Raw genomic sequence first — 62,877 nt, forward strand, 5'->3', positions numbered from 1 at the left:
GAAAACTCAGCTGGGTGAGGAGTGGGGGCTGTAGGCAGGGGACAGTGCTGCAGGGCTCGCTGGCAGGTGCCCCGGAAGGAGACCAGAACAGAGTCAGGACCCGCCTCCCTACAGCCTTGGGTGAGGGGGTGGGGGGACCTTGTTTTGAGGGTACCAAGCCACTGGAAACCCGCTCAGAGAAGTAGACATTTTAATTTTCTCTGTTTTATAGAAGCAAATATAACCTGCTTCACTCCTACCTGCCTTTTGAATTAAGAGAAAGGAACCAGACGAGCATTCATGGACTTCCTTTGCCCGCACCGTGACCCCATCTCCCCATCAGGCTCCCTTTAGCCTAACAGATGTGTCTGTCTCTGCTGACCCCACCGCCCTCGCGGTCTTGCGCACACCACCCCCTCTCCTGGGGGTGTCCCCTTCTCCGCGGCTCCTCCGCCCCAGATCCTCCCCCACTCCCCGCCCCTCACTGGTCCTGAGCATCCTGGACTTACACTGAGTTATCTTCTCGTGAACACAGTATGTTGCTCTTCAGTAGCGCTTTGGAGCCGACAAGGTGCTGTCACCCATCAGATCCAATGGGATTCTCACAGCGATCCCGGGAGGCAGGTGGGGAGGGCGTGGGCATCCCCGTCTCCCCCATGAAGAAGCCAAGACACTTATCTAAGGCAGCTGGGGAGCTGGGGCCAGAATCCCAGCCTCCGGATTCTAAGTCCTCTTTCCAGTTCCCCCCGGCGTCTCACAGCCGAGCTCCCAGGGACAGCAGGCGGCTCCTGAAAATGCCCCCTCCTCGGCGGGTCCACGAGGAAAGCGCGTTCACTGCCCAGCGGCAGAGGAACGGCTCCCCTGCGCCACTAGAGGGCGCCAGGCGCTAACCGCTGAGCGCGCAGGCAGCCTGACTCTGGTGCGACTCCTGTGCGGCGAGACCCCCGACCACAGACCCCGACCCGGCTCGGCGCCCGTGCCAGCTGTGGCGGGCGGTTCCATGTGTTCACAGAACAGAGCAGCTGAGTGTTGGTTAGAGGGAAGCACTTGGATCTTCCCCTCTGCGCAGCCTTTGCCTTCCGCCCTCAGCATCGTCATCCCTGGTGGGAAAGGCGGGGCAGCCGCCCCGTTCAGGTGACAGGCAGCTGCCCACACACCTGCGTCCTCCCCGGGCGTCCCGGCTGAGGGACACGAGGCTTATCGAGTGCCCCTGCGTCCAGGCTTCTTGTTGGCCGTCTGAATCAACACACACCCGTCTTGCTCAAGAAGCCCCGAGAGTCAGATCACTTACAAGCCCTGTGACCTTGGGCAACTTACTTGCCCTCCAGGAACTTATCTGCAGCATGAGGACGATAATGGTCCCCTCCTTGGAGGGCTGAGACGGGATGAAATGAGATAAGGGCTGGGCTTGGTGTCCGGCAGGAGGTGAGCTCTAATAACCAGAGGGTGCTGTTGTTTTCACAGTCATTGTTCAGGAATCTGAGGCTCAGGGAGGCTGACCAGGAGGATGGGTCCCAGAGCCAGACCCGGTGGAGCTGGAGTCCAGCTCTGGTCTGGGGGGCCTATGGCCCCTGTTCCCCGGGCACCAAGGCTCCAGACCTGGTGCCCACACCTGTTCTCAAACTGATGGATCGCCTGCCTTTTTAAATTAAGGGAAATGCACGGGGTCGACACCGTGGCTTAGCGGTTAAGTGCACGCGCTCCGCTGCTGGCGGCCCGAGTTCAGATCCCGGGCGCACACCAACGCACCGCTTCTCCGGCCATGCTGAGGCCGCGTCCCACATACAGCAACTAGAAAGATGTGCAGCTATGACATACAACTATCTACTGGGGCTTTGGGGGGGAAAATAAATAAATAAATAACATCTTTAATTAATTAATTAATTAATTAAGGGAAATGCAGAGGAAATCACATGTATTGAGTTCTGTTCCCAGTCTTATTACCCTCTACTCTCCAAAATGCTGCCTCTGGGCCCCAGACCCTCCCAATCTGCATGCCCCCCACTGTTTTTGGTCACCCCATTTCCTCCACTGGAAATGCCTTCTCCTTGTTTTTCTGCCTCTAAATGTGGCAGATCCTCACCTCCCACCCCAAACCTCGGCCAGCAGCCAACATCCCGGGTATCCAAGGAGATAGAGCAGAAAGGAGACAACCAGAGAACCTGCACGATTACAGTCAATATGTATTTATTTAGATCTTATCATGGGCACATGAAATGCAAATTACTCCTGTACCAGGATCCTCGATGTCATGGTGTCCATATCCTGAGGCGTTCGGGGCCAGCCCTGGGAAAGGGAGGCCCAGGTCATGAGAAGCCCCAGGGGACGGTGGGGGTCGGGGGCAGGAGGGCAGAGAGAGAAGCTGGCCTTCCTATAACCGTGTCCTTCCTCCACTGTGTGAGGAGTAAATGGGATGACGTGTCTGGCTCAATCCGACTCGCATACATTTAATCATTCAGTCATTTATTCAGTCTGCACATATGGTGCACCACTGTGTGCCAGACCCTGGAGCACCAATAAAACCAGCCCCGATCTCTTCCCCCCCTAGTGGGGCTCCTGATCTGGTGGGGAAAGCAGATACGGGGGAAACTGCTGCAACCTCCATACGGCAAGGTGCTAAGTGCTCTGATGGGGCAGTAAAGAGCGAGCAGAGAGGGGGTAATGGGAAGACTGCGAGGGAGGTGATGTCGGAAAGGTCTTGAAGATAAAGGGAGTTTTCCAGGTAGAAAGAGGTGGTGAGGGCGATGGGCGGGCTCAGGAGTGACACCCCAGGCGAGGGCACTGCCGGTGCCGGGTGTGGTGGTGGGACAGTTGCCCAGTGCTGGAACATCCTTCACATGGCAACAGTGGAGACAGTGTGTGCTGGGGGGCAGGTGACTGGACGGAGACGGGAAGGCTTGTGAGGCTGGACGTGAAGACGCCCATGGGAAAGCAGGTGCGGCCGTGGGAGGAGTCAGGCTTGTTTTTGCTTAAGAAGGGAAACTCGGGAAGCCTTGGAGAACAGTCATTGGAGTCTTGCGGCTATTTGGTTGAAGAGGGTAATCCACAAGGTTTAAGGACTCCTCCCCATGCCCCCAACCCCGCTTCCCCAGCACACCCACCTGTATCATAATTGATCGTTTAAGAATCAATTCTCCACGTCGATGAGCTGCAGCAGGTGAGCGAGCTCCCCCCGCCCCCAGGCCCCCCTTGTGTGCTGAGCAGAGCACAAGAGCTGTGGTTCAGTAGGAGCTGGGTGGGGACTGTTGACCTAATGAAGCCAACACAGATCCCTGAGACGGATGGGGCGGGAAGGGGAGGCCGGCGTGGAGGCCAGGCCACACCTCCAGCTTCCTGACTCCCTGGACTGACCTGGGAAGTGCCAGAAGGAGGTCAGGTTTGAGAGAAATAACATCTGCTGTTCGTTGAGTGCCGAGGACAGGTCCACGGCACTGGACCTGTGCGTGAGGCTGGTCCTCACAAACAACCCTGTGGAGTGGGTGTTTGATCCCCACTTTTACAGATGAGAAAACTGAGGCTTGCTCGAAGTAGAGGCCAGAGCCTATGCTCACCCCACTCTGCCATCGGGATGAGGCGAGGGTGAGGTGGAGACCCCTGAGGGGCAGCCTTAGAAGAGGCCAGAGAACCAGGCGTGAGTTTGCAACCCAGCAGCGTAAATTAGAGCTGAGGAGGGGAGAGCTCTGGGGGCGCCTGTGTGAGGAGAGCAGAATAGTAGTTTGCTGGATAACAAAGTAGCACAGACTGAGCGGCTTACGCCACAGACACTTATTTTCCCACAGTTCTGGAGGCTGGAAGCCCAAGATCCCGGTGTGGGCAGGGTTGGTTTCTTCTGAGGCCTCTCTTGCTGGCTTGCAGATGGCCGCCTTCTCGCTGTGTCCTCACAGGGTCTTCCTGGGTCTGTGTCCTAATTTCCCCTTCTAAGGACACCAGTCCTATTGGACTAGGGCCCACCCTCATGGCCTCGTTTTACCTTAGTGCCCTCTTTAAAGGCCCTCTCTCCAGACACAGTCACATTCTGAGGTCCTGGGGGTTAGGGCTTCACCGTATGAATTTGGGGGGCACAATTTGGCCCATAACAAGCAGAGCCTGGGGATCATGAAGACTCAAGAGCTGAGGGGAGAAGGACCAGCGAGAGCTTGGGAGGACAGGAGGGGCAGACCAGGGGGTGGAGGAGGGAGCTGGCAGGAGGAGGGCGGAGCTTGCAGCAGGAGGAGGGCGGGGCTGGCGGGAGGTGGGCGGAGCTCGCGGGAGGTGGGCGGAGCTGGCGGGAGGAGGGCGGAGCTCACGGGAGGAGGGCGGAGCTTGCAGGAGGGGGGCGGAGCTGCAGGAGGAGGAGGGCGGAGCTTGCAGGAGGAGGAGGGCGGAGCTCACGGGAGGAGGGCGGGGCTGGCGGGAGGCGGGTGCAGGAGAAGCCCCGAGGCCCGCAGATGACGAGGGCCCGGTGATCCGGGTGAGAGGGGGTCAGGTGAATGGGGCTGTGTTCTGAACTCAGCACTTCCAGAAACGGGAGGATGCTCAGGAGGCAATGGACGTGGCTGGAGTGGCCACCTCCACCTGCCGCAGACGCAGGTCAGCGGGTCGTGGAGGGCCCCTCTGGTCATCGCCAGCGGGGCCGCGGCGTCTTCATCAGGGAGAGGGAAGGCCTCTGCCCAGGCTGCGGCCGGGGCTCCTGCTGCCCTGACCGCCTCCCTGCTGGCGTGGCCAGCTGGACATCCAGGCCACAGGGGAGCAGGCTCTCTCCAGGCGTGTCCTCGCCCCTCAGCGCATGGGGTCTGCCTCAGGCCCGGTCCATACCTGGGACAAAGGTGTCCTGAGCGCCGCTGAGCCGTTGACCGCAGGGCCCGGAGCCCGACCCACGTTTGTGAGGCGCTGTGACCTCTCCGCATCGCCCCGTCCCCGGAGGGGCCAGCTTTGTTCCTTCCCTTTCCCGGCGCTGCCCGCGTCTGGAACCCACCTAGAGCGGCTCCCATCTGGGGACCAAGGGACCTTGGCCTGTAAGATGGGAAAGGCCGGGCCCTGTTATTGGACACGTCCTGGGGGTCTCAGGGGTGCCTGGCAGGAGGACCGGCCTTCCCATTAAAATCCAGACAGAACGTTTGCTGGGACCACCGTGAGCCTGCGCTGCAGTCACCGTGCAGTTACAGAGCCCGAGGTCCTCAGTGCTGCCCTTGGTCAGCTCGTAGTGGGGGAAGGGATCGCACACACACAGGCTCGCACACCCCCGAGGATGCTTTTGTGGTGCTGCTGACACGGAATTAACACATCTCAGAATCTTCTTACGGAAAACACTAACAGCAAACATGGAGGCGAAATAAAACAGAGACACATCTTGGGTGATTCCTAGCTCGGGGCGACAGCCGTGGTCTAGAAGCAGAGTGGCTGGAGGAACCGGGAGATCACACAGGGCAAATCCCTCCTTGTCCAGAGAGGGTCCTGGGCTGCCGGAGACCACACAGCTCGCTGGCCTGGGCCGTGTCCACTCCCCCTTGTAGGTTGGTGCTCAAGCCCTGAAGGCCAGCCCGGGGCCCACCTTTGTCAACACCGACCCACACACAGGCCCTGGAGATGCTCCCCCTCTGGGCACAGCAGCCTGGTGCTTTGTTCCGGGGTGGGGCCTCCGAGCTGCCCCCACAGCCTCCTTCGCTGTCAGGGCCCCTGGGCAGGAAGCCGGAGCCCCATCAGGGAAACGAGAGGCTGGTCCCACAGCAGCCCTGGGACCAGCCCCCTCCCTCCCTTTACCTGTTATTCCATTTTTAATTCCAGAGCCAAGGCGGCGAGCCTCCCAGGCTGAGCCAGAAACAGTCAGCTTTTTAATTGGATTTTTGTTCCCCCAAAGGAAAGCCTTGGGGCCCGCTGCATGGAACATGCCGGGGGCAAAGGGCTCAGTGGGGCCTGGAGCTTGGAGATGTGGGGATCCCAGGACCGAGACATTTGACTCCAGCCTGGCTCCGCCATCAACAATTAGGGACCTTGGCAGGCCTCAGTTTCCCCATCTGTGAAATGATGGTTGGACCACAGCTTCCTCTCAGACCCTTTCTAGCACTGAAGATCTCTAAGTCCTGAACAGCTCTTCCCTCCGCGCACGCGCAGCTCTGCAGGGCCTCTGGCCTCTCTTCACTTCTGGGCTTTCCTCTCGTATGTAATGACAGAGGGATTCTCCTTGCCTCCCCGCCATGGCTCTAGCACCAGCCTGGGGCTCTCTGGGAGTTGGGGAGGCGTGGGGGGGGTCTCCTGCCTCTCCTACACTTCTTTTCTGCCCCATCTGGCTTCCTCTTTCTCCCCTCCCCCTCCTTATACCCCAGGCACTAGTTATTTCCCAGAGTTCGCCGTTGGCCCCTGCGCTCAGCCCCTGTCCCTCCCACCTGTGCCTGGACATCTCTGCTCCCCTGCTGTGTCCTCCTGCTGCCAGGGCCCCACACCCGACCTCCTGCCGGTTCCTGGGTGTGGCCCACCGGACTCCCCCCTAGCTCCTCAGACTGACTCTGTCCATTCTCTTCCCTCCCCCTACCCCCCACCCCTACAGGCCTGTCCTCATTCCTTCCCTGCCTCATTAATGCCACCACCGCCTGCCTGGTCTCTGCCGTGGGTCCAGGGAGGCGCAAGGATGGGGACTTGACTTAGGGTGGGGAAGCTCTCCCCACAATAGCTTGACCCTCCTCCTTTCTCTGCGCACAGTGCAGCCTTCTTGCTCCAAAAGGATGGGGACAGATACTGATTTTTGACATTGCAGGACCTCTGTCCCTCAGGCCCAGAGTACAAAGCGTCCTCCTTATGAGCTGGTGACAGAGCCAGTCAAATCCTGGTCTCCAGACTCCTACGCCAGGGGTCTCCCTGGGCCGGCTCTGCGTGCCATGCCCTGTCCCCACCCCCCAACATCGAGCTCCCCGGGAGCTCTCTGGGGCTGGAAGCACAGGCTGGTTTCAGCGGGGACCTGCTGTCGCAGGAGGGCTGTGGGAGGCCAGGCCCCTGGTGCTGTCCCGCTCACCAGGTGAGGCCCACACAAAATGCACAAGGTGCCCTCCTGTCAGGAGATGCCCAGGGGGTCGAGGACCTCTGGGAGTTTCTGGGTGGCCAGAGTCCCCCTGAGCCTGGGGAGACCAAACACTTAAATTAAAAGCTTATTTTCCTGAGAAGGAGATGAAGTTGAGTCCACCTGCTCACCAAGACACATCCTGCAGGCGCTGGGTCAGCCCTGCAGCGTAGAACCAACGGGGCCACTGTGTGGACCCAGAACCCCGTTCCCTGCTGGAACTGAGTCCTGGTCAGGTGCAGAAACTTCCGGATCAACACAGGGCTGGCTGCCTGGCAAACAATCCTGCCTGCAGCCATGCGCCTGGGGCTCAGAGGGCTCCTGGGCAGGCGGCCCATGGTTGGGAAACTGACAACCCTTGCTGGTCCTGGGAGACCATCCTTGGCAGGAGCCTGGCGGCATCTTACACTGATGCCAGGTGTTTGTCCAGGGGAGTCCAGTTCACCCCTCTTGTCTCTTCTAGTGGCTTAGAGCTAGAAGGAACATCTGGTTATCTCTCTCATTTTACAAAGAAATTGGGATCCAGAGAAGTTCACAAAGCTTGCACAGCTAAAACTCCCATCTTTTAATTAATTTGTTCATTTGCCAATTATTGAGGACGTTCCCACCACGAGTGCTGGTCATTGTTCTTGGCAGGGGACCCAGCAGTAAACAGGCTGGACAAAGTCACTGAGCCCACGGAATCCGCATTCTAATGGCAAGGCAGTCAACAAACAGTTAAACAAACAGATGATAAGATAATTTTAGATGGTGCTAAGTACCACGAAGAAAATAAACCTGGATGATAAGAGAGACAGTAACTGGTGGAGGCAGGAAGGGACCTACAGATATTCAGGAACGGACAAGAGAGGGCTTTCTGAGGGGTGACATCTGATCTAAGTCCTAATGATAAGAATTAGCGAACCCTGAAAATGTCTGGATGCAGAGCCTTGCGGGCAGAGGGAACAGCTGGTGCAAAGGCCCTGTGGTGGGACCAGCAGGGCATGTTTGGGGACAGTGAGAAGGCTGGTGTGGCTGGCTCTCAGGGAGCAAGTGAGGAGCGGCAGGCCATGAGGCAGGAAAGTGAACCTGGGCTTTACGGACATAGTAAGAAATTTGAATTTTATCCAAAGTGTACTAAGAAGCCATTAGAGGTTTGTTTATTTATTTATTTATTATATAGACTTTACTTTTTAGAGCAGTTTAGGTTCGTAGCAAACCTGAGTGGAAAATACAGAGTTCACTTATATCTTACCCCCACCCCCGCCTCCTCCTCTATCAACCTCCCCACCAGAGGGTACGTTTGTTACAACAGATGAACCTACTGACGCAGCATCATCGCCCAGAGTCCACAGCTGACATTAGGGTTCACTTGGGTGTGGTACGTTCTACGGGCTTGGACAAGCATGGAAGGACATGCATCCCCCATTATATTATCACAGGGTATGTTCACTGCCCTAAAAATCCTCTTTGCCCCCATTCATTCCTCCCCCTCAGCCCCTGGCAACCACTGATCTTCTGATTGTCTCCATAGCTTTGTCCTTTCCAGAATGTAAAAGAATCATAGAGTATGTAGCACAGATACACATATAGTTGGAATCATACAGTATACAGCCTTTTTATTGGCTCCTTTCACTTAGTAATATGCATTTAAGTTTCCTCCATGTCTCTTCATGGCTTCATAGCTCATTTCTTCTCAGCGCTGAATAATATTCCGTTGTCTGGATGTGCCACACTTTATTTATCCATTCACCTACTGAAAAGCATTTAGTTGCTTCCGAGTTTTGGCAATTTTGAGTAAAGCTGCTATAAAGATCCGTGTGCAGGTTTTTGTGCGGACATAAGTTTTCATCTCCTTTGGGTAAATACCAAGGAGCATGATTGCTGGATTGTATGGTAAGAGTATGTTTAGTTTTGTAAGAAATCGCCAAACTGTCTTCCAAAGTGGCTGCACCATTCTGCATTCCCACCATCAGTGAATGAGAGCTCCTCTCGCTCCACACGGGGTGTTGTCAGTGCTCGATTTTGGCTATTCAAACAGGTGAGTAGTGGTATCTCATTGTTGTTCTAATTTGCAATTCCCTAATGACATATGATGTGGAGCATCTTTTCCTGTGTCCATTTGCCACCTGTATATCTTCTTTGGTGAGGTGTCTGTTCAGGTCTTTGGCCCATTTTTTAATCGGGTTGTTCATTTTCTTATTGTCGAGTTTTAAGAGTTCTTTGTATATTTTGGGTAACAGTCCTTTATCAGTTATGCCTTTTGCAAATATTTTCTCCCAGTCTGTGGTTTGTCTTCTTTTTCTCCTGACAGTGTCTTTTGTAGAGCGGAAGTTTTTAATTTTAATAAAGTCCAGTCTATCAATTATTTCTTTTATGGGTCATGCCTTTGGAGTCATATCTAAAGAGTCCTTGCCAAACCCAAGGTCATCTAGATTTTTCTCCCACATTATCGTCTAGGATTTTTTATAGTTTTGCATTTTACGTTAAGTCCGTGATCCGTTTTAAGTTAATTTTTGGAGGATTTTAATTGATAGAATATGTTAATAGAGGACATCTGATTAAAGTTTGTTAAAGATGACTATTGACTACGGGGTGGAGAATGGGAGCTGGGGGATGCGTTGCCATTGCCCAGGTGAGTGATGGAGGGTCACGAATGGATACAAGTGTATTTTGCAGGTGAGACCAACAGTTCTTGCTGGGGATAGATTCTGAAGGATCTGGGATAGGAATCAAGAACGACCCCTAGCTCTGGAGGCCTAGCTGGGTGTAGGGAGGGGCCATTTACTGAGGGGAACAGGTAGGGCGGAGGCGCAGTCGGGTACACTGGTTCCCAGTGGAGAGGTTGTGCTGGAGACGTGAGTCTGGAGTCAGGAGTGAATGGATGCCACATGAAGCCGTGACACTGGGCGAGATCACTTAGGAAGAGAGAGAAGCGGGTTTTTCCATGACCTCAGGCTGTTTGCAACATGCGGGTCAGCCCCCGGGCCCTTCTGGCGAGACACTGTTAATACAGGGGATGATGGAGGGTGGACCAGCAGGGGCTCAGTAGAGGCAGACACACGACAAATTCCCTCAGACCTATTATCCCTCTGCAAACACAGGCCCCTCCCAAATGTGGATTTCACATGGGTTCAAGAGTTTTCCTGGGGAAGTAAGATAATTGGGCAATCAGCCAGAAGAAAGCGACTGTGGATTGGGAGACTTTTTACAACGACCTGATTAGCCGTCAGGAGGGAGGGCAGCCCCCACCCTTTGTCATGCAGAGGAAGGAAGGCTTCCTGAACTGTGGATCTGGGGGAGAGTCTGGCCTTCTGTGGGTCGGGGGATTGGGCCTGAAAGGCCCTGATGTGGTGAAGTCACTGGAAGCCAGATCTGCTGTCCTGGAGGACAGGAGGGGGCCAGGGGAGTGGGGAGAATGAGGGAAGGCTCAAGAACCCTGAAGTCCACAGTAGCTGAGGACATTGTGGGGAGATGGATGATGGGGGCTGTGACAGGCGGGTGGTAGGAGCCATGACCACCCTCCTGCCCCTATAGGCCAGGATTTTACCCCAACCAGAGGCCAGGCTGCCGGGTGAGGGCCACGAGAAAACATGAGGTCAGAGGTCATGCCGTGGGCTCCGTGGGTGGACAAGCTGGACCTGGGCCTGGGCTCAGAACCAAAGGGGACTCTGAGGTCCATGAAGGCTGGAGCCCAGGCAGGGGTTCATGTCTGGATTAGAGCCCAGCATGTGGGCTCTCCAGGGCAGCTCCTGTCCCCTTCCCAGCCAGGGGCAGACACTACTGTGGGTGCTTCAGGGACACCCTGAAGCCCAGACCCAGGCACCCTGGGCTGCCCCAACCCTGCACCCATCAGCATGCCTGACCCCAGGCCTGGGGGCTGTTGGGGAAGAGGGAGAATCCCCCTCCGCCCTTTCTGTTAAGGTTCTTCTGGCTGGCCAAATAATTAAAAAAACAGGTTAGCAGGAGAAAATAATACCAAGTTTAATAACATGTATATGTGGGAGAAACCAGGGAAACTGAGTTTCTCAACACAATGGTGGTTATTCTCATCTTAAAAATACCATCTTCAGCTAAAGACAAAGGAGGATGTTGGGAGTGGGGGGAGTCAGAAGGGAGACAGAAATTATAGTAATCAAGGGTATGCAGATTTAAGTCCTCTCCTTCCACACTGATAAGAGTTTCCACAGATAAGGCCATCCCCCCCTCTTCCCAATACAGAGAGGGTGATACCTTTATAAATGGAGATTTCCCTTATAAATGTAAATGTTTGTCTGGCAACTCTTTGCAGGACCACCTAGAGAATGTGGCCTGGGAGAGACAGAATTTTTGATAAGATGGGCTTGTTGGTGCCTTTCCTATTGTAACATCTATTTTACATTATATTACAGGCGTTATATGATAGTAACTCCTTCCTGAAACAGGCCTTCTATGTTAAATTATTTAGGCAGTTAGTGGGGGAGGTCAAATATCCATCAGAGAAAATAATCAAGGTAAAGAGACATATTTCAGGGTTGTCAATTTTGATCTCCCACAGGGCTCATGTGGCTCCTTGGGGTCTGCAGACACACCCCTGGGTGGGGAGTGGGCCTCCCTGTTCTCCCAGAGCAGCTGAGGGGGTCCCTGGGCAGGAATGAGACCCACATTTCAGCACATCCAGCCCCTTGCTGGCAAGAGCGAGTCCTGGGCGCAGTCCATGCTGGGCCTTTCACCAGCTGTGTGGCCTTAGGCGAGCCGTGACCCTCCCTCTGACCGCTGTCTGCTAGTCTGTTGGGTGAGGCAAGGCAAGGCCCCAATTTTGGAAAGAGGGCCAGGAAGGAGCCAGGTGACACGGCGGGTGTCGATGGGTGTTTACTCGGCCTGTACGGTGCTCGCTGACCCTTGCCGGGAGCTCATGGGATGGATGGTGTTAATGCCCCTCCCATAGACACGGAAACCGGCACGGGCAGGTGAGGAACTTGTCCAAGGTCACCAGGCCACAACTGGCCCCCTCAGGGCTCTCATCAACAATCTGTGACCTTGGACAAGGTCTTAACTGCTCTGAGCCTACTTGGTGCAATGTCCAGAGTGTCACCCTCCCGGGGACATCAAATGAGAAACGGGAGGTGGGGAGGGCGGAGGGAGAGGCCGGGCTGCCCTGAGGTCACAGCCTCCCTTGGTGGGGGTGGGGACACTGTGGGACCACCTAAAGCCGGGGCATTTAGGGCGCCCTGGGGCTCCCCAACACAGCTCTGCAGAGCTCCCCCCCCAGGGGTCCCCACGCTGCACTGGAGCTTCCTTTGGTGGCAGCTGCCCCTTTGTCCCCTCAGGTGTCCCTGAAGCCAGGTACCCGAGGGGTACTGTAGATATTAAATTTGCTGTTTTTCCTATTTAACTTGAGGATTGACTCCAGGTTCTTGAGGATTTGTGAACTTGTTTTGCAGGAGAAAGAGAATGCCTTCGGGGAGGCTGCCATCGCCCATGGCCGGCCCTCAGCAGCCCTTGAAGCCCAGAGACCAGATTGCCCAGGGGCTTATCGGGAGGGACCTCTTTGTTTCCCAGAAGCCCCTCCTTCCAAGCCCCTTAGCTCTATAAACCCCCTGCTTCCTGTTCTTGGGGAGGCGGATTTGAGCAAACCCAGGCTCCCACCTACTCGTTTTGGCCAATTCCAGTAAATCTTTCTCCATCTCCAAGCACCAATGTCTCAGTGATTGGCTCTCTGTGCATCAGGCACATGAATTTGAGATTAAGAGGTTCGGTGTCAGGGGGCCGGACCCGTGGCGTAGGGTTAAGCGCTTGCGCTCGGCTGCTGGTGGCCTGGGTTCAGATCCCTGCCGCTCACTGACACACCGCGTGTCAGGCCATGCTGTGGCGGTGCCCCACATAAAGTGGAGGAAGATGGGCACGGATGTTAGCTCAGGGCCACTCTTCCTCAGCAAAAAGAGGAGGATTGGCATGGATGTTAGCTCAGGGCTGATCTTCCTCACAAAAAAGAAAAAAAAAAAAAAGAGGTTTGGTATCAAATCTCCAGGGCAAAATTGTCAATAAATATTGGCTTAATTAGTTGAAGAGAAAGGGAGCCAGAAGAGGAGTTTATGGAGACAAATGGCTTCTAGAAGTTCCTTCCTCAGGGCAAGATTTGGGGAAAAAGACTGGTTTATGTCAGGTGTTTTTGAACACTTTTTATTTTGGGGGCAAATACGAGACTTGACAGCATCATGATTTGAATTAAATATATCGTGAAATTGATACCGGCTCAAGACAAGGTTGACATGAGGGAAGCCACATTGTAGAAAAGAAACTCTATTGTAACTTTGAATGACCGCTGACTACCTAACCCAGCTGGATATGCACCCCCCAGGAGATCTAACTGCTCTGTAGATTTTACGACCCCTGCTTGTGCATGTACCTCCCAGCTGCGATAAGATGATAACTTTGTTCTTTTGAGTTCCTTAGGAATGTGATGACCCCCAAAAAGAGAGTCTATGCTGACAGCCATCATCAATGAAAACTGAAAGATCTGGTGCGGCAACTCCCAGTCTGTAACACCCGAGAGTCAGTATTCCTAACCCCTCCCCTGTAACCCAGCAGCCTACATAACTGCTGTAAGACTTTGTGCTCCCTTAAGATGGTTCTTTGAGACATTAGTCGGCCATCTTCCCCCTTGCTAGCAAGCTGTAATAAACTGCCCTTTCTCTGCCACCATCTTGCCTCTTGAGGACTGGCCTTCGTCTTGCGGTGAGCAGATCGTGCCCTTTGTGTAGTAACAAAATGATTATCACAATAAGTTTAGTTAACATCCATTTAGTTAACATCACATAAATACAAGGGGAAAAAAGTGTTTTTTTCCCCCTGTGATGAGAACTTTTAGAATTTACTCTCTGGACAAAATTCACTTGCTTCTCTGTGAACAAGAGCCACTTGCATACTCTCTGTTTTCTACAGTTTACAGAGCCGTAAAATACTGGAAGACAAGAGAAGAGGGGACTCCTACAGAATCAGATAACCCCGGAAGGGTCCACAAGATAACTCCCGAGTCCCACCCAGAGGACGCCCAGGAATCATTTTGCCCATTTCAAAGTCTTCTATGAGTTTTCATGACCGTCTCTCACACACACGTTAGGAGCTCACGATAATAATGATAGCGCTTTAGAAAACCAGTTTTGTTCTCTGTGGATAAAAGTAATCTAAGTTCATTGTTAAAAAATTGAAACATGCGAAAAACACAAAACAGAAAAGCCGATCACCTGTAACCTCTTGTCTCTCCCCACCGCCCCTCTCCCCAGCCTTCAAAGGAACTTGCTAACATTTGGGTTGAGGAATTTTTCCCAGTGGAATCCGTCCCTGTAACCAGCACTCACGTCAACAAACAGAGCGTGACCCACCAGCCCAGAAGCCCCTGTGGCCTCTTCCAGGCACTAACCCCCCACCCCCCCAGGGTAACCACCCTCCCCACGTCTGACAGATGGAGGGGCTCCGCCTGTACTTAGCTTCATATGAGACAGCCTCCTACAGGGGGGCCTCCTCTGAGTCTGGCTGCTTTCGCTCCATCTTACGTTTGTGAGATTCCTCCAGGCTGTTGTCCCCGCCATTTTTAATGCCTGCCCAGTATTCTAGCTTAGGGGTGGATCAATATTTATTTATAACTGATCTCCTAGTTTAGACTTCTAGGTTGTTTCTCATTTTTCACTGATAATAGTGAACCCAAAAAACCCACCTTTTTAAAAACAGCATTCAGATGTAGTTCTCATCTGGATCTCAAAACCCAGAGTCACAGACCCTTCAGGGTGAAGGAAGCTGCCATATAGTGTGTGAATCCCCACGAGGCAGTGGGGGGGACTGTCCCTGTTTATCGGGCCGAGGGGTAAGTGGGGTGCAGGAGCCCCCGAGAGCTGGGCAGAGCTGTGCCCCAACAAGGGCTTCCTGCCCCCACCTCAGTCCTGATGCCCAGCTCCCTGGCCCGGGCCTGAGCCGCTCCCTCGCTTCTCCCCGCTCCAGGCTGTGCCCTCAATGACTCTCCCGTGGGCCTGGTTTCCTATATTCTAGAGAGGTTTTCCACCTGGACCAACTTGGAGTTCCGAGACCTGGAGGACGGAGGCCTGGAGAGGTGAGACCCCACGCACCCCTGCTGTCGGCCCGTCCCGGCTGCCCCTTCCTCCCCATCACCCTCCTCTCCATCCTCATCTCTGGTGGCTTCCTCTGGGGGGATGGTCGGCAAGTTCCAGGGGCTGTGGGAGGACCCACAGATCCTCACCCTGTGACCAGTGGAGCCCCGATCTCTGGATGAGGAGGCGGCGGCACAGAGAGGTCCAGTGATTTCCACAAGCCTCACAGTGGGGTGGCCAAGAAGAGGATGCGGAGCTCGAGGCTGTCTGTCCCTCTGCCACAGAGCCCCTCCCGGGACCAGGGAGTCCCGAGGGCAGTGAGCGCCCATCATTGCCGAGAGGCGGGCGCAGTCGGGGCCTCTCCCTCCTGACCCCCTGGAGAGCCTGGCATCACGGCCACAGGACTGCGCGTGTGTGGAGGCCCATCCCGGAGGGTGGTGCAGAGAGACGGAGGGCTGTCCCTCCTCCCAGAACCTCAGAGGCTGCAGCCTCCGCAGTGCGTCTGCCCGGTCCCTGCCTGACCCGGCTTCATCTCGGTCAGCCTGACCGCCCTTCTCCAGGGCCCAGGCCTGTCTATTCCTGCAGAGCACCCGACACAGTGTGGGGGTGGGGAACAGAGAGTGAATGAGACCGGGTCCCGCCTTGGGGGTAGGACTCTGTCTGGGCCGTGCCCCAGCCCAGCCCCTGGAACAGGGCCAGGCATACAGCAGGTGCTCAAGAAATGAGCTCTAAAGACACCCGCAAAGGACAGTGGGATTCCAAAGAAGAGGATTTGCTTTGTCTAAGGGGCAGGGAGGGGAAATGACTGGGAGAATCTATCTGGTCTGGGACTTGAGGGATGAGTAGGAGTTTGCTGGGTGGAAAGGGTGGAATAAGGGAATTTAGGCAAAGGGAAAAGCAGAAGCAAAGGTTGGAGTGATTGAAATGCAAGGTGTGCCTGGAAAGGCTGTCTTGTCCAGAGGCGGGAGCAGGCACGCTGGGGCCAGACCGCGAGCTCGTTCCCGTAGGGCGGTCCTCCAGGAGCCTCACAAGCCCCTACCCTGGGATGTGTTTCCCCCACCACTCTGGGCAGGACCCGGGGTTGATGGAGCTCCACAGGAGCACCCTGGTGAGGGCCTGGCCCTGCTCGGTGCACACAGACGCCAGGGTCAGAGGGGAGGCCCCACCAGACTGTCCCCTGGGCCCCTCCAGAGCTCCTGCCCTGCTGCAGGGAGCAGCAAAGCTCTGAGCAGGGGAGAGATGTGACCAGATCTGTGTTCTAGAAAGATCACCAACTGCAGGAGGTGGAGATGGTGGTTGTGGCGGTCAGAGCCTTAGGGGGGATGGAAGCATTTGGCCAACTCGCTTCAAGCCAGTTCACAAGGTTTAAATGTTTGTTGTAACTATTCAGGTTTCATTTTGTCACTAAAGTTGCATTTAAAAAGATGTCCATTTTATCTGTTCCTGCTCCGTGCTGCTGAAGCTAGAGATCCAGGATTTCAGAGAGGAGGGACTAAGGACCAAGAAGAATATGTTCCTGAATATGAAGACGTCTTATCTGTATCTTCTTCATTTCTGAGAAGCCTCTTTCCTTACAAAATCTTCAGGTTTTCCTATTTAATATTAATACTTTCCTCTCTGCCCTCCTTTGCCCCTCAGGCTCCCCTCTCTCTGTTCCTGTCTTGAGCTGCACTAGTTGGGAGCAGGGCAGAGGTGGATCGAACATTCCTTAAAAATGTGGTTCTGAGGATGAAAATATAATTGACCAACTGCATCTAAATAGCTGAAGCAAACAAATTCAGCAAATTGGCTTCTGATGAATCAAGTAAACTAACTGCCCTGGAGCTGAGGAGCAGCAGTGGTCTTTACTCCAGGCAGCAAGGGCAGGAGCAGGGCCTCCTCTCCGGGACAGGGTGGGTGGGAATGGACGAGGGAGGACAGCCGGGGCCTGGTGGGGCCGGAGAGGGAGGCGTCACAGTGACCGAGGTTTCCAACAGCTGCCAGGGCCTGCAGATGCCTCTCACGGAGCAGGGAAGAGAGGATGAGGAGGGGAGTCTGTGTGTGTGTGTGTGCACGCGAGCACACGTGTTTGGATATGGAAGTGTGTGCACACGTGTGTGTGCATTTGGATATGGAAGTGTGTGAACACGTATGTGAGTGTGTGGGTTTGGATATGGAAGTGTGTGCACGCGTGTGTCCATTTGGATATGGAAGTGTGTGCACATGTGTGTGTGCGTTTGGATATGGAAGTGTGTGCACGTGCATATGTGTGAGTGCACTTGCATATAGGAGTGTGTGTGCTTGTGCACGTGGGTTCAGGGTAGGGGCTCGGCAGAGACACAGAGCTCATCTCTGTCGTGGACGTGCTGAGTGGGAGGTGCTAGCAGGATGTCCAGGAGGACATGTCCACGTGGTGACTGGACTCCCGGATCTGGAGCTCAGGCGAGGGGTCAGACTGGAGGAAATTTTCCCGCTGTGCTTGAGGTGAATTAGCAGTGTGTTATGAGAGGTTCGGGGATTCGATCGGAGATGTAAAAGAAACTTTCCACTCCAAACAAATGGACTGAAGGTATATTTTATTATATAGAGGATAGTAAAGGCGATAGTCCGCAAACAGATCTGAACAGCTCAAATAATAAGAGGGAAAAAAACACCAGCTTGACTGGAAAGGGAAACATCCACATCGGCTGAGATAGCAGCAGATTCGAATAGGTCATATAATAAGAGGGAAAAACATCAGATCGATCGGAAAGGGAAACACCAGATTGACTGAAGGGAAATGACACAAATCAACCAGAAAGAGAAATACCAGGTTGACCGAAAAGAGAACACATCAGATCAATTACTTCACAATAAATCAATTACTCACAACATCCACGCCTCACTGCCGGGAGAGTCCTGTCAATCGACACGGCTGGGCAAGGATCACACATCCTGGGCAAGGTGTCCCTTCCACAGGTGGAACTCTCACCGGGTCTCAGTCTCCAGCAGTTTATATAAGCAGTTACAGAGTTTACAGAGCAAGCATCTAGTGTTCCCATGCACAAACGGTTATCAGTGGCGTACGTGCACTGAGCCCCTTGGCTAACGTCCCAGCCCAGTAGTTGTGTACGTGCATTGTCTTCTTTGGTTATCGTCCTAGCCTGGCACAGATGGCCGGTCCATCCCGCGCTACCACGCTCCAAGAGCCTTGAAATGTTACAACTTGCAACTCTCTCCGTGGGAGAAAGGCCAGCTCCCGGGAAAAGGCCAGTTCCCACCACACAGAAAGCAACTTTGTATTTCTTTGTGTGCTGGTTGCTGTAGGTCAATGGAGCGGCCAAACATGGCTGTACTCATGTCAAGACACAGTGGAACCCTGAGGCGGATGTCCTCAGACAGAGTGTAGGCAGAGCAGCATCCAGGGATGCTGGGAGAAGCCTGGTTGGCCGCAGAAGGAGGACCAGAGGGAGAGAGGGAGTCTGGGGAACAGAGCTAGTGAGAGGCCCCCACACCGAGGAGGCCTGGGCAGCAGGGTGGTTGCCGGTGGACGATGTCAGTGTGCAGGGGTGAGGAGGCGGGGGAGGGAGAGGAGAGGGGACAGGGCGTGGAGGGGAGGCAAGGCCAGGGGGTGACATTTGACACAGGCACTGATGGTTGGGGACTTTTCCCCAGCACCCTTTCCAAATCTCAGGTGGAGACCCTCAGGTGGCAGCAAAGGGAAAGGAGCAGTAGAGGCTGTCCCGTCCCTCTCTGGGCCATTTCTCCATTTCTCCCCTGCCTGGGCCACCTTTCCAGAAAAGAGGGCCCTTAGTGGGGTGGAATTGACTGGGGTGGTTAAAACTCTGGGACTCTCTTTTCCTTTATGTCTTGGTGTGGGTGGGAGAGCTGACCCTCCTGTGGGGGACAGAGAGGGGGCCAGGCCGCAGCCTCACCCCTCCGGGGGACCTCTGTCCCTTCCAGGATGAAGGTCTACGTGCCCACCGGCTTTGCTGCCTTCCCTTGTGAGTTACTACACGCCCCAGAAAAGTGGGTGAAGTTCAAGTACCCGAAACTGATCTCCTATTCCTACATGCCCCGCGGGGGCCACTTCGCCGCCCTCGAGGAGCCGCAGCTGATGGCTCAAGACATCCGCAAGTTCGTGGGGCTGCTGGAGCGGCAGTGACCCTGCCCCTTCACCGGGAAGCCCCGTCTCCCAGCGCCAGCTCCCCGAGGGAGGGGGGCTGCCAGGGAGGCGGCCTCCCCGTCTCCTCCTGGGGAAGATACCCCTTTTCTGAGAATGAGTTTGCTTCTGTCCCCTGCCCAGGCTGGGACCCCGTGCTCACCGCCTCCACGCGCGCTCCCCCCCGCCACGTGTTAGCAACCTGGCTTTGACGATAAACGATTTTACTTCTAAGCGGCTGGAACCAAGTGACGCGCGTGCCCCGACCCCACGAGGGGTTCCCCTTCCAGCGGTGCTGGCGGGTCCGCATCTGGGATGGGGAGGGCGTCCCCCCCCCCCCCCGCTGGGAAGGGCAGGACAGGCCCCCCTGGGGGCACCAGGACGCCGCTCTGCCCCCTACCGGTGCCCGGGGCAGCTCGGAGCAGAGGCCGAGGCTGAGCGACCGCTGGGGGCGCGGTCTGCAGAGGGGGCTTGAGGGCTCGGCCGCACCGCCGCGCCCCACGCCGACTCGCGCCTCTGGCGCCCCCTGGGGGCAGTAGGAGGCGGCTTCCCCAGCAAGCGCCCGAAGTCTCTTCCCAGCTCCCGGGATGACACGGGGAGAGAAACGGCAAGGGGCTGCCTGTCCTTCCTTCGGGGTTTACAGCCCAAGGGTGGTGCACAGCCCTGCACCCAGCCCAGACACCGCCCCCCTTCTCTCCCCCGCCCCGCCACAGTCCTCCTTTGGCTCCGAGGAGGCCCTGAGCCCTGCCACTCCCCACCCTTTGGAAGGAGCAGACAGATGGGGCTGAGGGATGGAGATTGCGCCCCACGCCCTGAAGAGGTGAGAGAGGCTGAATCTCACAGTCCGGCTGAACGGGCACTCTATTAGTGGTCCTCATTGTCCCTGCCTGCTGCAGGGCGACCCTGACCCCGCCACAGCTTCCCTGGCAACGCGATACAAGAACACGGACCCATCGCCGGGATGCGGAGGCGTGCGCAGCTGCAGGAGCCTCTGCAGCCCAGCACTGGCCCGTTCCCTTCCTGCTCCCACAGCTCTCTCCCGGGACGGGCGGGTGAATGGCTCCATACACGGAGGGGGAGGCTGGAATGAGCCTGGACCACCGTCTGGACCCGTCTCAGGCCCGGGACAGCTGCAGGCCCTGTGGTTATCGGCACGTGCACTTGTGTGAGCGCCTGGGGAGGGCGGGCGGGGTCTGCGTGCTCAGAAGGGAGAAGGTCTTCCACTTGTTACCCTCTCCCTGTGACCTGGCGGTCATCCGAGCTAATGGGTCTGGAGGGACACGATTCCAACACATGATCTTGCCTAAAAATCACTGGGGACATCGTCCCAGCTTGAGCTGGCCGCTTGTGCAGAAGGGGCACTGGAAATGGGCAGAGCCTCAGGCAGCCGGAGCTGCACAGGCTCCCCTCTCGGCAGCTGGGACCAGAAAAGACCACCACCTGATGGCAGTCCCGCCCTCCAGTCAGCCCAGGGCCTGAGCCCCTTCTCGCTCCCATCTTTTCAGAGCAGTGGTGTTACCGAACCAAGTAGGCCCGCCTCCTGGTGAGTTAAATAAGACTCTACACCAGAGGAAGTTGTCTCACAAAGTAAAGTGTATTTGCAGCAAACAGGAGACCATGAGGAATCATTTCCAAAGTCATGGCGGCTCGAACAAATGCAAGAAAGGACCTTTATTTTGGATGTGGACTGAACATTCAAAAGGGAGAGGCGGGTATTCGCTTGCGCAGGCTCAGTTGGAGAACACGCTTCCGCATACACTGCAGGTTAGGGTGATAAGGCCTAAGATCCCCCTGGAGAGATCTTAGCATTAAAAATAAGGCAAAGGTCATGGGCACAGCTCTTGTGGTGAGGCTTGGTCTGGTTCAGGGTGATTGGTGTTTGCATCTCCTTAACATATAACAAAAGGGAAAAAAACAACTTGGAAAAACAGTTAAATGCTTCCAAACCCACCCTTAAGTTTCCCGGGGCACCCAGTTGATGATAGTGGGGCTGAAGACAGGTGGAAAGAAGTCCGGGTTGGGGTCGGAGTCAAGCTGCTTCTCCTCCTGTGTCCCCTCACCTCCCGGCTCCCGGAGCCTGGCCCAGCCTGGCAGCTCGCCCGTCCTCAGGCCTCCTGAGGGAGCCACCACGCTGTCCCCAGGACTCTGGGTCAGGCCCTGCCCCGGGATGGCCCCACTGATGTTGTGGATGGCACCAGAGTGCTGCTGCTGCTGCGGGGACAGGGCCATTCTCTCGGAGGCCAAGCTGCTCAGAATTGGGGGCACGTAGGGCTGCAAAAAATGGGGCGTTAGTGCTCGGGTGGGGCAGCCATGAGATTCCATCCTCCCCCACTGCCCTCCCCCTTCCAGCAGGATACATACAATGCTCAGATCGGACACATAAGGAAATATCAACTTAGGACGTCAGGACCCAAAAAATGCCAACTGCAGGATTTCCAAGCGGCCAGAGTTAATCAGAGAACACAATCACCCAGTTCTCGTGACCACAGAGAAGGAAGCACCCCGATTTCTCAGAAACAGAACTTTTCCTAGCACTGGATTCTAGAATTCCTCACTTCATATAGGAAACAGGTCTACCCACATAGGACAGGCTTAGAATGCCGTCAATGGGACTTCCGGGAAGCTGAAGGAACCCACGTAAGTGATATTTCCTCCCAGTCCCAGGCTCTGGCTGCCGACCCCGGGCAGACCCAGGCTGCGATGAGGGCTTTCTCCCATCCACCTGTCCTGCTCGTCCCTTGTCTGGGGGGCACAGTCAAACCCGGGGGCCTCTGGGTAATGAACCTGTCTGAGAACACTCTCCTCTGGGGCTGGGCCAAGGACAGGCACTGATAAGACTGCCTGACACCTGGCAGGCGACCACTGGAAAGAATGCTGCCGATGAGACGGGCCGCTGTCCGGGCCCTGGGTCTGTCAGGAAGGCAGCGGTCACAGTCCTGGGGTCCTGTGACTCCATTTTCCTTTCCCAGCACCCCCCCCCCCCCGAAGCAGGACCCTGGAGGCTGGAAGCAGGGACAACCAGGAAGGATAGGAGTCCTGGTGTCTTTCTAATACCTTGCCCTCCTCTGAGGCAGGTGTGATACTGGCTCAACACAAGCTTGACATGGGGGAAGCCATATTGTAGAAAACAAACCCTATTGTAACTTTGAATGACCTCTGGTTAATTAGCCCAGGCATGATCTGTGGATTTTATGGCCGCTCCCAGCTGCTATAAGTTGATAACTTTGTTCTCTTGAGTTCCTTAGGAATGTGATGACCCCTGGGCAGAGAGTCTATGCTGATAGCTATCATCAAGGATAACTGAAAGATCCGGGTGTAGGGCATTGCTCCGGTCTCTGAGGCATATCCAGTAAAACAAAGACTATCGGGAACTAAGATGCCTCCCCTACCTGGAGACCAGCACCCTATGTAACTGGCCTGTAGTCTTTGTTCTGTAAGATGGTTTTTCTTTTGGACATTAGTCGGCCATCTTCCCTCTTGCTAGCAAGCTGTAACAAAAAGTCCTTTCTCTCCTGTCTCTCCTTGCCTCTTGACTGTTGGCATGTCTTGCGGCGGGCAGACAAACCCCTTTTTTGGGTGGTAACAGGTGGAAGGTTCATTCGTTGAATTCAAAGGGGAGTTGGTTTTTTTTGTGTGTGTGCTGAGGAAGACTCACCCTGAGCTAACATCTGTTGCCAATCTTCCTCCTTTTTTTGCTTGAGGAAGATTAGTCTTGAGCTAACATCTGTGCCACTCTTCCTGCATTTTGTATGTGGAACACTGCCATAGCATGGCTGAAGAGTGGTGTAGGTTTGCGCCTGGGATCCGAACCCCCAAACCTGGGCCACCAAAGCAGAGTGCGCTGAACTTAACCACTACGGAGTTGGCTTGACACCCTCCTGGGGCCTGGCGGGGGACCTCCCACAGGCAGGGGCTGGTGAAATGCTCAAGATGGAGCTTCATCAGGCCAGAGGGCCTTGCGATGTTGCTCACCGACGGCCCACACTCACCAGGCATTAAGTATGCAGAGAGGGAAAGTGAGCAGGGAGCGAGTGGAAACCAAGGGGGATGGGCGTGCCTCGAGCGGAAACCAAGGGGGATGGGCGTGCCTCGTGGCAAAACTAATTATCTTCTCAGGGAAGGCTGTGGCTTCACATATGCAAGGTAAAACATCCAGAGGGACTAGGCATTCCTTCGCAAATAACAGGAATTCAGAAACTTGCCTGCCACGTGATCAAGGGACTTCTATCTTAACAAGAACCATCAAAGGATGTTTGAGGGCCTGTGTGGTTGTGACCACTGCAACGGCTCGGTGCCCGGGTAAGAACCAAAACTCACCATGAAGGGTGGAGGCCTGTGGGCCTCTGCCTTGCTTCCTGTGTCACTTGCCGATTCTTCTGTCTACAGATAACAGCAAAAACTTGCAATGATAAACAATACTGATCTTCCTGCACTAACACTCTCCAAACAAACAGAGTGTTAACACCCAGGATAACAGTACCAGCTGGCAGCAGGCTCTCAGCGGCAGCCCAAGAGAGGATGGGGGGCAGTGCAGGGAGCAGGGAAGGGGGTGGGGAGGGAACCTACACATCACACCCAACCACCCACACCTTCCCCCGTGGATAGATAAAACCTGGAGAAGGCTATTGATGTGCTGACACTTGGAGGGGTGGAGGAGGGGTGGAGGGTGAACCCACAGTCTTCTCCTCCCAGGCCCCGCTGGGCAGTGTGCAGGGATGGGCTTTACCTTGTAGTTCAGAGGGATGAGGTGCTTAACGCATCCGAAGTAGGTGTAGGCCAGGTAGGCCAGGCTGGTGAGCAGCACGACCAGGAAGGTGAACAGGGTGAGGGGAGCCATCGGACCTGGGGACAAAAGGATGCCAGCCTTAGGGGGGCACATGAGGGTGAGGGAAGGGGCTGCCACTCACCCTCACCCTGCTGAGGCAGAGGGGCCACCCTCCTGCAGGAACTGTGTGTGACTTCTCCCTCAGGCAGAAAATAAAGAGATGGCATCACCCCCCACCCCCTCCAGCAGCTGGGGTGGTGTCTTCACAGCCCGGAGCACAGAGAGTGACCCACTGAAGGGTGGCATTATCCCTGGTCAGATTTCAGAAAGTGGGACACCAAGTCAGTGGCAGTTTGCCAGCTTCCTTGCCAGGTCACCTTCCTCCAGGCTCCAGAGTCCTGGGCTAGGTAGGATGGAGGCTCCCCCACCTGGCCGGGGCAGAGTCACACACCTCCTCTGCCTTTTTCTTTTCCCAAGAGTGTTAGTTGTCCCTCCCGCGTGCCCCACCTCCTCCACACTGTGAGGTGTGAGGGCCTGAGCCCATCCACACCCCCAAAAGCAATCGGGACCAGCTTCCCACCCCCTCTGGTTCAGCCCCTTCACAGCTCATAAAGGGACTGTCTTCTCTCTAAGGCTGTCTGGGGCAATTGACCTGGCCTTCACCAGGGTTGCACTTGAGCTCAGGCCAGCTCAGGAACTGGGTAGTCAATGCTGCACCCAACCATCCCTCACCCTGGGTACCATGCTCTGATTGGACACCCAGCCAGCCCTCACCACGGGTACCACCTTCTGATTGGACACCCAACCAGCCCTCACCCTGGGTACCACGCTCTCATTGGACACCCAGCCAGCCCTCACCATGGGTACCACGTTCTCATTGGACACCCAGCCAGCCCTCACCATGGGTACCACGCTCTGATTGGACAACCAGCCAGCCCTCACCCTGGGTACCACCTTCTGGTTGGACACCCAGCCAGACCTCACCCTGCGTACCACGTTCTGATTGGACACCCAACCAGCCCCCACCCTGGGTACCACGCTCTGATTGGACACCCAGCCAGAGCTCACCCTGGGTACCCCGCTCTGATTGGACACCCAGCCAGCCCTCACCCTGGGTGCCACGCTCTGATTGGACACCCAGCCAGCCCTCACCCTGGGTACCACGTTCTGATTGGACACCCAACCAGCCCTCACGCTGGGTACCACCTTCTGACTGGGCACCCAACCAGCCCTCACCCTGGGTACCACGTTGTGATTGGACACTGAGTTGATGCTATTAAAGCAATGAGGGATTTTACTGGCTAGTGTGGATGCAGGAATGTGAGGCCAGGGTCTGCCTTCTCACCCCTGCCCAGTCAGGAGGGCCCCTTACCCAGGCGCAGGAAGGAGAAGAAGTAGAGACAGAAGAGGCACCGGGTGGGAGCAGCCAAAGCCTGGCTCACAGCCGCGAAGTGGATCCTCTTCTCCAGCTTGGCCGGGAGGTAAACGAAGTAGAGGTTGTGCTGGTCCACCATGTGCTTGAGCAGGATGTAGACGAGGCCTGCAGAGATGGGGCTGTGAGCTGCAGACCCGGCTGGGCCACAGGGGCCCCTCTGTCCCTTCCTCCTGGGGATGGCTTCTTGTGCATGGAACTGGGGCTGGGTCTGCTGTTCGACCATAGGAACCTGAAGTTGTGCTAAATGCATAAATGCCTCTCCTGGCTGTAGTGCTCTCTCTCTCCTTACCCCTCCCCTCTCCTCTCCCCCCTCCGCTTCCTGCCCTCTTTCTGACCCCAAGGAGTAGAGGTGTCTGTGATTCTGTCCCCATGGAACACTGAGATTCTAGGATCATTTTGGGGAAAGAGGCTATTTTATACCCAGATGTCTGGGCCCTTCCCATGCTGAGCCCCCCCATCCCTCAGTGCTCCCACTCTCCCTCTCCCCTCAAGCTGACCCCTGGACTTGTCAGTCAACAGATGCTCCAGGGTCTTACCCCAGAGGTGGCACAATAGGGGGGTACTGCCTTTTCTATTCTGTCATCTTCTTTTAAAATTCTTTTTGTTTTGAAAGTGTGATACTGTAGACTTTTAAAATAGTACAAGAGAATATACAGTGAAAACTAAAACTTCCTCCTACCCCTAAACCTCAGCTATCACTACCAACTGTCTCTTGGGTCTTCTGTTTGTTTCCAGAGTCTTCCATTTTTCTGCCAGTTCCTGATGTTTTCTTTTACAGTCAGCATCGCTTAATGACGGGGATACATTCTGAGAAATGTGTCATTAGACGATTTTGTCGTTGTGCGAACGTCATGGAGTGTACTTACACAAACCTAGATGGTACAGCCTACTACACACCTAGGCCACACAGTACTAATCTTATGGCACCACCGTCGTATATGCGGTCTGAGGTTATCATTATGTGGTGCATGACTAGTTGCAAGACCTTGGCCTTTAAAGTCAAACCGTCCGGGGGCTGGCCCCGTGGCTTAGCGGTTAAGTGTGCGCGCTCCACTGCTGGCGGCCCGGGTTCGGATCCCGGGCGCGCACCGATGCACCACTTCTCTGGCCATGCTGAGGCCGCGTCCCACATACAGCAACTAGAAGGACGTGCAACTGTAACATACAACTATCTACTGGGGCTTTGGGGAAAAAAAGGAGGAGGATTGGCAAAAGATGTTAGCTCAGGGCAGGTCTTCCTCAGCAAAAAAAGAGGGGGATTGCCATGGATGGTAGCTCAGGGCTGATGTTCCTCACAAAAAATAAAATAAAATAAAATAAAATAAATAAAATAAAATAAAAAAGTCAAACTGTCCTAAGCTCAAATCCTGGCTCTACTTACTAACAACGTATCAAGTGCTTCATCTGTGAAAGCGGCACAGAAACAAGCCCTGCCTTGTAGGACTGTGTGAGCATTAAGTGCGATGATCTGTGCAGATGCCATGGTGACTGACCAGAGCAAGAGCACATACATGAGAGCCTCGGTCATCACTGCTGGCACTGTCTTAGCTGCTGCTGGAGAATCAACCAAGAATCAAGTGGTCAGCTGGCAGAGAGCCTCAGACCAGGAGAAGTACTGAGAGAGGAAGACTTATGGAAGGAATTCAGGAGAAGTGAAATTAAATGTGGTGTCCCAAGGGGCTCCTTGGCAGCTTGTGGTTGTGGCTACACGAGGACCTGCGTTGGGGGGGCTCCATAATGCCCTGGTGATGGCTGTCCTGGGCGCTTGGAAGAATCAGCCATCATACCCACCCCAGGACCGGCTCCAGGGCCACTCACCGAATGGCGTGATGAGGGGGCAGGTGATGCTGTAGGCCATGACGACGGTGAAGACGCACAGCATCCACGCGTACATGGCTCCAAACTCAGACTGGGAGGCCTGGTTCTGGGAGGAGGAGGAGGTGACGCGCTTACAGGCTTGTTCCACCCAACACTCCTCCGTGCACTCCAGCTGGTGCCGGGAGAGCAGGGTGGAGAGGGACCCTGGAAATGGGAGACTCACAGCTACCCCCCGCCCCGAGGTCCTTTCCATCAGTCCACAAGCCTTCTCCAGCTTCACGCAGCTCACCCCTGACCTCCAAGCTGCAGTGATTTATGTTTTCTTAGTGTTTCTCTCGTTCGACTCATGTCGACCCACAGGCCCTTGAGCCCCTGGAGGGCAGAGAGGGTGTGTCTGAGGACAGACTGTAGGGTGACCCCCCCACAGACTTTGGCGTCAGACCCAACATCAGCTCTGCCCCTTCCAGCCGTGCGTCCTGGGCCAGGCGCTTAACCTCCCTACATCTTACTCTGCGCATCTGCAAAGTGGGGACACCAGCGCCCATCTCCTGGGGGTCTGAGGATAAATGAGAGTGCAGTGCTTCTCCAGCTCTCCACTCACGGTACCCACAATGGCAAAGGAGAATAAGAGAACCCCTCACCACCCAGTTTAGGGAATCTTGGAACAAATGCCAGAAGCCCAAAATGCCTTTGACATCTGTGGCAATCTTACAAATCTATGCAAATGGCTGCCCATAGAAAAGGAATTTGCTGATTTTAGTTGTATGGATGGGTGTGATCAGACTGGTTAAAATGCAAGATTCCCAACTCTCCTCCACCTGTGAGTCAGAGTGGAGGATTATGAAGACACGCCACATTCCCGCTGGGCTCCTCGGACCTCCGCTCCCCGCAGAGGCGGCCCTGTGCCCTGATGAGAAGCACTGAGCACAGGGGCTGGGTGAGTGCCCGCGCTGGAAGCTCTGGAGGGAGTCGGGGCCCTGCCCCGCTCCGCCACCGCACCTGCTTGACGTTCCTGCGGTCGCCGGCCATCTTGGCCATGACCATGCGGAAGGTGTAGAGGATGAGGCCGGGCAGCCGCAGCAGCTCCATGCCGTTGCTGATGAAGGCCGAGTCAATGACGTAGTTCACAAAGAAGGCGCCCTGTTGCGGCAGGAAGATGCACCTGGGGGACCGGCCAGTGTGTGAGCTGGGAGCCAGAGGAGCCTCCTTCCCACTGGAGGGAGAGAGGGGCCCTCGGCTGGGCAGGCGCAGAAAGTCCCGGAGACATTATGCTCAGCCTCCACCCAGTAGGTGTGTGTGCAGCACACACATGTGCCAGCACTTTCTCAGCCCCTCCCCCACTCTCCTGGCGCTCACATCCTAGCTGGGGACACCAACAAGTAAATACACAGCACGCCAGGTGCCACAGGGGCTCCAGAGGGAGAGAAAGCAGGGCGGCAATGTTTACTAGGTTGTGTAGGGCGGTCAGAGAGGCCTTTCTGATGAGGTGACGCTTGTGCAGAGATGTGGAGGAGGGGAAGAGAGAGAGATCGAGAAACCTGGGGAGAGAGCATTCCAAGCAGAAGAAACAACAGATACAACATGCCTGACATGTCAACGGAACAAGGGCAGGGCCGGGCGGGCCAGGGTGTAGGGACAGGTGTGCAGGCTGGCCCAGAGCAGCTCTGACTGCCCGAGGGACCGCGGGGCACGGAGACCTCACAGATGGCAAGGCTGTCACCATGTGCAGATTGAGGGCGGTCGGGCTGGAGGAGGTGAGAATGGTCGGATTCTGGATCCACCTCAGAGACAGAGCTGTCAGGATTTGCTGGTGGAGGGAAGAGAGGAGACAAGAACAACTCCGAGGGTTTTTGCCAGAGCAACCGGAAAACCGGAGTAATGGGCAGGGAAGTTTGTGGGAGCAGCAGGCGTGGAGACAGAGGTCAGGAGAGTGGTTTGGGGCAGGTAGAGTCTGCGATGCCCAGTGGAGCTCCAGGTGGGGAGCAGCAGGCAGCCGGATGTGCGAGTCTGGAGGGGCAGATGACGTTAGAGTTCAGGGGTCGTCAGGTGGCATTAAAGCCAGGGTCCAGCTGAGGTCACCTAGAGAGGGGGCGTGGACCAAGGACTGACAGAAGCCCTCAGACAGCCGGCATTTAGAGCTCAGGGAGATGTAGGAGAACCTGCCAAGGAGGCTGAGGAGATGCTGTGGGATGGGAGATCCAGGAAAGGGGGGACCCAGAGCCGGGTGAAGACAGCGTTTCAAGCAGGAAGGCACAATTAATGCGTCAGATGTTGCCAACAGATCACATACGACGAGGACTGAGAGCTGACCGTTGGATTTGGCAATCTGGAAGTCACTGTCACCCTAGACAAGAGCCATTGGGGGTCTGTGTGTCTGTCTGTGGCTGCCAGCCCCCGAGTCATCAGCTTACCAGCAAGAACCCATTTAAAATGATTCACTCCGTCCTTCTAAGCAAGCATGGCCAGCCTTCCCTACAGACAGTCCTTTGGGAAAGTCAATCCCGAGCCGAGGGTCTCTATTAGGACCTAAAGTATAGTGTAAGGGGGGCTGAGGTGAAGCCCAGCTCTGTCTCTTAACAGCTGGATAACCTTGGGCAGGTTATTCCACATCTCTGGGCCTCAGTCTCCTCATCTGTAAAATGGGGATAATAGGAGTGTCTACCTCGTAGTTTGTTGTAAAGATTAAAGGAGAAAAGAATAAGCACTTGGCATAGCGCCTTCTTAAACAATAGGTATTACTATTAAGTGGGTGAAGGGGAGCAGAATATCCCACCTCAAAATAAGCCACTGTGGCATATTGATTATGTTGAATTAAAGTTACTTCAGAAACAGCTGGTGCAAGAAGGACCCTCTGACCTGCCTTTGTCCCCCTGAAGGCAGGAAATCTCCCATCTGAAGGGCACCCTCCCTGCACCAGGAGGGCAGAAGGCATGCTTATCACCAGAGATAGGGAATTTAGGGCCAAGAATACTATATATAAAGAAATCTTGTTACTTCTTCACTAATTTGCTACCCCAAGTCCAAACCCCTTTGTCTTGTCAATTCTTCACAAATTTATTGTTTCTTTGTCTAAAAGATATAAAAGCCGCTTGCTCTGGTCACTTCAGCCCTGAGCTAACATCCATGACAATCCTCCTCTTTTTTGCCGAGGAAGACTGGCCCTGAGCTAACATCGTGCTGATCTTCCTCCACTTTATGTGGGACGTGGCCTTAGCATGGCCTGACAAGCGGTGCGTCGGTGCACCTGGGATCCGAACCCCGGGCCGCCAGCAGCGGAGCGCACGCACTTAACCACTACGCCACGGGGCCTGCCCCGAGTCTCATATTTTTATGGGCTCCTGTATGTATGAAATTATATTTGTTTTTCTCCTGTTAATCTGTCTTATGTCAATTCAATTATTAGACCAGCCAAAGAACCTGGAAGGGAAGAAGGGAAAAGCTTCCTCCCCTACGTGGGTGTGGTACGAGCTTGAAATGCTAACAAGGACACACATCAGCAATAAGTTTAACTCCACTGTCCTGGCAAAAATAATCCCCAGTCCAGAGAGTCATTCTGGTTGCAATGTTTAAATAGTATTCTCCTTCCCCCTCCCTAGCACCACAGAGACCCAGCAATCCCTTCTCCCCAAGCGGCCCTGTTCTCAGTAAGTTTCAAAGAATTTTAGGCAACTAATTGAGTTTGGGCCTAAAAGATTAACCACTTTTCTGCACACGTGGGTCAGGTCCCATGGTGTGGCCAAAGGCTCTGCCTGGCCCCAGCCCAGCCAGGATTCTGGTAGGGCTGGTGGGGAGGCCCCAGGCTCTGCGGTCTTTAGGAGGAAGATGTCTGTCCTGAAGCACAGACTACCCACCCCCCAGTGCAGCTCCAGCCTGAGTCCCCGTGGGACTTTACCTGAGACCGTGGCTCCAAAATTCAATGTGGCTGATACTTACTCCAACCTGATAGAGGCCTCCGAGAAAGTTTTGCCAAAGAGCCACCAGGAGATAAGAGGCTGACTGAAAGAAAAATGAATCCCATAACAATTTATTTCCAACACTCCATGTGATCACTACAAGTTTTCATATCTTTTCTGCTCTAAAAAACAAGCAAAGAAAACAACAAGTATTGGAAAGGATGTGGAGAGAAGGGAACTCTCATACACTGCTGGTGGGTGTGCAAACTGGTGCAGCCTCTATGAAAAACAGTATGAAGAATCCTCAAAAAATTAAGAATAGATCTACCATACGATCCAGCTATTCCACTGCTGGGCATTTATCCAAAGAACATGAAAACACCAATGCATAAAGATGCATGCACCCCTGTGTTCACTGCAGCGTTATTCACAATAGCCAAGACTTGGAAGCAACCTAAGTGCCCAGCAAGAGACGAATGGATAAAGAAGACGTGGTATATATACACAGTGGAATACTACTCAGCCATAAGAAACAATGAAATCCAGCCATTTGTGACAACATGGATGGACATTGAGGGTATTATGCTAAGCAAATAAGTCAGAGAGAGCAGGTCATATACCGTATGATCTCACTCATAAGTAGAAGATAAAAAAAACGACAAACACACACATACAGACAGAGATTGGACTGGTGGTTACCAGATGGGAAGGTGGGAGGGAGGAGGGCGAAAGGGATAATTAGGCACATGTGTGTGGTGATGGACTGTAATTAGTATTTGGGCGTTGAACATGATGTAATCTATGCAGAAATAGAAGTACAATGATGCACACCTGAAATTTATACAATGTTATAAAACCATGTTACCGCAATAAAAAAAAAACAAACAAGAAAAACAGGTGAACCTCAAGATCTACGTTTGTTCTCTAAGATGCTATTTACTGCAACGTAACTTATCAGGGCCTACTTTAACAGAAACTTCCTTCCTCAAAATAAACAAAACCAGGATTAGACCTTCCACGTAAGTAGGAAGTCGGTGATAAGTTTCATTTTTAAACCTTTTTTTTTAAGCAAGAAAGATGTATCTCCAGAAGAATCAACGGGCCAGCACAATTGCACTCCAAGTGGGCATGACACGCTTAAATGTGGTTAGGGATTGGATCCACTCCCAAACCATTTCCATTTTCCTAGGGACAGTGCTCTCCAGGTGTGACCCTGATTCTGAATTCAGGGCAGGAGGTGTTGTGTACCTGGGGATGCTGAGAGAGGGCAGAATCAGCACCACGAAGATCAAGTATAGATAGAACTTGGTCATCATGTTCCAGTTTTCCCAAGACCTGCAGGAAGTCAGAGGTGAGCCCTCACAGTCCCCCAAATGCTCCAGGTGTCCCCAGTAAGGCCCCTGCTGCGTGTGTATTGCCCTGGGAGGGGGCATCAGAGACACGCTTCTCAGGGGAGGGGCCCTGAGCTCCTGGGCACTCACGTGGTCCAGTGAGACTCCAGCAGCGTAGAGTAGCGGACGATGGTGGGGAGCAGGGCTGAGAGGAGCTGCAGGATGACGGTTGGGCTGACCCGGCTGATGATTGGGTCCTAGAAAACAAAGGCCACAGTTGAGAGAGTCAGGGGGCTGTGGGCCAAGGGGGCTTTGAGACCATGACCTGTTAGCATGGTAGTCAGTGAGCTCCTGGGGTCGGGTTTGGTCATCCTTGACCCCCAGAACCAACGCTGTGCCTGATACAGCATAGATATTCCATAACGTTGAACAGACAATAACAGGACCTGATATTTGTAGAGCTCTTTAGAGCCAAGAAAGCAACTTCACATCCAACTGAGCTCCACTCATCTCACTGACCAGAGACAACCTCCTCCATTCCCTAGAGAAAACCAACGATGGATGCCAAGGGAAGATGGAACGATGCAGGCCAGGGCCCTCCCCAGCTGGCCTGCCCTCTCAGTTCCCACCCAACTCACCAGGACTACTTTGTGTTTGTCCCCAGCCCCATCTAGGCCAGTTGTACTGTTATTGTAACTACATGGTTCGATTAACTGAGTACTTTCCCTGATTAAATGTGCATCAAAATAGAGAGAAAATCCCTGAAAACTAAGTTGGATACTTTCCAAAGACTTGAGAAAGGCCAATTTCTTACAAATGCTGTTGAATTAGAGGAAAGCAAATCAACTATAAAAGACGGAAGGAAATGGAATCTGGAAGGCTCTATACTTAGAACGGCTTTGCACGTAGCTTCACATTCTTGCGTTACTCCAAGAAACCACAACTGGAATCACAGACAATGACATGAGGGTGTGGTTTATGTAAAAGAGAAAAGGGGACTCTCATCAGCAGATCCTCCCTCAAAAGAACAGGCCTTGACCACTTATCAATAGATTGGCAAAGAATGAACATCTACACGCTTGAAATCTAAACAAAACTGCTTAATGTATCCTATGTACTTCTTATATATACTGAGCCAGATAAGAGGGCTTCAGCCACACGTTAGCTATTTGATCAGCATCACAGCAGCCCCGTGAGTATAACATGGCAGGTGTTTTAACTCCAGTTTTGGGATGAAAAGCCAAGGCTCAGAACCTATCAGCTAGGGAATGGCCAGGCAAGGACCAGGACCTCTGGCCCCCAGTAAAGCATGCTTCCCAGCAGGATTAACTAAATGCCAGGTGGGGTTGGAAGAAAGAAAAAGATTTAGAGTGATTTTTCAGCAAAGCCAGATATGGGAGACCAATATCTTTTTAAGTAGATCCCAATTTAGAATATGTTTAGCTGTTATCTCATCGATTCATCTAAGATTCTTAAAAATCATTCCGTATCCACACTCACTGACTCTACAAGATTATCAGAAACTGAAATGTAAAAGAAATAATTAACTTATGATTCTGTCACCCCGATCAATAAAGCTCTTTTCATTCTTTCCTACCTGGTCCCCGCAGCACCCACTGTACACACGAATCACTACAACCATTGGGTAGAGGCAATTTTACATTCTGCTTTTATCACAAGACCCCCCAGGTCTGCCACAAAGTCTGTACAATTTTTTAGAGGATGCTTTACATTCTATCAGACTGATACCTCATTCAACTCAAATGACCCCTACTGTTGAACGTTTCGATTGATTCCATTAAAATACATACATACGTACCATTACTGCAAAGACATTGTTTCTTGTGTGTGTGTGTGAGGAAGATCAGCCCTGAGCTAACATCTGTGCTAATCCTCCTCTTTTTGCTGAGGAAGACCGGCTCTGAGCTAACATCTATTGCCAATCCTCCTCCTTTTTTCCCCCAAAGCCCCAGTAGATCGTTGTATGTCATAGTTGCACATGCTTCTAGTTGCTGTATGTGGGACGCGGCCTCAGCATGGCCGGAGAAGCGGTGCGTTGGTGCATGCCCGGGATCCGAACCCGGGCCGCCAGTAGCGGAGCACGCGCACTTAACCGGTAAGCCATGGGGCCAGCCCTGCAAAGACTTTGTAATAAATGTGGCCATGACTGCTCAGGGTTTAAAAGCACCAACATGAGCTGAGCGACATGGCCTCGTGGGTCGTGTCCCCCACATCCCTTGGCTCCAATTCCTCCCCTCCTCACCAGCCCTCCTGGGATGGGCCCTGCAGAATGGTCACTCACATTCAGTGCATGGATGGGGTTGGTGACATTGAACTTGTCCATTTTGGACAGGAAGATGGAGGGTAAGGTCAGGCCATACAGCAACCCGAGGACAGTGAGGTTGGTGACCAGGCACCAGAACCACCAGCGGAGGCCCTGGACGGAGAGGTTCTTCCTGCAGAGGGGAGGACACAGGCCCTGTAGGCTTATCTCCCAGGCCCTGGCCACCTACCACACCAACAGTGCCCACAGCCTAGGCAGGTCAGAAGGTCAAGGGCTCATTTCGACTTCAGGAGTACAGACAAGCATTGTGCATCGACTTTCAGCTATAGGAAGGTCAAATTCTGAGTTCCTGTGAGCTCAGAGGGCAAACAGGTTATTTGCTGCTAACGCGGCTCCCCAGCTGGAGTCTGGGTGCTAGAACCTGCCTAAAGGGCTACATGAGCACGCAAGCAGACCAAACGAGGCTCTGATACGGCCATTCTTAGACATGCCTGCGATGCTCTGTGACTAACGACACATTCTTCCTGCGGGGGCCACGGTCTGGGGTGCAAGGAGGACGGAGGCAGGGACAAAGGCACAAAGACCCAGCTGGACCCTGCCCTGGCCTCTCACCCACCAAGAACAGACCCACAAACCAATCCCAGGTTTAGACAGCCCTATGAACCCAAGAGCAGAACAGTCAGAGGCCGAACTAGAGCCCACTGGAGAGGAGCACCCAAAGCTCGCTCTGGGTAAGGAACTGAGCCGGGCTGGACGGCCAGCCGTGCTGGGGCCGCTGCTGGGGCTGCCCTCACCCTGGTCACTGGGCTTAAGGCTCCAGATGGGCCTGTGGACACGGCTTAGCTCACCAGCATGTCCCCCAGGCTAGACAGGCCGCTGACACTTGACCTAAGGTGGCACTGTCCCATACAGTAGCCACGAGCCACATGTGACTACTGAGCACTGAAATGTGACTGCTCCAATCAAGTTGTGCTAGAAGTGTAAAAGCCACACTGGATTTCAAGACCATGAGTATGAAGAGGAGAACGTAAAACATCTCAATTTTTAAAGAACTGATTACATGTTGAAATGATAATATTTTGGATGTATATGGAGAGATATATTATTAAAATTGATTTCAACAGTTTCTTCTTACTTTTTTAACGTGGCTACAAGGAAATTTAAAATTCCATACATAGCTCGCATTATATGCCTACTGGACCCCTTGATGCCAGGGAGCAAGACTGGAGTGAAGCCCCGGGTGAGGACGCACACCCCCACATCCCGCCCTCAACCCCTGGCCCAGACAGGTTCAGGAGACCTGTGCGGTTTCCCTGAGTGCCAGGTCACATCTGTGTTTCCAGGTGACCAGGCGGCCCCCACCGGCGCCCAGGCCTTTTTCCCGCCCCTCCCCAGCCTGGGGCTCACCAGCAGATGTCCTCGGGGTGAGAGGCCAAGGTGACCGTCCACTTGGAGGGAGAGAGCTCTCTGCTGTAGGAGGACGGCTGGGGCTCACCTTTGCACCAAAGGCCCAGACACTTGCAGGCATTGAAGTCTTTCAGGATGCTGCCAGGAAATGCAGAAATGCCAGGGCCCAGACCACCCGGGGTACCAGGTACATACATGGTGAACAGGACCCAGTGAGAGTGGGAGCCTCGTGGCACAGGGTTTTGCCATATTATTAGTCCCTTATCATTCACGCTATGAAGAGATGCCATGGTCGGCGCACTATGTGGAGGATTTTGTTTAATCCTGAGAACAGCTCTACAAGCCAGGGATTACTATTCCTATTTCACAGATGAGAACACCGATGCTCTCTGAGTTAGGTTCTGCGCCCCATCCATCTGACTCCAGCGCCCATGCTGCTTGCACTGCCCCGCACTCTGCTCCTCCTCCGCTCCTCCTCGGGGCCGTCCCTCTCTGCCCCCACCCCCGGAAGCTGGAGCATGGTTGTACCCCGCTGCCAGTGGCCTCACCTTTCCAGCCCTCTCTTCTTCCGCAGCCCCAGAGCAGCACGAGACCATGTTACATGTGGCCTGTTCCCATTCTGACTCCAAGATTTCCCTCCCTAGGACTCCCACCTCAACCCTCGCCACTCTTTCCCCCTTTAGTCTCATGAAGAACCCACCAGCGCCCTGCTCCTCTCCCCCTGCACCCCTCCTCTTGCCACTGGCCTCCTCCAGGCCCCCTCACTTCAGGGTCTGCAGGGCACATCCGGGAGACTGTTCCCAGGGTCCACGCTGCCCGAGCGGGCAAGACACGGGAAGGAGCATTTGCCTGGCCACCTCCTTTCCACGTCACTCACCCGACCCCATCCCCTGTGGCTCCCAAGGACAGATGACACCAGATCCCAGGCAGAGAGCTCTTTATGAGCTGGGGCCCAGGCCAAGGAGCACCATGGGAATGCACTCCCAGGGCCGGGCTCTCCGCAGCTGTGAGTGCCCGGGGTGCCCAGGGCTCTTCCCCACAGCTGTGCAGTGGTAGGAGGATGGGACGACCATCCTCAGAAGGATCTGTGGTCCCAGAGTGCACATCTGAAGGAGGGCGGCATCCATCCCACCTGGCAAAAGCCTGGGACACAGAGGCAACGGGATCCCGGGGACAGCTGGAGAGAGCCCAGCAGGGGGAAAGGCCACATCAACCCGGGAGGGGCTCAGCTAGAATCACCTGGGCCCAGCTGTCCACAAACACGGGCTGGGCTCACAGAGGGAGTGAGCGTGATGCTGCCTCCCAGCCACGCCTGGGGAAGGAGATGGAAATGCCAGAGACAAATCCCAGCCATGCTGACTCAGAGGGACAGCAAGTAATCTGGAGGGGACAGGGAGTCAGCCGAGGAGGTGGCTGGGACACGCCCACACTCACTAGGTGGCCATGGACTTCTCCTGGAAGGTGACGAAGGCCATTCCCAGGGGCTGGTCCCAGACCCTGGATTCCTCCTCTGTGATCTTCTCCATCAGCCGGTCCTTCATGCGCCTGTAGTAAGAGATGGCGTCCTCCTGCCAGAGGACACAGCCCCTTGTGACGACGTGGCCCTGCACAGGTGTCGGGGGACCCCAGTGCCTGCACTCCTGATTGGGGTGTGGGTCCTCACCCGCTCACACCCGGGCACTTCGCAGCAGCAGAACTGGCCGCAGGGCTTGGTGTTGATGAGAGGCCTCTGGCCTGGCTTCATCTGCAGGTTTGTGTAATAGGTCAGGCTATTCTTGGTATTTTCTCTGCAGTGGAGGGAGAAACTTCAGACTCACAGTCCTGTGGTACGGACCCCACACCCACCGTTCAACCATCGGTCACCACCAACCCGGGAGTTCAGCTTTCTGAACCAAGAAAGGGGCGGAGCCACCCTCCCCCCTCCCCAGCTGGGGGAGCCAAGGCCGCCATGGAAGAAGGGTGAGCATCTCAGAGGGGGAAGGCGTCAGACAGCTGCGGGCCAGCTTAACCCAGGCACGCCCGCCCGCCAGCCCTCCCTTACCTCTCCTGGCACAGGTCCATCAGCCTGGCCACATCGTAGCAGAGCTGGACCTCCACCACTTCACACGTGGGGTACGCGTCCCTGTGCCCAGCACGGGCCAGAGGCAAAAGACGGCCATTAGAAAAGAGAACCCCCAGGTGGGAGAGACCCCCAAGTCTCCAAGGGTGGCAGAGCAATCACACTGCTCATTTCTGTGCCAGCAGAAACCTCTTTTCTCTTTGTCTTTACCAAAGGGGGAAGTTTTGAAATTTAATACAAACAGGCCTTTTTTAATAGCATGAGACTGAAACTGCCAAGTTCGTACCCACTTGGCTTTAAATCGGCTGGCACTTCCTCTGGGGAAAAATGAACAGTTTGTTATCTCTTCTACCCACCCGAAGGAACAGATTTACGGTCTGCTCTAGGTCCTATCTGCCTTGGACCTTCACTGAAATCCTTCCGTCTGTGACCCTTTTGAAGGCCAGAGACACTTTAGGTCTAATGAAAGCAAAGGACCCTCAGCCCAGAAAATGTCTACACACACATTTACAATCACCATAAAATACTTACAATTGGTACTGTCACAGCATTAACTTATTTAATCCTCACCATAACCTGTGAAGTTTTGTCCCCATTTCACAGATGAGGAAAAAAAGAGTCAGAGAGGTTAAATGACTGGTGCCCAAGGTCACACAGCCGGTGAGTGTCTGAGGCAGGCTGTGAATCCAGGTGGCCCAGCTCCAGGGCCCACGTCTGTAGCCACCATACGATGCTCCCTCAGCATACACACACAAACCGTACACACGGCTCCTGGGGCTTCCTGGACCGTGTAAAGCCCCACCTACTATGTGTAAATACCCACCTACTATGTGCCAGGCGCTATTCTGGGTACCAGGGATGGAGCCTGGGTAAGTTTACACTTTAGTGAGAAAGACAGCCCATAGACACATCAATCATTCATTTACTCTCGTGTGCCACATAACAACGTTTCAGTCTAAGATGGAACACATATATGACAGTGGTCCTGCAAGATTAGTGCGGTATAGCCTAGGTGTGTAGTAGGCCACACCATCTAGGTTTGGTTAAGTACACTATGATGTTCACACAACGACGAAACTGCCTAACGGCACATTTGGCAGAACGCATCCCCGTCATTAAGCGACACATGAATGTAATCGGTAGGACAATTTCAGGTCTCAGTTAGAGCTCTGAGGAAGAGAACCCCAGCATACACATCCCTGCTACAAAGCAAGTTCACATGTCACTCCCCATGGATTGCAGCAGTGTGCATAGAAGGGCCTCCTAAGACAGGAGAAAGTGTGACTCAGCGTTCGTCTGGGCAGGAGGAGACCTTTTCCTCTTTAAGCTGATACATTCAGTGGAACTACCGTTTCCAAATGTGGCCTAGCAGGCAACTCTGGGAGCTGTTTCAAGGATAGAGAAAAATGATTCCAGTATCCAGGGTTTATATATAAAAGAATATTTCTAAAATAGTTGGAGTTTCTGAAGAAGAGGTTAGTCAATAAATTTTACCATTCTGTTCAAATTAATAGTTTGCTTAGCAAGTGTTCTTATAAATAACACAAAGTTAAACTGTAACTAACCCTGACTCCAGACTACAACTTAGTGATGCTGAATTGATGAGGAAAGAATACAGACTAAACCTCAGCTCCTGGCCCGGGTTCAAGCATCTCCAGCCCAGGATCCCGGGACCTTCCTGGCCTGCTGGCCCCCGCCCACCCCCTTTCCTGATGCTCCATACAAGGCCCCCTGGGGCCTTTGTCTGCATTCCTGGCATTGTGCACACAATTTCCTTCACACAGGAAAGCCCTTCTTCCAGCCTCCACCTGCAGCAATCCGCAGGGCAGGTGCTCAGGGGGGCTGCTGGAAATGGGGTTCTGCAGGGGAGAGCTCAGATTCACTGAACAGTGAGCTCTGTCAGGCTCCCTCCAAGAGACACCTGCTGAGTGGACGGATGAACCAACGGATGCATAGATGGTTCCCTTCCCTTCTGAGACAGTTATCTTACTATGCAAAGCTGACGCTGAGAACCCCCGGGGGAATCATTCTCTTTTCCCAAAAAGAAACCATTGTCTTTGGACCTACACCCTGGCCCGCACTCTGGTTACACTGGTCACATGAGGCTGCCGTGGCTGCTTGCAGAGGACAGGCCACCCCAGCCCTGGGCCCCTCCACAGCACCAGCAGAGCTGGCACATGGCGGCCATTCGATGCTCACGGGGCAGGGCCAGGCCCTTCTTGGACCTCACCCGGGTGCCCAAGGGGAAGACGTCAGGTGCTCACCTAAGGCGCCTGTCCCGTGGAACTGTGCTGGTTGCCCTTGGAGGGGCCTCAGCTCCCCTTCCCACCCCACAGCCCTGCTCACCGGAAGTGGCTCTCCAGTCTCCTTCCTGGCATCTCTGGGGAGTCCTGTGATGAACAGCGTCCGCTTCACCTGCCAGAGAAACATACCAGGGAGAAAAGTCACCAGGGCCAGCCAGACTGCGGGTGGGCCCAGGTCTTCCACGCTCTTCAAGCCTCCCAAAGGAGAGCGATAGGAACTCAGAAGGCTCAGGTGTTCTTCTGTGGCCTGGCAGAGCCCTGATGCCTGTTATTCATACAGCATCTTCTTCCAGGCTATACAAAGAATACATTTCCTTTTTTTTTTTTTTTCATGAGGAAGATCAGCCCTGAGCTAACATCCATGCTAATCCTTCTCTTTTTGCTGAGGAAGATGAACTAACATCTATTGCCAATCCTCCTCATTTTTTCCCCCAAAGCCCCAGTAGATAGTTATATGTCATAGTTGCACATCCTTCTAGTTGCTGTATGTGGGACACAGCCTCAGCATGGCCAGAGAAGCGGTGCGTCGGTGCGCGCCCGGGATCCGAACCCGGGCCGCCAGTAGCGGAGCACGCGCACTTAACCACTAAGTCATGGGGCCGGCCCCAAAGAATACATTTCCAAAGCAACTCTATGAGCCTCCTGCATGACAGGAGACTGAGAAAGAACCCAGAGAGGGGAAGTGACTCAAATGGGGTCACACAGCAGATCAGAGGAGGACCCAGGCCTGGGACCAAGTAATAGAAACTCCCCTTCCCCCCTCAAGCTGTGGTTGCAAAGGGAGGGAGGCTGCTCTCAACCTGGACTTCTTGAAAGTTACTGCGAGTCAGTAACTACAAGCCCAAACCCCACAAATCTAAGGGCTGGTCACAGAATGGGGGAAAAATATCTAAATCCTAAAACATCTACCAGAAAATTTTAAAAAAAGATAATGCCAACTTTGAGTGCAAATATGTGAGACAGATTCCAGAGGCCCCTCTGTAAGCTCACACTACGTTGGTCCGCTGAAATGAGTCTGGGCTGCCATTCCTTCCGGCCCCTCCTGAGACCCTCCCCAGCACTTCCCGCCCCCAGCCTCACTCACCAGGTTGTCCTCTGTGCACCTGATGGACTGGGTGTGGTGCCACATAAAGCACACGGTGAGGAAGAGGTAAATGACGGCAAAGACGGAGTGCAGCCAAAGGAGGCTGTTGCTGAGGAGGGGACGGCGCCCACCATCAGGGCTGGGCTCCCAGGCAGGGACTGAGGGTGCAAGGGCTGGGCGGGGTTGCCCTCATGGCACTGGGCTGAGGGCCGAGGGCTTCATCACCACAGACGCCTCCAACAGAGGCCGTGTGGCCCACGTGAACACTTGAGACGTCCCCTGGCCCTGTCCTGACACCCGAACCCCAGACCCACGGGGCCTCCGTGTTTCCTAAAACCCGCTGCAAAACTGCAGCTGCCGGGGCGTGTCCCTGCCCACAGCCCAGCAGCACACTCACTTTCCACTTGGTCCCACCCATCAGCACCCCCACACCCTCCTCCCCAACTCACCCAGTCTGTAGGTTTGCTATTGTCGTCCTCCCAAAACTGTTATGGTCTTTGTCTGCAGAGAAGCACAGATTATTAGTCCAGGGTCACAGTGGGGAGGGGGACGGGGGCAGGACCAGCCTTGGTGTCTGGAGCTCTGAGGAGAAGCATAATCCGGCCAGACCAGCGGGAGGACAATGACATCTGTCCAGTCTTTTCACAGCTACACCCACCATGGCCTCTACTTCACTCCAAGACGCTCCCTGACAACTTCTCAACCTACCAAGCAGGCAAAGTCAAATTGGAATTCGTCTTGTTTTGAGATTCCTGTGGTGTTCCTTGAGAAATCTAGAAACATCCTAAGCTGCTCCCAAAACCAAAGGAATCATTGGGCATAAAAAGCAGATTTGTGATGACATTTTGGAAGCCGGATTCCTGCAGTTGCTTGGAAATATAATTCCATGCCCTGATTTTGACTCTGAGCATCACAAACACCTTCTGGATCCACTAACTGTGGCTTTCTGACTTGGGTGGGGCGGGAAATGGTAAAGCACTCTCTGGGAGCCCCTGATTCCATAGATCTTGGGTTTTTCCTCCTACTTAGATAGAACTGGAATTGACATTAGAGGCCCCAGGTCTTGGTCCAGGTTCGTAGTGGATTCTTCTCCAGATCTTTAATCAGATGGAAAAGTCCAGAAAGTCACCCTGAGACCCTCTCACATCTGAATGTGGGCACGAATCCTGGGGTTCTGGTCACCACGATGAGCCCTTCCCCTAGGGCTGCAGCTCTGCCCGGGCCCAACTCAGACAAGACGAGGGGTCCTTACCCAGCAAGTCTCCCGAGAGGTTGACGGGCAGGATGACACACAGAGACAAGAAGCTGACCACCACCAGCAGTAAGATGATGTGTTTCTGGAAGGACAGGTAGTGGAAGGCGTCCTCCCCACACCGCTCCCGGATCTGGTCATTGCTGGCAAGACACACACACGGGATCTCAGTGAGCAGTAGTAACAGGCCGGGCCCGGGGCCTTGTACGGATTGTCTCATTTAATCCCCATGACCGTCCTGTGAGGCAGGTTCTCATTTTATCCACATTTTTTTTATGTATGAGGAAGCAGAGACACAGAAAAACTGCATAACTTTATGGTCACACGGGTTATAACAGCAGAGCTGTGACAGAACTTCAGAGCTGCCCTCAGCCCCACAGTCCTGGGTGTGGGAACCTACCACCACTCCATCTGACGGCCCTAGAAACATTTGTGCCCACATCTGCACGTGGGTGAGGTGTGTAAATACACTCACCCACAGCCCCTCCCGCGTCCATGGACAAGAAAGCCACCTATGGTGCCTGCTGGGCAGCCCCTCCTGAATGAAGCTGGGGGGGGCCCCGGCTCACGGCCCCATCTCTCCTCTGTCTCCCCTCAGACGAGCCGGGAGAGAGAGGTGCAACCACTGCTCTAAACGTTCCATGGCTCAGTCCATCCCGCTGCCCCCGCCACGCCCCTGCCATGGCCCCAGAGATGGGGGGTGACTGGCTCTGCCCTTTCCCACCCTCAGGGCTGCATTTGGAGGCTCCAGGTCACTGGGGCACCAGAAAATTCCGGGTTCTCACAGCCAGACGGCCGTGCTATGCAGGGAGCCGGGGGATCTCCCCCTTTCCACTCTCCTGAAGGGTCCTGCTTCCAGAAGGCCGGGAAAGCACTGCCCTGGGAAGAGTCAGGGAAGCCAGCGCTGCAGCATAAAAAGGCAGATCTGAAAGGTGTGGAGCGTGGGCTGTGCGCTCAGACAGACAGACGGACCACAGTGGAATCCAGCTCAGCCCCCTCCGGGAGCGGGTCACGGGCTCACTGAGGCTGGGACCTGAAGCAGGGAAGCTACTGCCGCCAGGTCCCCGGAGACTCAGCAGGTGCCCAAGAGGCGGCAGGACCAGGCCCCCGACGTCGCGCCCGCACCTGGCGGATGCTCGGAAGGATGCTCGCTAACGTGACTCCTTTCTACCATTTACCCGGAGGACGAAGCTTTGCAATGAACTACACTGCTTTCACTTCTGCCTAAACCACCAAATGACACACTTTGCAAAATACGTGCCTACGAAACAAATATTGAGGAAGATTAAAACCAACAAGTCAGCAGTTTTCAGTACAGTTTTCCATGAGATGCTCTTCTGACTTCCCTATCCTGCTGGGGAAAGGCCACTCAGAAGGAAACGGAGAGGCCTCTTTACAGGTCAGTTGTAACACTGGCCACGAGCAGCTGTTAAAACTTAATTGTAGCTTCAAAAAAGCCAAAGGGCAGTCCATTCTGTGACTAGAAGAGAAGAGAACCAGCACTGGGAGTTGAGACGGAAAAATACGCCTGATATGGCACTAAAATGACCAAGCAGAATACACAGCTGCACCCACACGACAGCCCCACTCGATGTCCACGCGGAGGGGACTGGAGGGGGACACGGAACAATGAAACAGCAGGAACGGCGAGGGGAGCGACTGCACCGCAAACTTGTCAGCAGCCTGTGCTGGTTACCAGGAAAACGATGAGCCTGAGTCCTGGTTTTGCCCCACCCGGTCCAGGCTGAGAGTGGGGTCCACAGCCCAGGGGTAGGAGGGGTGGTCTGAGCCCCCACCAGCAGAGGCCATGGAGAGAGGCCCTCCAAAGGAAAACAAGCTGTGGCATCTTTCAGAGGTGGGTTATGGTGACTTACAATTCCTTCTTATTGCTTCTTTTCTGTGTGTGATGGACTTGATCACAGTGACTGTATCACTTCCAACATGAGGAGGAAATGTGTCCTAGTGACACGCTTTGTCAGGGGCAGGGAAGGGTGGTGTTGGCAAATCCACCTCTCCCACCACGGACCCCTCCCCCGTGAACCCCCTCCTCCTGCCCCCTCCTGCTCCAGACCAGAGGTCACTGTCTGCTTCTCCAGAAACCCTGCCTCCTGCCGGTTCCCGAGAACAGCTCCCACCCAACTCTACCGTTTACAACATGCTCTCGCGCGTACTAATTCATTTGATTCTGACAGGGCAGATGCTATCCTCGGCCCCTTTTACAGTTGGGGAAACTGAGGCCCAGAGAGAGGGACTTACCCAAAGTCCTATAACTACCATATTTCATCAATTCTAAGATGTCCTTTTCATATTTCAACCCCTCTGAAATGGGGTGCACCCTAAAGTCATAGCTGATCACCGTGTAACAGGCAGCATTTCGCATTCCCAGTGCTGTGTACAATAAGGCGTGTGTGACAACGATGGCTCCTTAGACCCGCTGGACACGGCAGCAGGTGGCAGAGCCGAGACCCACGTCTTGGCTCCTCCACCACATGAGAGGAGACCACCCAGCTCTTAATACCGAGAGCCTCTTCAGGATTTCTCTCCGCAGCCCCAAGTTTTGAAAAAAGAAAACGTTTAACCAAGTGAGCTGAATGTATCACGCAATCATTATTTTTCCACTTTTCACTAATTCAAAGACATGTGAAATGGCCTAGAAGGGCTTCCACCCAAATATATCAGTGTTAACTATTAGTAGATAAAACTCCCGCCTAAAGCAAAACATTGGCTTTAATTAGCTTGTGGGGGACAGCCTGGGCCACCTGGATTCTCGGCCCCCACACACTGCCTCAGATCCGAACTGAAAAGAACCTAAGAGACCCCAGCGCAGGGCCAGGCGTCTTGGCTCTTTCCTCCCAGTTGGCCCAACACCCAAACAGACCCGCCCAAACAAACACCCCCAGCCGCCCCTGCTGAACCCACCTCAGGTGGAAGATCCTAACCAGCCAGGAGAACAGTCCCTGGAAACGGAGAGAACGGGGATTAGCTTTCAACATCTTTGTCTTTGGGAGGCAGACAGAATCATCGTCTTTGACATTAAATAACCATTAAACTCCTTATAAAAAACGGTGCTTTTCTCTCAAATTCAGCCAGTGACCCCCTTGTCCCACACGTGACAGAGTCTGCACACTCCCAGTCTTTCAAAATATGCACCTGTGCCCGGAAATCTGAGGAAAACCTCTCAAGTTCTGACAATTTGTGGAGTTACACTGGCTCCAGGGTCAAACGTGAAACTTGAACCAAGAGCTGAAGACAGCTCAGGGCAGCTCTGGAGAAGCTGACAGGGGCTTCTGCTTGACTGTCTCAAAAGGACGGAATGAGACGTGGGACTAAAGCGAGGAAATGAGCCTAATTGATTGGACAGTTCCCTGGGGCGGGATTTAGGGAAGGAAAAGGGTGTCGGTAGGTTTTATTGTCCATCGAATCGCTTACACTTAATACTCCCTAAAGCAGGACTGTTACCAGCTGGGAAAGACAAATATTCATTCATCATTCACTCCACAATTACTCAGCAGCTCCTGGGTGTCAGGGGGTGGGGAACAGCGCTGGGTAAGACACGGTCCCTGCCCACATTTGGCTCATAAGCTAGCGGGCAAGTCCACAATTAACTGTCCCACCAAGCCCTGAGTATGGTAACTGACAAGTGCTGGGACCACAGGGGATTCCACAGCCCACTGCCTGAGAGTCAAGGGTTATCCAGCTGCCCTCCTTCCCGTGGCACTTGCCGAGTTCATAGGCTTCTGTCAATGCAGAGAAGAGCTCTCACCAACACCCGGCACTCAAGACCCAGGGGACTAGGTTAGCGGCTGAACAGGAGCACAGCTGCCCTCTCCCTGCCAATTCATTACTGCCCGTCCCTGCCCCACCCCCTGCCGCCTGGTGACAACCACAACTGTCCCTCAGATACCAACCCGCTCGCTTTCAACGTCTTGTTGCCTTGAGGAGGAAGACGACAACGATCTCTGGAATCTGGATTCACTAGAAACACAGAGGAAAAAATGACAGATAATTCTTTTAAAAAGTCTAAAGACTTATGTCCAGTATCTTGCTGCCTCTTAGAGCTTAGGAGCAGAGCTACTAGCCCCCAATGGCTGGGACAAAATATAACCCACCCTGTGAACAGTACAGACGAGGGCAATGGCCATCCCTAGGTGTCGTGAGACAAACTCTGTTATACGGGATGAACACTGTGGGGTCAGCGCATCATGGACCATCCCGTGCCCATACCCTGGAACCTCAGCACTGTGACTAGTCAACCTGAAGTGACTTCAAAGCATTGCCTGTTTACAATATTTCCCAATACAGCAAATGAAACTTGGAATACACTGTATTTTATCAAATCTAATACACCATTGGTTGTAAAGAGCACAATTATTTTATGAACCACTAAAAAAGGAAAAATGCTGTTGATTAAACTATGACCACCACTGATAATAAGTTACATCCCAATTTCAGAGACGAGAAAATGTCAAAATGTGCATTTTGCAGTTGATGAACTATGACATTTTAATCAGATCCTTTCTTCCAAGTAACCCATAAAAATGGCCCAGGCACCGGGAATTCGAGGTGTTTGCAATATGCTAAGTTTTGCTTCTCTCTATTTTCCTATCCTGGCTCCACCATCCCACCTAATGGTGTAAGACACAGAGAAACTTAACTCTCGAAGCCTTTATGGAGAACGGTCTCATTTGACTTTCACAGAAACCCCGGGGAAGGAAACAAACCCCAAGGAGTCTGGGGACTTGACCAAGATTGAAAACAGCAGACAGCCATTGATGATTAAGCAGCTAGTAACTATGGAGGATTAGAATTTGCCAACTCAAAATACGTCTCTGCCTGAATGACATTTTGACCCCCACCGCCACTAACTGACCAAAGGAGTTTGGGATGGGAGGCCTGCCCCCAGAAAGGGCCATCACCACAGACATCTCCAGGTACCTGGGTGGGTCTTGCTAAGCCCATTCTTAGTTCTAGTTACCCTTTATGAGAGACATTTACATTTGTAAAGAAAATTTCCATTTGTAAAGGTATTTTCTTCCCTGTACCAGGAAGAAGGGGAGGATGGTTTTACCTAGAAACTTATCAGAACGGAAGGCAAGGACTTAAATCTGCATGATAAACTGTGCTGTTTGGGCAATATGCAATATGCTACCTGACTCCCACTAGGTTCCTATAGATGACATCTCCCTGGAGCCTGGGTTACCATGGTAATGGGTGTTTGAGCTATTTTTTTCCCAGGAACTGAACCCCTTGTCCACTTCAGGCTGGATTGAGACCACCAACCCATCAACTGGACCCTTTTGACGGCAAGAGGTTGGAACTCCACCCTCAGGGCATGCTAATGCTGCCATCCTGTGAACATGCATCCTACGAAGAGACACAAAACCTGACTACGCTTGCACAGATCATCAATTACCTCATTGCTCCTCACCTCCAACCATTTCAGACCACCTTGCCCCCTTCTCCATAAATACCCCTGAGTCCCTATTTTCGGGAAAGTGAATTTGAGACTGGTTCTCTCGTTTTCCTCACTTGGCTGCCTTGTGATTAAAGCCTCCCTGCAATCTCGTCGTCTCGGTGATTGGCTTTCTGGGCGGCGGGCAAAAACGGACCTGGTGTGGTAACAAGATCACACAGCCAGGGAGGTGGCGGGGTCTCCTGACGTCCAGTGCTCTACTCTATTGCAAGACACAGCCCCTCCTAGGGGTGAATGTGCCACAGATGCATGGGATGTCCCAAAAGCTCCCCCCACCCCCACAACAGGCTAAGGCTCCAACACAGCTGAGTAGCACCCACCACCTGACCCCACGGTTAACACCCCCGGGCTTTCGCAAATGCCAGAGCAGAGACTGTGGGAAAAGAAGGTGCATTTACAGATATGCCCCTCACCCCTCCTGCACAGACCACATTTCAACACGGGAGCAGCCTGTGGAGCAAGAGTGGAGGGTCGGCCTGGAGAACAGCAGGGGAGGCTCTGGGCGGGGCAGCCTGGGCCAGTCCCCGTGTCTTCCCCACTCGCTTCCTATTGCTGCATCCGACACCAGGTCCTGGGATGTGTGACAGCCAGCTGGAGCTGGAAACTTCAGTGGTGCAGATCTAGAGTTCATTTTCTCCCTTCAGGTGACGTGAGCAGAGCCCAGGGTGCAGGTGGAAGGCCCTGAGGTCTGGCCGAGGGAGTCTGTGCTTTGTAACAGACTCGCCTGAAGCCGGCTGAGTCGGGGCCATCAGCCCGCACTGACCAGGAAGGAGGACGGGAGCAGCTCACCCACGGCCCTACCGCCCTTCTTAATCCTCCCCAGCTCATCCCCAGCCCCAACTAATGAATTTCAAAGAAGGTACACTGGAAAATATTCAAGATGAGAAAGAAACTGGCATCCTCCTAGGCTGACGATGAAAGCCCTAACCATCGAAAGCAATTAGATTCCTCCATAGCCTGAAGCCAATGAGGTTCACAGCCACGGCCAGGCCAAAGCCCCAGGAGAGAACTGGGCGTGTGGGTCTTGGTTTCTCATCAGACAACGAGTAATGAGGCTGACCTCCCGGGTCTGTGGTGAAGAGCAGAGACACAGTTTCCGGTACAGGCCTGGCAGATACACTCAAAGAACACAATCTAATATCAGCGTCATGTGTGGGCCCTGCCTGGTGGGCTTCACAAGCCCCCATCCCATCCCAGTCATCAGACACACACACACACACACACTCATACATACACACACTCACACACACTCTCACATTCAACATGGTATGTCTTTCTTACCTGTTTGCTCCTGACACCAAGGCAATACGGCCATAATCACAGCATCTTTTTCTTATGATGGAAAATATCAATATTAAAACCTAAAAGGAGAAAAGAAACCAAGAGAAAGCATATGGATGATTCTAATTAGAAGAGACAGCTGTCTCAGGGGCAAAGCCCACCTGCCTAGACTCAGTAGGGCTAGAAGGGCCTTGGAGATCATCCAAATCCAGACAGGGTACTGAACTGCCCAAGGCCACACAGCTCAATGGCCCGATGCTTTGCTCACCCCCTTCACCAGCTCCCGTCGCCTGTGTCCAAGTCACGAATGCCGACACCGAGCTTGCTCTGGTGCCCTCCTAGTCAAGCTCACCTGTCCTGTCCTTTGCTCTCAAGGCAGCATCAGCAGCCATGACCTTCCTCAGCTGATCTGCCTTGAGCGGCCCCGGAGCAGGAAGGCAAGGTCTGGCCTCACGGCTGCCCTGCGGACCAGCGCCCTTCCTCACTTCACACAGAGTTTCATTTTTATTACAGAATCAAGGTCAGAGCACCCCCAGGCTGAGCCAGAAGTGATCAGATCTCTACTTGGAGTTTGGTTCTCCTGGAGGCAAGCCCTGTGGATGCCCAGCATGGAGCTTGCAGGGGACGATGCCCACTGAGGACCTGGTGCTCTGGCCGGCTCAGCCTCCATGAGCTGGGGCCCCAGGCCATCTCTCTAAACCCCTTTTAGCTCTAAAATTCTGTAAATTCTAGTCTGTCTCCTCCCTCCCTACATATCCATCTTGGCCGGTTCTCAGACTTGTTCCTGCCTCTCCTCCTTCAAGGTTCGGGAGGTAGAGAGACATTTTAATTAGCATATCCCTGCCTGCCCCAGTCAAGAACTGGGATTTCAAATGTGTTTTCTTTTCTTAAAGGGAATCCAGAGGGCCTGGACCCCACGGGGGCTGAATTCCCACAGAATTTTCTCAAGGTGGATCGGGAAGTTGGTGATACATTTTCAAAGGCAGGAGAGGCGTGTTGTAGGATAAACACGAATTGCTGCTCAGCCAGTGCTGCCCTCTCTGCCCGGCTGTTGCTTCCTAGGCTCCTGTGGTATGGACATCTCCCACGCGTCCATGTTCCCCAGGCCCCTCTGGCTCTTATGTGCACCCCCATAACTCCCTGCACTAAAAACCCACCCCCACCAGCACACCCCAGTGGAGAGCCACTCCCTCCTCCACTGACCCTGTTCCAGCCATACTCACCCCACCCGCCTGGGGCCCTGCCCATCTCCTTCTCCAGACTTCTCACCTTGGCCCAAACTCTCCCCTACCTGAAGATGCTGGATTACGGCTCCGCCATTAATCCCACTGACCCCCAAATCCATCACCACACTCCCGCCTACTCCCTGCTCTCAACCAAGGCTGGTATATATGAGCATGTTCTCAACCTGCAAATGGGTTTTAGCACCAAGAAGTGGGTTATCTGACACTTATAAAGCCCTTTTGCAAAAACGCAACATGAGTAGCATGCAGGTTCCCACCACTGCCCATAAAGGATCAACAATGTAGCAAAACTCCAGTGCAACAGTTCAGACCACAATCCCAGGCAGGAAACCCCGAAACCGCAAAGAGGAGTGAGAACTCCCTCTCTCCTTTCTACCAACATTTCTGTGCCAGCAAACTCGTGTTTGATACCGCTTTCTCTTGGGGGTGGGGGAGGAAACGACACCCCATGCTACCCTCGCCCCCCCTCCCTGAGGCCCCACCCAAGCCTCGCCTCTGGCCCAAAGCAGCCCAAGGGCGTCTACTCCCTCCTCCCCCATCTTGCCCCCTGTACTCAGATGGTCTCCGCTGCATGTTAGGCGAAGGCATGGAGAGGGACCGACCATCCCATGGGCATTTATGAAAAGAAGGTGCGCCTTAGCCCCAGTAAATTTCACCCAGCCAATGCTGAGTCAGCACAGGGAAGAAAATGGCGCATTTCATGGGGGATCTTTGGGAACAAGCAGGTCTACATTACAGAAAGGCCGCCTGTGAGGCCACTCTGACCAGGTCTGCCTTTCCCCAGCTTTCTCCACGTCTCATCCTCTAAAAGGCCCAGGAACCCCCTGGGGAACAGGAGGTGACGTGTATAAATTGGGAATAGCAGCTGCTCTTATTCTAACCCACACTGTCCATTCACATCCCTCCTCCCTGTGCACTGACCCTTCCCGAGGGCCTTAAACACACGACAGGCTGATAACTCGGTAATAATCCAGGGAGCAGCCATGTGTGTTCTTTCCGTACATTGCCTCATTTAATCTTCTCCAAAACTCTCTGAGGTGAGAATTATGACCTCATTTTACAGAGCAGAAACCTGAGGCCCAGCAAGCTATGGAACACGACCAAGGTCACAGAGCTGGTAAGTAGCAGAGATGGCATTTGATCCAGGTATGTCTGGCTCCTCGCTAGAGTTTCCCAGAAGGCCATGGGGGTGTGTGGGGGGTGGTCAAAGAAAGGAGTAAGGGGGGGCATGATTCACGAGGGGTCTCACCAGAAAGCAGCAGACGTCTTGGAGTAGGGTGGTGAGGATGCCACTGAAGTTGAACTCCTGGAGCACAGTGTGGTTTTTGGCCGAGTTGTAGCAGTAGGAGTCATTGGGCTGGTCCCCGATGCCCAGCCGCCCATGGGTGGACACCTCCTTGGACAGCCACAGCTCCAGGAATGGGGAGTCGGTCATCGCGCCTGTCCTCCCTGGAGAACAGCACCAGGCAGATGGTCAGGGCTGGAACTCTCCCGCAGTTTCCCCAGCCAGCGCTGGCAGAGCCAAGGGTGGGTGTCTCCTCCAGGGGCTGGCGGGGCGCAGGGAGCCAGCAGCAAGGACTCAGGGAGAGCAGCAAGGACACCGGACCCCCGTGTGCCTGGCAGAGTCTACAGAGAATAGCTCCATTGTGGAACAGTCCCGAGGGTCAGATGAATGGGCGGATGGCTCATCCAGGACACAGCGGGCAGCCTCCCCGGGCGGGGGGAACCCAGAGGAACGGGAAGGACAGGAGCTGCTGCGGCTGCCTGCTTTAGAGGTGCCGGAGTTCCTGCAGCCTCAAGGACTACTGCTGGGAAGGTGTTCCCGTGGGAGCCACTGGAGCCCCAGAGTCCAGGCAGGGGACAGGGGTACAGGGAGGGAGAGCAGAGGACAGCGCGGAGACACAGCAACGAGGGAGAAGGGACACCCAACAATGCAGAGCTGGTGATCCACCCGAGCCACAGACGAGACCCTGCGCCCACTGCGCACGGCATGTCAGGCTGGGACCTCAGAGACAGGCCCACTGGACACACTTGGAAACGGAGGCTCAGAGCTAAGAGCCCGCCCCAAGATTACCGAGCTGGTTGGGGCAGAATCCGGTCCCACACCCAGCCTCCGACTCCCAGTTCCCTTTCTGCTGTGCCATGCTCCCTCTCCAGCCTGCTGACGACCACGCCTTAGTTCAGCGAGAGAGGAAAGGCGGGGAAGGGGCAGCCAGAGAGGAGATGTGGGAACAGAGAACACAGAGGAGACAAAGAGGGGGTGGTCGAGGGTGGGGAGGGGGTCTCAGGGCCTCCTCAGGGAGCGGCCCCCAGCTCCGCCCTCTCACCCCTGCACTCCTGGTACCTTTGGTCTAAAAGGAAGGCCCAGCATTTCCAGAGCAGACCAGCTCCAGGCTGGGGGCTGACCTTTCCTTTCTGAGGCTCCTGGCGGCCCTGGTGCAGCTCATGGAATCTCCAGTGTCTGTCTCCCGACACCAAAGGCCCAGAGTTGGTGCCCAAGTTCTGGCCTCTCTCACACCATCTGCGGCTGAAGAGCCAGCAGAGATGCTCAGCAGGCCCTTCCTCAAAGCTCCCACCTCCCCAGTCTGCTGAAACCAGATCCTCAGGGGACTTCTGCTGCTCTTTCTACCTGTTACAGGGACAAAAATCTTGGGGACAAGAAGGAAACGTACAGAGAATCCAAATAGATGTTTTGACTACCTGGTAATGCTGGTGGGGTGTATGTGTGTGTGTGGGGGAGACGGGGGTGGTGATTCCCAATTCTGACCCCTGGGACCGCTGGGCTGGGGACGATGTCACACACACATGGCAGGAAGTGCAGGAAGGCAGGGGGTAGTGGCAGGTCCAAGGGCATGGGAGGATGCCCCCGAAGGCCAAGGCACTTTCTCACCCCTATGAGAGACTTGGCAATGGCTGGAGGGTGTGATGTCAGAGCCATAGAGTTGGTGGCTCTGAACAAAGTCAGGAAAGTTACCTCGGGGAAACAGATGGTCTTGGCTTCCTTCCTTTAAACCCCACCCAGTGGCACTACTCCAATAGAACATTCTAGCCCAACGCTGCGAGGCCAATGCCCGCCCCTCCCTGTCCCCACACTTACCAGATGCCTGTGGAAGGAAGGACTGTGGAGGAGTCCTTGGAGGGGTCCTCAGTGGGAGCTGGCTCTGGCAAAGGCAGCCGAAGCCCAGCCACCTCTCAAGCTGCGTCGGTCCCGCCACTCATTTCCCGTAGGGCTTCCCTGACCACAGGGTCGGGGGCACCAGCCTTTACAGACCCCCCTGAAGGAACACGGAGGGCCAGAGTCATGTGGCAGCGGCCCTTTGCCCGCTCAGGGGTTCTGGCCGGACCTCCAGCACATCCCCCTGCACTCACTCACACCTGCCCAGTGTCTCTGAACTCAAACGCTCACCTGGAGCCTGTGGTTCTTCCCAAAGGGCTCCCTCCCGCGCTGGCCCTCTCCCCCAACTCCCAGAACTGGTTCCTGCTCCACGGGGCCCGGGGACTGACCTTATCCTCCCACCCACCCTGGCCACCCCTGCTTGGTGGTGGTGGTGGGGCTGCGGAGGCCAGAAACTCGCGCCCCAGATCCGGACACTTGGCGTGGCACCCCGGCCCAGCGCCCTGGTCCTGCGGGTCCCGGAAGGCGGAGGGCGACTTTCCCCTCCTCACGGCCCTGCCCACCTTACCTGCGGCGGTCGCGCGGCGGGCGCAGCCTGGGGAGATGTTCTGGCTCTACCCGGCCGGGCGGGGCGGGGTCCCCACCACTGAAAAGTTACGAAGTGAAACTCCGGCGCCTCCTGCACATGCGCAGAGCTGCGCCCACGGCTTGCCCAGTTTGGACCCTCGGCCAGCGCCGATGTCCGCCCAGACGCCGCCACCCGCGCCCCGGGCCGTGCGCCCCTCGGCCCTGCTCCGCCCCGGCCCGGCCCCAGGGCCGCCGCTCAGCCCGCGCGGCTCCTCCCGGCCGTCTGCTGGCGTCCAGGGGCCGAGGAGGGCGCCGCCTCGGCGAATTCCTCTCCTCGGCCCTCGCACGTCCCCATTCCCCGGGCACCTCGGGGAGACCCGGGCCAAGCACAGGGGTTCGCGGCCCGGGGACGCGCGCGCGGAGAGCATCTGCACACGTCTTGATCGTCCCTGGATGGCACTGAATGTCCTCGACGGGCTCTGAGGCCCGCCCGGGGCAGTGGGAGGATGGGGAGCTGGGCCGGCTCATCCTGCACCTCGGCCGCCAGGGCCGCTGCGACAGCCCGCGACTGCGCCGCCGCTCTAAGCAGCCGGGACCCTGAAAGCCCCGAGGTGCTCCGTTTGGCCCCAAAGGGAGATCGCAGTGTTTCCAGCGACTCTCCGGGTCCCGGGCCGCCGGGGGCACCGATCTGGCCCGGCTTGCTGAGCGCGGCGTGTCTCCGGGGCCGGGTAGCACGGTGTTTCCAATGAGCCAGTGGCCTCGGCGCCTGGACTGGAAGCTCGCCGAGGGCGCCGGGCTGTGCACCGCGCAGGGCGCGGGACGGGGTTGACACAGGACCGCGCGTCCTGGGGAGCGGGAGAGCGCCACCTGCCTGCCGCCGCCGCCAACTGCCCCCCAACGCAGGCCTGCGTTTCCGCTTCTGCAAAACCAGGGGCTTGGACCAAAGCTTCCTCTCAGACCCTTTCTAGCACTGAAGATCTCCAAGTCCTGAACAGCTCTTCCCTCCGCGCACGCGCAGCTCTGCAGGGCCTCTGGCCTCTCTTCGTTTCTGGGCTTTCCTCTCGTATTGTAACGATAGAGGGATTCTCCTTGCCTCCCCGCCGTGGCTCTAGCACCAGCCTGGGGCTCTCTGGGAGTTGGGGAGGGGGGTCTCCTGCCTCTTCTACACTTCTTTTCTGTCCCACCTGGCTTCCTCCTTCTCCCCACTCCCCTCCTTAAACCCCAGGCACTAGTTATTTCCCAGAGTTCGCCGTTGGCCCCTGCGCTCAGCCCCTGTCCCTCCCACCTGTGCCTGGCCATCTCTCCTCTCCTGCTGTGTCCTCCTGCTGCCGGGGCCCCACACCCGACCTCCTGCCGGTTCCTGGGTGTGGCCCACCGGACTCCCCCTGGCTCCTCAGACTGACTGTCCATTCTCTTGCCACCCCCCTACCCCCCACCCCTACCGGCCTGTCCTCATTCCTTCCCTGCCTCATTTATGCCACCACCACCTGTCTGGTCTCTGCCGTGGGGTCCAGGGAAGGGCAAGATTCCAACCCCGGTAATTAGAATGGAGGAACCACTGACAAAGAGGAAAGTTAGGATCCTTGATTTCACAGCGGGAAGGGATTTCTAAATTTGATTTTCAGTATGTTATGTTTATTTCAAAATCAAGAGAAGGCCAAGGTGGGTGAGAATGGGAGTTGAGATAACCGCAGCCCCTGTTATGTGTCAGGCAGACACATGTCCTTACATCTCCGGTAAAAGTACGGGAGTCGGGGATTGTTCCTATTTGATAGAGAAGGAAATGGAGACTTAGAGGATATAGGATTTATAGCTAATAAGAGCTGTGCAGACTGGCAAGGCATCTAAGCCTTCATGCCCCAGGCCGGGATCCTACATCAGTCACAGTTTAAAAGCCACTGTAATCTTAGCATCCTAAAATCTTATCCCCAACATTTCAACCGTGGCTCCCTTCATCTGCCCCCAAATCTAAGGAGTGACCCCAATTCTTGTAGTCCTGATCATGATTTTGATCACAAAGCTTTTTATTTTGTGGCAAGTAGAATTGAAATAGAGCACACTCACTGTGCCCAGAAAAGTAAAAATGTCAACAACAAGGACAAAAAGGTTTCTGCCTCAATTCTGAGAGGACAGGCCACCAGACTCTAAATGCATTTCAATCCTACCTTCCTGTTTTACTTAACTAAGAACTTGATGAGTCTCTTTTAACTCTTTCCTTAGCTTTCTAATCAGGTTGACCTAATCCCTGTAGAACTTTCTAGTCCCTCCAAATTTGCAGGCTTCTGGGTCAAATATAGAAATAGAGAATAAAATGTGTTATTTGTTTCTTGCAGAATGCCCGTAGCATCTGAGATGGGAATGCACAGCCCTTCTTGATCCTGGGTTTCAAGCCCAGAGTGGCAGCTGGGTCTCCCGTGCATACCACAGAGCTCAGCCCAGATCCAGCGATAGGACAGGGGAACAATGACAAATTGGGGTTTCCGCTCTTAGGTTCCAGAACCCGCTCAGGTAAGTGCTTAGGATAGAGTGCAGTGAATCAAATGAAGAATAGAGAAGACTGGGCAGGGCTCCCCAGGGCCAGGGAGTCTTGTTCCTGGGAAACAAAAATTAGGAGGGGAGCTGACTGGTCAGAGGAAGCAAATTCACAGCTGAGGAGAGAGCACAGGGCATGTGCCCATCAGCGGTGCAGCAATCGCCGTCTCTCCTGGTGTCCCAGGACACTTCTGACGCACACGGAAGCCAAGACCTCAGTGGCTACACCCACACCTACGGCTCCAGCTTCCTCGGCACGGGCGCCCCGTCCCAGGCGCAGCTGCACTTCTGCACCCTCACATTGGGCAGGCTGACCACCTGGGGCCTGGGCCTGCCTCCCTCCTTGAGGATGACAATCATGGGCAGTGAGGTCGTCTCTGAGGCGATGCACTGCCGCGGCCCCAGAAGCAGCCACTTGGAGGTTAGGGGCTCCAGGGGCTGCTGGCAGGTGCCCACACACTCATAGGCCAGAAGCCCCGGGGCTCCAGGACCCAGTTCTCAGCCCACTTCATCCCCTGCAGGTCCAGGTACATCTCCTGGCAGCAGCAGCGGGTGCCCTCAGTTACTAGCACCTCAGGGTCACAGTCGCCCTGAGCTCTGTGGGGGCAAGGAGAGGCAGAGTCAGAGGTCAGCTGGGAGGGCCGAGGTCAGGGGCCCCGGGCGGGGCCTAGTGGGGCATCGGGGAGGGAGATTTATGAGCCATCTCTCATTATGTTCAGATGCTGGCTATGTGTGATATGTATGGATAACTAGAAATAACCAAATAACAAATAATAATAACTGATATTACTCTTAAGAGTGAAGGAGAAATTTTATATATTCGTTCATTGCCCTAGCACCCTGCAAAGGTGCCCTATGGATACAAGTTGAATTCCCTATTTGTCTCGTTCTCGGGGTTCACCCCCTGGACCCACAGCGCCTACCCGCGGGCGCTGAGCTCCAGGCTGTGCAGCTCCAGCTGGGGCTCGCCCCGCGCGCCGCCCGCCGGGCCCTGGGCGGCGAAGCGGACCAGCCTGTGGGCGCCGGAGGCCCGCGGGCCCGGGGGCTCGCTCTGCACAGACACCTGCAGCAGCAGCGGCTGCCGGGGCCGGCTCAGCTGCCGCCAGAAGCTCACGGCCTCGGTCACGTCGAAGGCCTGCCAGCCGCTCTCGTGGACGGACACCAGCCTGCGCGCCACACGGGGAGGAGCCGGCGCTGAGCGGGGCCGGGGCCGGGCTCGCGGAGGGCCCTGGGGCGCCTCTGCCCCCTCCCCGGGGCCGGGCTCGCGGAGGGCCCTGGGGAGCCTCTGCCCCTCCTCCCCGGGGCCGGGCTCGCGGAGGGCCCTGGGGAGCCTCTGCCCCTCCTCCCCGGGGCCGGGCTCGCGGAGGGCCCTGGGGAGCCTCTGCCCCCTCCCCCGGGGCCGGGCTCATGGAGGGCCCTGGGGAGCCTCTGCCCCCCCCCCCCGGGCCGGGCTCGCGGAGGGCCCTGGGGAGCCTCTGCCCCCCTCCCCTCCCCCTCCCCGGGGCCGGGCTCGCGGAGGGCCCTGGGGCGCCTCTGCCCCCTCCCCGGGGCCGGGCTCGCGGAGGGCCCTGGGGAGCCTCTGCCCCCGGGGCCGGGCTCGCGGAGGGCCCTGGGAGCCTCTGCCCCGGGGCCGGGCTCGCGGAGGGCCCTGGGGAGCCTCTGCCCCCCCCCTCCCCTCCCCTCCCCCTCCCCCCGGGGCCGGGCTCGCGGAGGGCCCTGGGGAGCCTCTGCCCCCCCCCTCCCCCCGGGGCCGGGCTCGCGGAGGGCCCTGGGGAGCCTCTGCCCTCCTCCCCTCCCCCCCCGCGCTGGGCCCCGCCCCCTCCCCTGTCCCCTCCCCCAACACAGACCCCCGCCGCCTCTCCACCTGGAGTCGATGAGGGCGGTGCGGTCGTCGCCGTCGTCGCGGACGTGCAGCCACTCGACGGTGACGCGGGCGCGGGGGCTGCGCGGGGACAGCCGCTCGTGCCTGCGGAGCGCGGCCCTGGGGACCGGCTCCTGGAAGAGGCGCAGCGCGGCCCCAACCAGCTCGCGGTCGGGCGGCAGCCGCTGCTCCAGGCCGAACACCAGCAGGTGCCGGGAGGCCTCGGACGCCAGGAGCCGGCCGGCCACCTCTGGGGACACGAGCGGGTCAGGGGCCTCTGCGGGCGCCAGGGGAGCTCTGAGGGTGGCAGGGCCCGGGGCCAGAGAACAGAGTTCCCCAGTCACCCACAGGGAGGAGTTGGGGCTGGGAAACTGGTGCGCCAGGACGGAAAGGGAGCTCCCCCTTCTCTGAAGAAATTCTGGGGCCAGGCCCAGTCTCCTACAGCAGTCGTCTGGGGTGGGGCTGTTCGTCGGCGACCTCCCCCTTCCGCTGGCGGGTCAGCTGGGGACCCTGAGCCAAGGGCTGGGGCTTCAGGTGCAGAGCAGACGGACAGCCTTCTTTAGACAGAGGGGGCGGGCAGGAAGGGGAGCAACGGGGGTGGGGGGCGGAGAACCCAGCCCGGGGAAGTCTGTGGGCCCCAGCTGACCCCGGCTGTCCTAAGGGGCAGAGGAAGAGCCCCGCCTTTACTCTCCTTTCCCTCTCTGGAGAGGGGGCTCATGCCCCAAGAGGAGGAAGAGGGGCCTGGGCCTGGAAACAACTGAGCCCTGAGGTCAATGGTGGGGACAGGTCCAGCACCACTGTCAGAGGCCACAGGCAGCGTGTCCCTAACACCCAAGGCTCCAGGCTGGCAGCGTGATCACTGAGCAGCTCGCGGCCACCAGCACTCGCCTCTGCTGAGGCCTTTGGGACCGTTCTCCCTGTCTCCCCGGGGACCCAGCCTGGCTGGAGAGCGGGGTGGGTGTGGGTCTAGCTCTGGGTGCTGAGGAGCTGAGCCCTGGCCCCAGGGAGTGAGGGAGATTCAGGTCCCATCCCTGACAGGCCTTTTTTCAAACTATGAACTTTAAAATGATGAAATCGTCCCCTACATCCCATTATTGCCCACGACCCTGGGAAGTATCACAGCCAGTTTAACCTCATTTCCAGAGAAGCAAACAGGCTCAGAGAAGTTCTATGACTTGTCCAAAGTAGAACAACAAACGTCAGAGCTGAGAACTGACCCCAGAGGTCCGTTCTCTCTAAGGCAGCTCTCTGCTGAGGCCAGCCTCTGTGTCCACTGCACGAAGTTCTGGCCAGTGTGTCTTCTCCTCTCTGCTCTCCCCTCCTTCCTCTTTGCTCCCCTCCCTGTGAATTTCTATTCTTGCCTCGGCTTTGGCAGCGGGTCCAGCCTGGCACACTGGGTGGGGCCCTCAGTGCAGACAGGGGCCCAGCCCCAGCCGTCCTCACAGTCCACGGTCCCTCCTCACTGTCCCGTGGGCCCCGGGCCCCCAGACAGCCTCCCAGGATGAGCACATCCAGTCTCAGCCCCCCTCCCCAGGGACCAGGGTGCAGCAGGGAGGGAGGCCTCACCTCGGAAGTTCGGGCTGAGCCTCTTCCCTTCGGAGTGGGCCCCGTGGCTGCGCTGCAGCAGGGCCATGTACTGGGCCCCCACGTGGGCCGGGGTGACCAGCTCCTCCACGCCGCCCTCGTCCAGGACGGGCACCTCGCTGAGCTGCAGCTGCTGCAGCAGGCTGCCCAGGATCTGCTCCTCGGTCAGGGCCACCCCGGGGCTGGTCAGGGGCAGCACCCAGAGTGCCCAACAGAGCCACAGGGGCTGCATGGTGCTGCTCAGGAGGAGGAGGGGCAGGGCAATGTGTCCCCTGAGGAGGCTCCAGGAGAGTCCCAGGGGGTGTGCTGAGAGCCAGGCTGGGCCAGCTTTACAGCCAGCCCTGGGCTGGGCCTGGGGGACGGGAGGGAGGGAGGGAGGGAGGTGACACCCCTTGGACCTCCTGGGAGCTCAGCAGCCAGACGGGTCTCTAAGCCCTGAGGAGGGGCTGTCTAGAAAGGGCACAAAGGGCTGTCTGGACTGTGGACAGCTGGCTGCTGCTGTCTGTACAGAGGTCATGAGCCTCCTCCTGGGCTTGGGTGCCAGACCAGGTAAATTAAAAAGCTTGTTGCCTGGAGAAGAGCTAGGGATGGCATTCTCCGCTAGAGCCCCCCTCCCCCTAGTCATAGAGCACACTGGAGTCTCTGGGGTCTGACTTGAGTCCTGTTCCTTGCTGTAACTAATCTGCCCCCTCAACATCAGGGCTCCCTGACTAAGGACCAGTCCTGCCTGCAGGGATGAGCGGCTGGGCCTGGTGCTCAGAGGGCTCCTGAGATCCTGGGCTGTCCACGGTTGGGAAAGCCAGTGTTCCCCGCTGTTCTGGGGGGACCTTCCAAGGCAAGGGAGGCCGGGAACATTTAGCATCAAAGGGGTTTTGTCCAATAAGGAAACTCATCCTCTCCCTCTTCCTGGCTGTTCATAGGTTTAGAGATTAGAGTTGAAAGTCTACCCCTTCCTCCAATTTTGAGCCAAGAAAATCGAGGCTCAGAGAGGTGAAAATGTCCCCAAGCTCACCCAGTCAATGAGGGATGCCAGCATAAAATCAGATCTTCCAATTCCCAGCGCTAAGGTCTTTCCACATCCTCAAGCTATTTCCAGCCAGAGTCCTACAGCCTCACTGACGCTGGCCAAGTGGACTTGTCTCTGAACCTTAAGGGACCAGTGACCCACAACTGGGTCCTTTTGTTTGGAGCTGCTCGTGCCGATAGAATGAGACCAGGTTCAGAATAGGAGAGCAGAAACTTTATTCGTTGATCAATGAATGGAGGAGGCAGAACTGATGCTCAAAAACACCTCCCTGAAGGGAAGTTGAGCAGGGTTCTTATGGGATGTGAAGAGGGAGGGGTCTCCGTGTCATGCTCGGAATGGGGGCATTTGGGGCATGCGCAGATCTTCCCTTCTTGCACGCGGCACCTTTTGCACACATTTCCTTTTGCGCACGGCACCCCATCGCCATCTTGGATCTTTCTGGTTTGGACCGGTTGTGCTGTTTGGCCACCTGACAATGTTCTGCTTTGGTTCCTATAAGGTAGCATAACTTAAAAACAAAGCATTAGACATGGAAAGTCTTTTAGGGACTTCCTTGGGTGACAAAGTCCTTCCTCTGACTATGTCCTGCTCCTCATTCTTGAGCGGCAATGGATGAAGGTCCGTCTTCCGTAACTACTTCCAGCTGACCAGGGATGTCATCATAGGGACCCACAGAGGAGTGGAACTTATCCCTAGCAACTTTTAGATATGTTTGGTTGTTACTGGGTTGGACTGCCAACTTCTCATACCCTTGGGTTAATACCATTTGGAGTTTAATAGATTCTAGTCTTTTGCCAATAAAGGAAACCAGACAGTTTAGAATGCAAGGTCCAAAGAGTAGAAGAAGCAGAATAGCCACCAGAGGCCAAAAAAGTGGTAGAAACCAAGTCAGGCTGGGAAGAGCCTGTTCAACCCCATTCCAGATCTGTGTGGTTAGGTCTGGTTGGCCTTTTTCATTTAACCAGTTAGCCTCTGTTTGTAGACTAGAGTTGCTGTAGATGTAGGTACTCCAGGGGCAGCACACGTCAGGGTGAGGATAAGTATAGTCATGAGAGATGACAGAAGAAGGAGTCCCAGCACCTTCATGGGGGGTAGGATGCCAGCCTACCAAGGACTTATCTTTGTGTCTCCAGAATAAGAGCTTCAGGTCTGAGAGGGGCTCATAGGAGAAGTCAGGACGGCTTGGAGTTTCCAAGTCTTCCGGTTGGGGGGCTCTCTTGACTTGGGTATAGTGCACCCGAGGGGTGACTCCCTGTAATTTTAGGGCAGAGTGAGTGGTAAGAATCACCAGAGAAGGCCCATTCCACTTAGAAGTGAGCTGGTCCTGTGGGCTCCCAGTTTTCCATATTTTTAGGTATAGCCAATCACCA

At 55.2% G+C, this 62,877-nt stretch overlaps 2 protein-coding genes across 2 annotated transcripts; both read right to left on the bottom strand.

The window, feature by feature from the left end:
- Positions 1 to 20,768: 20,768 nt before the first annotated feature.
- On the bottom strand, positions 20,769 to 55,717 carry LOC101400117 (mechanosensitive cation channel TMEM63A-like). Its single transcript, XM_087424459.1, is given in 26 exon segments — positions 20,769 to 21,080; positions 21,253 to 21,463; positions 23,510 to 23,572; positions 23,919 to 24,034; positions 25,330 to 25,497; positions 27,211 to 27,316; positions 28,210 to 28,372; positions 31,144 to 31,206; positions 32,352 to 32,438; positions 32,585 to 32,691; positions 34,737 to 34,890; positions 36,126 to 36,263; positions 37,560 to 37,693; positions 37,789 to 37,912; positions 38,167 to 38,247; positions 40,531 to 40,545; positions 40,547 to 40,599; positions 41,572 to 41,680; positions 42,021 to 42,072; positions 42,824 to 42,966; positions 45,743 to 45,780; positions 46,732 to 46,798; positions 49,578 to 49,657; positions 52,071 to 52,270; positions 53,228 to 53,348; positions 53,919 to 55,717. Coding segments are annotated over 24 exon segments (2,520 nt in total). The 5' UTR covers positions 52,257 to 52,270; positions 53,228 to 53,348; positions 53,919 to 55,717; the 3' UTR covers positions 20,769 to 21,018.
- Positions 55,718 to 57,457: 1,740 nt separating this feature from the next.
- Positions 57,458 to 60,712, bottom strand: LOC147912372 (left-right determination factor 1-like). Its single transcript, XM_087424237.1, has 4 exons — positions 60,463 to 60,712; positions 58,900 to 59,347; positions 57,959 to 58,201; positions 57,458 to 57,632 (listed from the first exon to the last, which is right to left on the bottom strand). Exons 1-4 carry the CDS (start codon positions 60,710 to 60,712, stop codon positions 57,458 to 57,460), a joined length of 1,116 nt encoding a protein of 371 aa, XP_087280363.1.
- Positions 60,713 to 62,877: the final 2,165 nt, after the last annotated feature.

The sequence above is a fragment of the Ceratotherium simum genome, chromosome 36, assembly GCF_057802395.1.
Source record: "Ceratotherium simum simum isolate JZ-2026a chromosome 36, ASM5780239v1, whole genome shotgun sequence".
In the NCBI taxonomy this organism is placed as follows: domain Eukaryota; kingdom Metazoa; phylum Chordata; class Mammalia; order Perissodactyla; family Rhinocerotidae; genus Ceratotherium; species Ceratotherium simum.

Coding starts and splice junctions, on each gene's coding strand:
- LOC147912372 (XM_087424237.1), bottom strand. CDS start 60,712: ATGCAGCCCCTGTGGCTCTGTTGGGCACTCTGGGTGCTGCCCCTGACC. Junction 59,348..60,462: donor GCTCAGCCCGAACTTCCGAG/GTGAGGCCTCCC, acceptor GCCCCACCCCAG/ACGACTGCTGTAGGAGACTG. Junction 57,633..57,958: donor CTGGAGCTCAGCGCCCGCGG/GTAGGCGCTGTG, acceptor TTGCCCCCACAG/AGCTCAGGGCGACTGTGACC.